The sequence below is a fragment of the Castanea sativa genome, chromosome 6 (genome assembly GCF_040712315.1).
Source record: "Castanea sativa cultivar Marrone di Chiusa Pesio chromosome 6, ASM4071231v1".
Classification (NCBI taxonomy): domain Eukaryota; kingdom Viridiplantae; phylum Streptophyta; class Magnoliopsida; order Fagales; family Fagaceae; genus Castanea; species Castanea sativa.
In genome coordinates this window covers 36,679,111-36,751,199 of record NC_134018.1, presented here as the reverse complement: position 1 = coordinate 36,751,199, position 72,089 = coordinate 36,679,111, and the positions used below count along the sequence as shown (strand labels likewise).

Genomic DNA, 72,089 nt, shown 5'->3' with positions numbered 1-72,089 from the left:
TCATCGGAGGGCAAAGACACAAACGGTCCTCCACAGCCATACTGAACATCAAGCAACGAGAGGACGAAAGCCTAAGGTCGTATGTCACCCGCTTCAACAAAGAGGCCCTCCTGATCGATGAAGTAGACAACAAGGTCCTTGTCACCACCTTCACTAATGGACTAAAATGAGGAGAGTTTCTATTCTCCATCTACAAGAACGATCTGAAAACGATCGTTGAAGCGCTATACAAGGCCACGAAGTATATGAACGTCGAGAACGCGATGATAGCACGAAGAGACAGACCAAGGAAAAGAGAAAGACAGGAGGACCCTCGCCTAGACCGAAGGAGGAAGTCGGCCTGAACAAACGATAGAAGAGACAATAGGAGATCAAGACCTCCGTCAGGGAGAACCACAAACTTCACTCCCCTAAATGCCCCGCTAGATCAATTCCTCATGTAGATAAGAGATGACGTGGCTTTAACATGACCGGACAAGCTGAAGGGCGACCCAAACAAAAGACCCAGAATCAAGTACTGCCACTTCCACCGAGACCATGGGCACGACACCTCCGAATGCTACGACCTTAAGTAACATATTGAGGCCCTGGTCCTCGAAAACTTTACCAAGTCCTAACCTACTAGGTGGGCAGATGACCACGGACACTAACGGGTGCTTGGTCTTAAGAATTCTACCTAGTCCAACCCCTAGGGTGGACTAGCGACCACAGATACCAACGGGTACCGAGACAGACGGGATAGATAGGTAGATTAAAAAACCCACATATGGCAAAGGCATATTTAAACAGCAAGTAAAACCAAATGCAAACGACGGATATAAAAGGGAAAAAAACAGTAGATAAAAGCTCGTAGAGGGTAAAATGTTTACATCAAAGCCCAAAAATGAAGGGGCATCCACTATTGTCTGAAAGGTAAGATAAAATGCTTAAGTTAAAAATTAAAAGAGAACTAAGATGGGAGAACATCTGAAACAGTCCGGTTCACGATGCTTTGACCACCCTCAGCCGATGGATCCACAGTAGACGGGACCATAGTGGCAACAACGCCTTTAGGAGCAGGTTGGACAATGACCACACCGTCTTCCTTCGCCTCCTACTCAACTATGTGGGAAGGGTTGTCGGACTCATCACTAATGGTGTCATCTCCTCTGGGCGTCTGCAGCACGGTGTCATCTATGTTGATTTTGGACAAATCCAGATTAGGGTAGACGGACCTGACTTGTTTTAGGCAGTAGTCAAATCCGTCATCTTAGAAGACGCCGCAAGCATCAAAGAAAGGTTGGGAGGTCCGAAACTCTGCCACGGCGTCAACTTTAGTTTTCTCCATTTGCTCATGAAGAGTAGCCAGCTCCGTTGCCAGTTTCGCAGTTGTGACCATCAGCTCCTCATTGAGTGTACTGATGGCCCCCTTGTATTGGTCCCGTTCTTTGTTCTCAATCTCCTGACACTTGCGGAACCGACGGATCACCCTTTTGTTGGCAACGCACCGATCTTGAAGCGCCCTCATCCACACCAACGCTTGAGTCAAAACCTCCGTCGAGAAAAGAATGAAGAGAAAGCATACAATGCTATAACTTAAGGGGAACATACCCTGGAAAAGTTAAAGAGGCCAAACGCCCCCAAGTCCTTCGTGGTCTGGTCGATGTAAGGATCCAGGTCCGTCTCCTTGATGATTGAATCAACCATCTCAACAGCGTGATCCTTATGTGTAAGCAGTATACGGACGATGCCTTGAATGACGAGGCCCTTCCTCATCATCAACCTTTTACCAAACCCATGGCTAGGTTTGGATGGCGATGTCTGTTTTGGCTACTTGTCACCGACGGTAGGGCTTGTCCCCTTCTTGCTCGGACAGACATCTTTGCCATCGCTTTTTCTTTTTAGTGTCCCTTTAGCGACCTTGGAGGTTGAAGCTGAAGACCCACCTTGCTATTGCTGCTTGCATTCCACAGCACCTGCCCTCTGTATTGCTGCTTCCATTTCTACCAAGGAAGGGAATAGATGTTAGTAAAAAAATGAAAAGACAGACTACTGGGAGAAAATAAAGAATTCAGAATTTACATTGACAGGAAAAGGCGTTTAAATGATGGGCTTCGGGTGACGGTTCAGGGCCACCGCAATATGCGTGAAAGGTGTCTAAAGTGACGAGGTCCTTTCACTTCCTTTGGCCTAGAGGAATCTCTAGTACACGACGAATGAAAGCCTCCTGCTCGTCAGTTATTTGTGGACGGGTCCGAGTTGAAGAAAAAACATACGGTGTTAAATGAATAACAAAAACAAAGCAAGAGTAAAAGAACATGGATTGCACACCTGAATCCCTGACTACCCCATGTATTGTCAAACCCGCGGGGCATGCTATCCCATTCCTCCCATCTACATACCCAATCCATCCCTTGGACAAAAAAGCACCTATTCTTCCAGTTTCCGTTTGAATCAAGCATGTCTGACACTAGCCTAAGCAACATCTTCCTCGCTAGGAAATCGTAAATCCCTTAAGACAAGGAGATGTGCTGGGGTCTCTAGTAATAGAAGAACTTGTCGAGGGTAAGTCGATGGTTCCCCCCACTGAGCTGACCCTAGATCACCTCAGCTCTAATAAAAATTCTCCAAGCATTGGGAGCGATTTGGCTAATGAACAGACCCAAGTAATTGGCCAGCTAACGGTGTAAGTCCATTATTGGCAGTCTCAACCCCACGGCGAACATAGCGTCATACATGCCCACGTCCACAGTCCTCCCGGAATAGCACCTTTCAAACTTCCCGGGTAGACGGATAGGGATATGATTAGGGATTTGGTAATGGTCTCAAAGGGTGTTGAACACCTTAACGGACATGATCGGGTAGAAATCATTGACCGTCCATATCGCAGGGAGAATAAAGGGACAGGCACCCCCGTCCTGTCCTACTGACTCATCTCCCCCAGATTGTTTCCCATTGTCCTCTTCATCCCCTCTGTTTTCCTCATCCTCCTCGTCTCCTTTATCTTCCTCTCCCTCGTCATACTCATCTCCCTCCACGTCTCCCTCATCCTCTTCCTCCTCATTCTCCTCTTCATCACTAAGAAAGTTGGTAGACGGTTCCCTTTTTGGGGATCAAGGGAAATCTTCCTCGAGCTCGTGCCCTGATGGATAGATCTCGTCGTAGCCCACACCCTCACAAACTGACGACAACAATTCACTCGTCGCTTCTCTATCTGGCATCTATCCACCTACAAGCGACGAAGGTTTTCTAAGAACCTATTTTGATGGGTCTCGAAATACAAAAAGACGACCGGTCGTAAAAAGTAAAAGTAAAAAGAAGAGAAGCAGGCTTACCAAGTTAACAGACGAAGGATCTAGACGACAAGTCTCTCGAAAGACGACAATGCGAGAACGACAGGTAGTAAGATCGATGGCGCGACAACTCTAGGTCTCATAAAGCTCTCAGAAAGAAGTAAAGGAATAAAAGAGGAGGAAAGGAACTATTTATAGAGCAAGGGGGCATGGCATACGAAGCGACGCCTATGATTTGAAACAAGGCCAACCAGCTAGTGCCGCGTGTCGCCTAGCATTTAAACTAAGGCTGCTTAAGCTATTTAATGACACCATCTTCGAGGAAAGCTATAATTAATGGTCATAAATACTCATAATACTCCATAGCCTGTCAGTTAAGACTGACGAAACCATGGAGTAGGGGCAGCTAATAGGGGTATTTTCGACCATAGCCCAGACACGTCACACATAGGCACTGACGACACCCACGGGTCCGTCAGTCCCCCATTAGCTGACGAAGAACCCAAAGGCAACAAAAAGAGACGAGACCGCATTATAAAGCCAACGGACAAAAATCCCACGGATGAAGGAAAGACCGATGAGGCAAGCATGGAACTGACAGGTCCAGCGGAGTCTTGGTCCCCACGAAAGTCCACATTAGGAAATATCTTACATATCACGCAAATTAAATTTGCTACGAAATTGTGTCTCCATCATATGGAAAGACACCTAGAAATCTTGGAAACCATAAATGCCAAACCCTCTCAGTAAGGAAAGATCCCTACTTTGAAGGGATTTCAATTCACCACTCGCTACTATATAAGCATTAGACCTCTACTTTTCTCAAGTACGTAGAAACTCCCTAACTCTCTCACTATAGAGTTTTTAGAGATTTCTCTTTCACTGACTTGACCTTCAAAGGGTTCTTGGCTGGTACTACGCCAGTGCCTACTGTTTGGTCCATCTGTTCTAATTCCACAGGTACCCATTGGAGCACTTTGGAGCTTACAACTCACTGACGATTTTAGCACATCAACAACACTAAAATGTCTAACTTACAAGTCAAAGTGGCTCTGTTTTTATCTAGTGTTTGGGATCATGACGAATTGAGACATGGTGCCCATTTTCTGCTTCAAATGAATTAGAGAGTTATTTTCATACTAAATTGGAAAGCTATCTATTACTACGATTAGATGTGAAAAAACCCTTATTCAACAAAGAGAAGTGTAATATTAATAGTATTTTCACAACAAATTTTAAGTGGTATGTTGTTTTTGGTTTTAATCGGAATCTATCACTGAAATTATTTTCTTAACCACCCGTAACAACTTGCTATTTAAAAAGTATTATAAAAATATTATAAATATAATATTTCTCATTACAAAATAGAAGTGAAGCATTTGGTGTAGGATTAACTTAAACAAGTAATTTTATAAATAGAAGGTATTTCAGACATTATTTAACAATGAACTACTACTATATAATATTCTCACTAAATATTAAGTATCACATCATCGCATGATCCATGCCTAGAAAAAGAATAGCCACTCCTTTAATTTAGAGGATGAAAATGATTGCTGCAGATACTAGTTTGGCAAATCACAACAATTTACAAGAAGATATCTCATGCGCCAAGAGCATTAGACAAACCTCTCACAAGCAAGTGAGCCCCACACGTGTGGGGCCTACTTGCTTGTGAGAAGCAGGTCTCATGCACCTAGAGCATGAGAGATTTTTCCACAATTTACATATTTCAAATGAAATTAGAAGACTCGAAAATGTTGCTACTCTAGCACTAGTGTGGGGCCCACTTACTTGTGGAAGGCAGGTCTCATGCGCCTAGCGCATGAGGGATTTTTCCACAATTTACATATTTCAAATAATATTAGAAAACTCGAAAATGTTGCTACTCTAGCACTAGTACTAGCATGCTGTCTCTCACAAGAAGGTGTAGAGCCCAGCTACCTGTGAGAGGCAGGTCTCATGCGCCTGACGCATAAGATATTTTTCCACAATTTCATGTTTCAAATGAAATTAGAAGACTCAAAAATGTTGCTACTCTAGCACTTATACTAGCATGCTGAAAGAAATTATAAAGAAACTATACTTTTGACTATTAAGTTCAGTATCCTTTGTTAATTTACTGTTAATTTACTTAATTATATATATATATATATATATATAATTTTTTTGTTATCTTCAACATTGACCTTGGAATCAAATGAGACATTCGGTGGTACTAAATTAACTAATAACCATATTAACTTAATTAAGTCCTTCACGTGAAGTGAGTGTAAGAGTTTACTTTGTGTTCATAGGAAGCGCCAATTGTGCTGCCACTAACTTTGTTGTTAGCTAAATAATAACATTTATAATTTATTGATATGATTGCATTTGATTCGAAAGCAACATTTCACTCAGAAATGGGATAATTTATTTAATATATATAATTTTAAATAAATAAGATATGATTTTTAACTTACCAGTCATAGTTTGCAATGATTACTCTTTATTATCATGTTAAAATAACAATTAAGTTTTTGTATTTTTAAAATTTGAATCACAAATTTTTTATTCAATGGCAAGAGAATTTAATATTTGAGCAACTTGGAACCCACTATAATGCATATAATATGAATAAAAAATAATTTTTTTATAAATGAGGTAAGATTTCAACTTATGACTTTTAGTTTGTGATGATTGCTCTTTATTATTAGGATGAGATAAAAATTAAGTTTTTGTATTGTCGGATTTGAATACCAAATATTTTTTTAATGGCAAGAGAATTTAATATTTGAGTTACCTGAAACCCACTATAATGCATATAATATAAATAAACATTCATTTTTTTTATAAATGACATATGATTTTAACTTTTGACTTTCGGTTTATGAAGATTATTCTTTATCATCACTATAAATTAACAATTAATTTTTGGTATTGTCAAAATTTGAATATCAAATTTTTTATTCAAGGGCAAAAAAATATAATATTTAAGCTACCAAATACACAATTATATTTTTTTATTTTTAAAAATATATTATTAGAAAGATAATACCAAGCACATTTTTTACATTATGAATACTTTAAATATTTATTTTCACAACATTTTTAAACCATAATTTTCACATATTTTTTATCAACAATACACAACCACCTCTAAATTTATAATGGAATGGGTTTGGTTTAAAAAGTTTCTAGACACGTTGAAGGAAGGCCATCATAGTGATCAATTTGTCAAACACTTTAGGCTTACTGTCAAAGTTACTTTTGCCTAGACAAGCGTGTCCCCAGATTAAGATAGCGCATAATGACTCCGCACTCTGCACTCTGCACTCTGCACTCTGCACTCTGCACTCTGCATCGTCACATTGTGGAGGAAAAAAACAATGCACTGCGCGGCTTTATTTGTCCTTTACTGCGTCTCTTCTAGAATTTCAACTTCAAAAAGAACAAAAATAAAAAATGAAAATCTCTCTTCTAGAAGAGATTAAACTGAATTTCAATTATATCTTTTGCTATATTATTTATCTCTGGGGAAAAAAAATACAAACAAAGAAACTCACACGCGCGAGCTATGCTTAGCTGATCACTTGTATTTTTTTTTTCCTAAAATCAAAAACTTCATTAAACAGCAATAGAAACAAAGCATATTGAGCATCTACATCGGTAAAGATAAAAATTTTAGTAATTTATACTTCAAAAAATTATTTTATCTATTTTAGTAGATAATTTCACAACATACTTTTTATCAATGCTCTTATTTTTTCTATTAGCCAAATACTATTTATTTTTTATTAATTTCTCTCTCCCACGAAACCTAATAAGTGATAAGATAATAATTTTTTTTGTGCCTTCCTTGCTACAGTGAATTGCTAGTCCTAGCAGTTCACTGTAGCAAGAAAGCAAAAATAAAAATGCCTTTATCTCCACTAATATTGGGCACTAATTGCAGTTTGATCTGGTAAAAGCTATTTTACTACCACCAATGATGATGCAAACATCACATGAACATTTGACAAGATTATAAGCCATTGAGTTAAGATCTCTTTTAAATCATGATTATCAAAATTACAATTTGGATTGTACGATCACATAATTTTACGATTCCATCTCATCAAAACATTTAGGATTGCACTAGGATCGTATGTAGGATCATATGAGATTCTCCTGATCCTACCAAAACATAAGTTTTTGGCCTTTTTTATGGGATGAATTTTTGGTTCTGATGTAATTTTAAGGGTTTTTATATTCTCATGTTGTGATGGTATGAACTTTTATTTTTTTATTTTTACAAAATTATATTGACTTAAGAAATTTTTTTATAGTTTCTAGTTCACTTGTAATCAAAATGAAGGAATACTTCATCATTTCTAAATGAGGAATTTGATATTGGTTTGCTATCTTTTAAGCTACAATGTTGTTAAATTTGTTTGACGAATATACTAATTTGTGTTATTATATCATTAAAATGTTTTTTTTTATATATATAATTTTATCAATTATGCTTGTATATTGATTGATTGATTTTTTTTTTAGCATGCTCTGTAATTGTTGTTAAGTGGTATAGCTTGAATAGTTGAGTGTAAAGCTATATCTTAATGTCTTTTGTAGCTCTATTATACAAACATACAATGTCTACATAGATGATAAAAGGGATGATGATAATTAGGACGGTAGTTATAAGAACCCTAGAATGTGAATAAATGTTTACTTCACTTTAATATATATATATATTTTTTTTTTTCATACTGTAGTTAGTTAGTTTCCGTTTGCTAACTTACTTTGGATTTTAAACTTGGAACTTAAAACGTGAAAAATATTTTCCATATGTGTTAGTAAATATTTTGGTATTTGATTGTCAATTAAACATTTATTAAACTTTTTAGATACATTAGGTTAAAACTTAAACATATTTGTTTCGTTAGTATAGACATAGCAATGTATGACATGCAAATTACATCATATGATGCAAATTTTTGTTTTTTTTGGATGAATTCATAATTTACATAATTATTCAACGTATAAATTCATTATTAATATATTTTTTGTTTTAAATTTGAAAATATGTAAGATCTTACCATCCATGATTTTATCTACCTTCCACAATCCTACGTAAAATCTTGATTTTAACAACCTTGTTTTAATTTTTTAATCTAAGAAAAAAACTAAAAGGAAGGCTTGGAGCTTAGCTGGTTATCGATAGCCCAGTTAACATGAATATCAGGATTGTTATGTGATTTTGACATAGAAACTAGATCTAGAATTTTGATATCAATATTAAAAACCTTTTTTTTAGAAGATATTTATTATAAACTAGCTTGTAAGTTATAGATCCTTTATATGCAGTCTCTAAAATTGCACCTACCAGGGCGGGATGCTCTTAGTTTTATATTGGTCTATTTTAGTATAAATAAATAATTTGTTGACCTATTTATATATTTAATTTCTATTTTTAACATAGTTTTTCGTTATTATCATACAAACAACTTTCATTCCATATTTATTAACATTTATTCATTGTTAAAATCTATATAAAAATTGCACTATATAGTCATTGAATTTTTTTTAATGCATTTGGTACATTAAAAAAAGAAAAAGAAAAAACAGAGAACATATCTGACCTTGAGATACATGAACAAGGAACTGTTTAGTCTATAACTTGGAGGAATGTCAATTATCCAAAAAGACACTATAGAAAAATTATACCATTAAAAAGAAAAGGAAAAAAAAAAAAAGGTGGGCTCGGTGATTGGTCAACACAGTCAGCGTGCCCTGGGCGGTGGCTTTATCAATTACCACTATCATGCATGCGCAGTGGTTGCCACGCCTCTCTATGTGCCACGTCATTATTTGGTCTCAATCTAGAAGGTCTAATCTTTGAGCCGTGAACGGTTTTGGTTTTGGTTTTGGTTTTGGGAGCCCTTTGGTTGGTTGGTTCATTTCACTTCTTGCCTGACTCAGCAGTTACATCACTCACATCAGTAGCTAATAACGTGGGTGATGAGCATTTTTCTGAGTTCTGTGTTCTAATTTTCTGTTGGACAAAATTTACGCATGTTACTTAAAAATACACTTTCCACCTCTAAAAAAAAAAATATATATATATATATATGGTAAAATTTTAATAGAAAAATTTTTAAAATAATACTTAAGTATTTTACTTAAATTTTACTATTTTTTATTCATCTCAATTTAAAACGTTTATCTCTTCTATTCAATTAAACCACACGCATAATAAATTTTATATTAGATAGAAAATACATTTATTAAAATGAAAATAAGGGCAGTGCAAACAAAAGTGAAGGGAACCAATTCAAATACTAACATATATAAATCATTAAAAAGAAAAAAAAAAGGATTACATTAAAAATCACTTTTTTTTAATAATTCAAAATAAAGAAGAAGAGATTTGAAAAAATAAAAACGAAAACCAAAAAAAAAAAAAAAAGAGATTAAAATTTAGAACAAAGGAAACCGAAAAAAGAAAAAAGAAAAAAAGAGAGTAACGTTTAAGTCTTGATAAAGGGGGAAAGAGGAGGAGAAAAAAAAAGTGAAAACATTGAGCTTAGTGGTCTTATTTTATAGCCAAAAAAAAAAACTTGTGTCTTTATTTTTTATATATAATTTTTATTTTAAAAATCTAATTTACAAGTGGATAAAACAATTTGAAAATCAATAGGAAAACGACCCTATTTTTTAGGTAATATTTTAGTGGGAGTTAGAGTTGTATTTTTACCGAATTGTCATTTAATTTTGTTTTTACTTAAACATAGGGGTGTAGGCATTACTTAGCACGACATATTGGAAAATGTGTAAAATTTATACAATTTTTCCAAATATTGACATATATTTGTTAATTTATAATTATGTTAATTTACAAATTCACTATAGTAATTGGGTCCGGTTAATGTGTGCCCTTAGGGCACACATTAACAAATCTATTTTTGGAAAAAATTTATTGGGAATTGAAAAAAAATTTGAAACTTTTTCAATTTTCGATAAACTTTTTCCAAAATTGGTCACACTATAGTAAAATCCATAGTAATTATGCAAAATTTACACTTGACATTATTCATTTGCATTCTTTTTTTTTTTTTTCTTTATGTATCTCAATGATGAATAAAGAGGATGGATGATATTTATTTTGTGTGAAGAAAAATAAAAAATAAAAATATTGCTATATTAATGAAATATAGTGTAAAATAAATAATTTGTTGTGGAGTGTTTTGAAAATTGAATATATTAAAAAAAAAAGGTTCTTCTGCTAAAAGAGACAAAAAAAAAAAAAATTTGCACTAGTGGATGTAAATGCTCAAGAAATGTGTTTTATTTAAAGGAAAAATATCAAATTATCATAAATTATATATGATATAATTATAGATTATACATTTTTGGAAAAAAAAATATAAATTATCTTCTTCTTTTTTAAAGAGTTTCAACCTATAGCGTTCGCTTCTATTCATAATAACTATTTATCATCATACCAAGACACCAATCAATTTTTGGTGTAGGCGGGAATTGAACCCTAGATCTCTTATACAACCATCAAAGACTTATAAATTGTCTTTTAAGACTTATAAATTATCTTTTAAGACTTATAAATTGATGTGATAAAGAATATAGTTTGTATCATTTCAATATATAATAAACAGTCATGTTAATGTGTGTTCTTATAATATTTGTTAATGGTTCATTTTAAGAAAAATTTGATACTATTTTCATGAAAAATATTTAAAAAAAACTATTAAAAAAATAAATAATTCTAAAAATATTTTATAAACTATTTCTTTAAGTATTCATTAACTTTTCCTAATAATAAATATCTTATTCACTACTATCATTTAGTGAAATCATTAAAATTTATAACATCGTTAGCGCTACTCTTACTTAAAGGTTCACATAAATTTTAGTAAAGAACATTTACACTCTTATGTTTGTATATAGTAATTGTCCCAATTTTGTCTACCACTGTTATGTAAGAGATTTGGCCAGTCTTGGGGGTAATAGATTGTGTGCCCGACGGTCGGAGTATAATGTTGGTGTATGAACTCTATATATATTAAATAAATAAAACCCTTTGTTTGTTTTTTTTTTAAAAAAAAAAAAAAAAAAACATTTACCCTAACATCAATGGTTAAATTGTATGTATCTAAAACTTCGTACTTTTCTAACTTCTACCACACCAATGTTCTCGGTAGGTACAGTACAGGATCACATGCATTTTCGTCAATTAACAAGGAGAAAATGAGCTTTTGTCCTTATTTTTTAAAATATCTAGCAATATATCTCTGTTTTGAAATTATTTAAGTTCATGTCCCTATTTTAAAACTCGATTTTCGCAAAATCGAGTTTCAATGTAAAACTCAATTTGTAAAAAATCGAGTTAGAGACAATCAAACTTAAAAAAAAAAAAATGATGGAACTCGAGTTCCACAATTTTTTATTTATTTTTTTATTTTTAAGTTTGATTTGGCATAACTCAATTTCTCAAAAATCGAGTTTTACATTGAAACTCGATTTTGAGAAAATCGAGTTTCAAAATAAGGACACGGATCTAAATAGTTTCAAAATATGGACATATTGCTAGGTTTTTTGTAAAATAGGGGCAAAAGCCCAATTTCCTCCAGTCGACAGAGATAAGTTTTGGCCTTTTGCGTTGATTTGCGAATTTGGGAATTGATTGTGCAAGTTTGGTATTGATTAACATGTACTTATGTCTATCAAAAAAAAAAAAAAAAACATGTACTTCATGTTGATTCTTGATGCAAACTTGAAGTTATAGGAAATCACTTTTGATGTTTCTACTTGTTCTCACATTGTAGGATTCAAAAATCAATTTCTTAAAAACAACATTTTCAAAGATTTTTTATAATGTTTTATATATAACATATTCAAACTCACAAAATAATTATTGATTATTTTGGAGTGATAATTCAATTTTAAAAGGTATAGTCTCTTGAGAAGGAAAAAGAGAAGAAGAGAAAAATACACCTTCCTCGTGTGGTTAAGTTTTTGAGTATAACATTGAACATTCTATAATTTCTTTTTATAGGATAAAATCATTTATGTGTACATCGTTAATGATGTAATACCTAATATCCTAAGTTTTTTTTTTTTTTTTAAATTGTAATACAAAACCCTTCTGTGGTTATTTTATGCGATGATGTAGCTCTAACTATTAATTTTAGCAGATATATTTGATGGTATACACATAAAAATAATATCATATGAAGTTTATATATATTATATTCAAAATTTTGTGTTTTACAGATAAACCAAATGGGGTCTTGCCTTTTTTATGCATATTCCCCCCCACCCCCCATCCCCAAAAAAATAAATCCATTAGAATGTCACAAATTTAAATATAAAAGCTAATTAAATATCATCTTTCTTTCCGTATGACTTTTTATTATATCTCACTTTTTAAAGTATATTTGTATTGTGTGTAGTATAACTTATCTTATCATTCTTTAAAAATTACCATACGTTTTTTGGGCGAAGTTTGTAGTGTGTTTTTGTACTAGAAATTTATAACCTCTTTGTTTAGTATTTACTTGCTTCTTGAATTTTTTTTTTTTTTTTTAAGTTTAATTGGACTGCTATTCTTTATGTGTCATCGAATTTTATACGTGCACGGACTATATTATTCAAAGTCAATAGCACCATTGCATTTTTATTTTTTTGGGGTCAAACCTTCATACATTTTGGGTAGCATTATCAAAGCCATTGACATTCCTAGAGTCAGTATAATGCATAACAATCTATGATCTACATTTTTCAATTCATGGATAACAATCCATGATTCATCTGTCAAAAAACAATCTATGATCCACATTATTCATGCATAACAATTTGCAAAGTTTCAGGCGCCTAAATGCCTTTCCAATTAGTCAACCATAGAAGGTATTGCAATTTAAACCATATTATACTTTGGTTAAGAATTTTCATTTCGATATACTTGCCGGCCTCTTAATGATTTTTTTTTTTTGTTGAGAAACAAAAAACTCTTAATGATTGAGCCTCAAGATCAACTTCGATGGTGCCGTGTTCCATGAGACGGATGAAGCTGGACTGGGAGTAGTTGTCCATGACCACGAGGGAAGGGTGATGGCCTCTATGTCCGAAAAAACCAGATTACCTTCTTCCTCAGATCAAGTGGAAGCGATGGCAGCCGTTAGAGCCATATCCTTTGCTATGGAACTCCATCTATCCTCTATTATTGTCGAGGGAGATTCAGAGTTGATTATTTCAGCCTTACGAAGAGAGGAGGAGTCCTTGTCTTCCTTTGGCCATTTGATTTCCTCAGTTAAACAAAACGTAGGAGCTTTTTCTTGTATTTCTTTTTCGCACACCCGTAGGTCGGGTAACTCTTTAGCTCATAATTTAGCCCGGTATGCAAAACATATTGATGCTCTCACAGTGTAGATGGAGGATGTTCCACCACAACTTCATCATGTTCTTGTAACCAACTTTGGTTGATTTAATAATACTTCTTTGAGGTCTTGATTCTCCAAAAAGAAAGGTATATATAGCTTGCATTATATATGTTAGACTACATATATAAAGTCTTACTCACTTATAATATATATATATATATATATATATTTAAGCAGTTGATTGTTTTTTTCTTAAATATTCAATTGACTAGCATTACACCTATGCAAAATATATACCTAGCTTGCGTGCATGTTAAGTTAGACTATATATATATATATATATATAAGCAACTAATTTTTTTTCTTTGAATTTTCAATTTGACTAGTATTATACACCTGTGTAATACACAGATTAATGAAAAATAATAAGTAATATAAAAAAATTTCAATAATATAATATATAGTAAAAATAACTTAAGTTAGGTATCAAACATGCGTTACGTAGGATTGGTTTTTTTTATCAAAATAAAAATTATAAATTTTTTTTGAAATAATTAATAATAAATAAATTCTGTATAAATTTAATTAAATTTTCATTAATTAAGTTTTGATCTTAATAGTATTTTAAAATTCATTTTTAGCTGTAATTTATTGAAACTTTAGTAATATGATTTTGTTTTAAATGAGTAAATTGGAATGGAATAAAAATGATATTTCATTTATTTTCTTGTTTTGGAATTTAGTAGAAAAGAATTAAATAAAAATGAGAGAATGTACATCCTTGCCTAATTATTCATCGCAAATGGAAAAAACTCTCATTCTTTTTTCTTTTCTTTTTTAAAATCTAGGTGAAATATCTATTGTATTTCTATTTAAAAAATGACAAAGTTTAGTTACAAATTTAGTTATAATTTAAAATTACAACTCTCACTTAAAAAATTAACATACTTACATATTTTGAAAATCTAACAGTAAGATTTAAGACTACATGATCTTTATGTTCTTAACACACATATAAAATTTTGTGCCAATCAGATTGTATTTACTATTTGATCTAGAAAGTTATTTTTTATGCATAATTTTGGATTACAAAAACTTGAGATTTAAACATTTAATTGATGACATAGTTATTGATTTTTTATCTTCTGAAAATTTTGCAAACATTGAGGATATAAAGAAAAAAAATGTAACTCAATGGTGGATTTGTCAAAATTTGTACACAATAAAAAGATATTGCATAAAGTTGTAGTCTTGAGCTACAACCAAGTTTGTTGCCAAACTTTATCGTTAAAAAAAAAAAAAAAAAAGCAGAATGTAAAAGGTATATGTTTCTTTCTTTTATAAACTCCCAAAAACATTAGAAAAATATATCATATTCTATTCCATTATTTCATAAACATCATAATATAATTAGTAAAATTATGTTAATAAAGTTAATGTACTTAGAATGCGCCAAGTGGTGAAAATAACGTCGTATATACAACATTTAATACTTATATTGAGTTTAAATAATTCCCAAATTTTATTATAAAAATAATTTAGAACAAACAATTATTTTTCAAAACTTTCATAAACTCTTAATAATTGAGTTTAAATCAAAGTATATTATAACATTTATGGTATATTATTAGTAAAATACTTGTGTGATGCATGAGTTTTATTATAATATGATATAATTTTTTCCCTATAATATCATTAAAACTTAACAAAAAATAGATAATATATTTTTAAAGAAAAAAAAAGACTTAAGTTACATGATGTAAGCACACATTGTAAGACCAATTTTTTTTATTAAAATAATAAATTATGATAAATGTTTGCAATAGTTTAAATAAATCATTAATATTCTTTTAATTTTACTGAAACTTTGTAACAGAATTTAATAGAGACAGTACCTTAAATTTCTGAAATTTTGGCTGTACACTACAAAAAAATAGGTCAACAGTCGTGCTTTTAAATTTTCCATAGGACCTATTGCGGCCCTTCAAAAGAGCTGTAATACATAGGTCGTTTGTGTTTTTTTTTTAAAAATAAATAAATAATTTACGGATGGACCTATAGCCTCGCTTCTCAAACATTGCAATAGGTTATTTCCACAAAAATGTGGCTAAAAATTCTTAGAAACGCGACTATAGACTTAACCTACTGCAATGCTTAAAAAATATAGCTATAGGTTAGTAATTTAAGTTCATCTCTTCAAAACGCAACAATAGGTTAGCTGTAGTCGCCTTTTTTTTTTTTTTTTTTTAACAGCAAAAAAAAAAAAAAAAAGGCTATAGAACACTTTTTTAGTAGTGATAGAATCTCACTTTTATCCTAATAATTAATTGGCTACTTAGAAACTTTCCTAATAGAGTTTTACTTAGTTTAAATTATATTAAAATGAATGAATTATATGGCAAAAGTATATTATACATTATACATGAGGATCCACATTGATGGAGCCATAAATTTAGTAATATGGTTTCACAAATTTAGCTTTCAACACAATAAAATAATATATTCACTAAAAATAGTGTGAACATATGAATAAAATTATATATTTAATATAAAGCAGTGTGAACACAAAATTTAATATTTATATATTACCTATGAGCTACGGTGCCAACCACTTTTGGCTGTGCACTGTAGCTGTGGAACCAAATTATTTGGTTTTGGTTCCACCAATGTAACCATAAATTTGTATTTGGTGGTGCTAAAAATAGCAATATAGCTTTTTAGCACCACCAATACTAATGCTCAACCACATACATATATAGCACTTGACACAAGTGTGTTCTCTAAAATACCTTCTTCTTATTTTTCTTCTTTTTTCTTTTTATGAGAAAGGGTATCCACCTGTTTTTTTTGTTTTTATATGATAGGAGAAAGGATATCCACTTGATGCAACTACAGGTTTGCTACAACCTTTATTATATAGTATATGATCTATATCACATTGATGATAATAATAATAATAATAATAATAATAATAATAAGTCAAGGACCAAGGAGCCCAATCCGAGGACGAATTCGTCCAATCCAAGCAAAAAAAGGTAGGCAAACTCCAAGGACTGTGCCTACTAGAGGAGAGCAAGCAAGCCAAAGGATGATTGGCACCCCATAAAAGCCCAAGGATTAGGGAAAAGATAGCAACGAGAGGAAACAAAACTTGCAAGGGTGGTGGGAGGAAGTTTCCTGAAGAAGACACATTCCACCTCCGCATTCAATACTCTGCACCAACCTAATTAGCTACATTAATGAGGAAATAACCCCTAAATAGCAACATCACAGCTAACAACTCTCTCTACCATCTCCAGAAAAGCCCTGATGGGACAAGTATCCTGAGGGATCATCTAAAACGTACAGGTGGAGGACTAGGATGCAAGGGAATAAACTATAAAAGGAAGGGAACACTCCTAGAAAAAGAGGATGAACATTTTACAAGAAAAAAGAAACAAGTGAGAGTACAAAGAAATACCCTGTAAAAGCAATACCATCCTTACTTATCAATATAAGACCCTTCCTCGGACTTGCCCAAGGAAGTATTTTCATGGAATATTTGGTTAATTTACTTCTATTACTCACATAAGCTATGTTAGCTTTAAACTTGGAACAATCTCAACATTGTACTTGGTTTAGAACCTTGCTTTATTAAAAATTCATTGTTTGGGCTAGGATTAGAGATCCAGGCAACACTATTCTAAGTGGGCTTGAGCCTTTAGATTTCTAGTTTTTATAATTATTATTATTATTATTATTATTATTATTATTATTATATAATGAAACTAGTTGATTTTTTTTGTTGAATTATAATAAATTATAATGTTGAAAACCAGGTCTTTTTGCAAATTAACATTTTACAATGTTATCATCCTAATAAGTGTATATTTTCGAGTTTCAATTTGTGTAGTGTTAACCCCTATTTTAATTTAAATTATTATAAGTCATTACCTTTTTGGATAAAGCAACATAAAACTAAAAAAATTATGATTAAATTAAGTTTGATAATTTCTAAGTAAATTCTAATTTATTCTTGAATTTGAATTTATTAATACTTATAAATTAACTATGTATCATTTATAAAAATTTTGATGAATTTCTTCATACATTGTACGGATTAGCAACTAATAACTTGTTTTAAATAAAAGAACAAAATGATTGTCAATGTGGATTGAAAAAAAGATATTTACTGGACATAACTACAATTTGTAAGTCACAAATTTATTATATACTAGCCTCATCATACGTGCTTCGCGAGTTCGATGATGCATTTTTTTTTTTTAATTTAGTGTCATAATTTTTTAAAGTGAGATAGAGTCAGTGTCCTAATTCTTAAGATTTTTCTCTACATGAGTTTTTTTTCTTTCTAATTAGTTATTTGTACATAAGTCAGTGACTGATATGAATGGAAGAAACTATTTGAAGCTAAAACTCTTGTCTTTTTTTTTTTCCCACTCTCATCTGTCTAAAAGAATATATAAAATAACGGTGAGTATTTTTTTTTTTTTTTTAAGAAAGAGATAAGGCAACGTGGAATTTTGTTTTAAAGTGAGATAGAGATAGTGTCTTAATATTTAGGATCTTTTGTAATCCAGATTAGAGAAGAAAAGGAAAAGCCTAAAACTTAGGAACTTTTTTAAAAATAGTAAATCACTCTTTTAACTAGTTTGTGTTTTTAAATTTAAAATTATTTAACTTAAAGATAAGAGTATTTTAGAGAGTTTAAGAAAAGAGAAAAGAAAAAAAAAGCCTAAAACTTAAGAATTTTTTTTAAAATAATAAATTACTTTTTTAAACCGGTTTGTGTTTTTAAATTTAAAATTATTTAACTAAAAGATAGGAGTATTTAGAAAGTTTAAGATTTTGTGTGAAGATATTTTAGTACGCAAAATAATTAAACTCAAACATAAATTCCTATTATTAGTAGTATAAATAATATATAACATGATATGTTATCAAATATATATGACATGATATGATAGGGCAAAATAACAGTAGATTTTATAAAGAAAAAGAAAAAGGTAGGAGAAAACAACAACAACCACAATAGGGGAAAAAAAAAAAAAAAAGCAATGCATGATTCCAAATTTTTTTTTTTCATGGAATTACGAAATCCTTTCTGATCAGCACGTCAACTAAATAAAAAGCCTTAAAGATGATGATGCCGAAGAAATCACCAGTAAGCTGCGAATACTCCTCCGATTGAAGCAACACCTGCGAAGAGAAAGTAGGTGATCGACAGAGAGCACCGGTGTGGTGCCGGCCAAAGACCCTCCGACGATCAAGTTAGAGCCTTTAAAACAACCCTAGAGTGCCAGAGTTGAGGTAATTGTGCGTACCTTTTGTCATGAGGGTTTTTGGGGTTTATATAGTGGTGTAGAGCCGAAATAAACGCCTTGGCGAGGAAGTACTTTCCTTTTAGAAGAGCAATTCGCGGATCTTTGCATATCGTATAGAGCTCTTTTCCTTATAGGGATCCTTTTGACTAAGACCAAACGTGTAGCGAAAGAACTTTCCTTATATTCACGTATGTAGAAGTCAAGATAGATTAAGAATGGAGGTTGGATTACCCCTTCAGCTTTTTTCTGTCTAGGTCGTCAACCAATGTGCACCTCCTATACCGCCGTCAGCCTAGGTACATCTCCAAAGATATCGTCAGCTAAGGACCTTCTCACCTTGGCCGTCAGTCTTGACTTCGCTATCTTGATCCCTTTAGCCTAACGTCGTCACGTAAGGGGTGTGGCCTTGAATATCAAAAGAGGTGTCAATGACAGTAGTTGACGGATAGCGTATTTCCGTCAGCTTCTTAACGTGCAGTCAGTATGTAATAAGTGCATTTCCGTTAGCTTCTTAATGTGCCGTCAGCTTGTAATAACGTCACTATCAGCTGCCCCCCACTCCATTATCCCGTCAGCTATGGGCGACGGGTCATGGAGTTGGTGTTACCGGGGAAATGGTGTTTGCATGGTGATTTGTGCCATGTTCATTAAATGGTGGGACACATGTCATAGACTGATTGGCTCCGCGTCTGGACAAGTGTGTCGCTTCGTCTTTCGCGCCTCTTCTCTCCTATATATATCTCACTATTTACCTTTTTCCCACTTTTTTCGCCTTGTTCATCTTGAGAGAAAGAATTCGTCACTGCCAATTTTACCACACCGTCGATCGTGCAACCGTCACCTTCTTGAGACCGTCCTCCTACACGTAAGTTTTCTTTACTTTACCTTTTTACTTTTTCTAGTGACGCCCTTTAGTGAAGTCATCTGCCTAGGATCTTAGAAAAACCCGTCGTTTGTAGGTAGTCAAATGTCTAGGGAGACGCCGAGTGATCAATCGTCAATCCGCGACGGAGCGGGTTACGACGAAGTTTTCCCATCAGGTCGTGAGCCTGCGGAGGGCCTATCCTGGTCGTCAGAAAGAGACTCGTCAACTCCTTCTGACGGTGAAGTAGAGAGTTCTAGAGGAAGTGAGGTGAGTGGTGATGAAGAAGGGGTAGACGATGAAGACCAGGGGGTTCGTGGAAAGCCAAGTATCAGTGACGGGGGTGAGAGTGACGGCGACGAGGAAGCCTTAGAGAGCACCTCGGGATCCTCTGGTGATGACCGTCCCTTCATCTTACCCTCAGAGTGGTCCGTCAACAATTTTCTCCCGACGATGTCGGAGAATGTCTTCAAAAGTTTGCGGTCCCGTTACCAAATACCAGACGACATTCCCATCCGTCTTCCTGAGGAGGGTGAGAAGTGTTACTCGGGACGAACCGCGGACGTCGGCATGTATGATGCCATGTTCGCGGCAGGGCTAAGGCTGCCGCTGACGGCATTACACCGTCAGCTGGCTAACTTCCTCGGGATATCCGTCAGCCAGATTGCCCCCAATGCTTGGCGAACCTTCATTGGTACCGAGATCTTGTGGGGTCGTCTGAGTGGTGGGAACTGTCAGCTGACCTTGGACGAGTTCTTTTGGTGTTATCGTCCTCAGCACATTTTCTCGTCAAAAGGAGTGTACCATTTTGCAGTGAGGGATAAGGAGTTGAAGTTAGTGTCAGATATGCCTGACTCCAATAGGAAGTGGAAGGGCAGATACTTCTTTGTAGAAGGAACAAATTAGGTATGTCGTCAAGAGGAGTGGGAGTCAATGCCCAATGGTTTTGATAACACATGGGCTTATGTTAGAGATTCAGGTTAATCTCGTCGACCCTTCCCGCCTCGTCTACTTTTTTGCTATCCTAACCCGTCACTTTTCATTGCAGCTAACAATCGTCCACGTATTACCGAGGAGCAAGAGGAGTTCATTCGTCGAGTGACGACCATTCCTTTGGACGAGAGGAAGTGTCGGGATCTAATCACGTTAGATACTCTTCACTTATATTGTGGGGGTCCTGAACCGACGGAGGAAGCTTGCAAATTGAACGCTTATTCCCGTCGTCGTAAGTGTCTTTCAACTTCTTGTCTTTATCCTGACGCCGTCTCTTTCTAACCCTAATTCTTCGCAGAAATGGAGTCAGCTAAACAACGGGTTCGAGCTGCCGCTGCAGCCAAGAAGAAGCAGCAAGAGAATGTTGGGGGCGAGTCAACCCCACCGTCAGCCCTCAGGCCCGTTGGGAAGGTCGCGGCCAAGAGGAAACCTGACGGCAGGGAAGACCGCCCGGGGAAGAAGGTTGCCCCCACTCCCGGGACAAGTCTTCTCGGAGGCCGTCACCTCCTAGGTCTGCTCATGGGGCAGGCAAGGGTCCGATGACCTCGTCAGGGCCCATTGTCCAAGGATCCGTACGCCGTCTGCTGACCCACAAGGATTATGCTGTAGAGGTGACGGAATCCATTTTAAAGGATGAGGAGACGGATCCTTGTGCGGAGCAAACTACTGACGAGATAGGGGCGTCAGCCCTTTTTGACCTCACTAGGGTATGTGTCTCTTTTTACTTTACTTTGGTGTTCGATCAGTCTTAATCACCCTGACGTTGTTCTATCTTTTTTAATGTAGGTTATGGTTCGCGTGAAGGCCTTGTCGAATAGGTGCTCTGCCAAGGAGGGGGTGATCACCCGTCTGAACGAGCGCGTCAAGTACCTAGCTGACGGTCAGGCGCAGTTCAAGGAGGCGAACAAAATCTTGGGCACGGAGCTGAAGGACTATAAGGAAAAGCTGACGGAGGAAACCCGTTGACGGGAGCTGGAGACGGAGGCCAAGGTGGTGGCAGAAAAGGAGTTAAGGTCCATCCTAGTCCAAGTGAAAACGGCTAGGAATGACGCTGTGAAGGAGTTTAAAGATTCGTCAGCCTTCATAGACGCTTGTGCCACCTACTATGGTGACGGGTTTGAGGACTGTCTGAAGCAAGTAAGATCTGTCTATCCTGACTTGGATTTGTCAAGGATTTCAATGGATGAGTCCATCCCGTCAACCCCTGCAGGCGACGTCGTTCCTGAAGAAGTTGACGACAACAGCCAAAGAGACAACAGCGTCGTCCTAGCTCAGCCAGCTGCGGACCACTCCGTCACCCTGACTCCGGCAAATCCTCATATTGGCGACCCAAATGCCGCCAGCCCTTCTCTCTCCCATGCCCAGCCTTTTGATGTCGAAGACGATGGAGGACACTGACGCTCCCCTATGAACTTAAAGTTTTCTCTTTTTTTTTTTTTTTTGAGAAGTGTAGACGGAATAGTAATACTTGACGCCCATTTTTCTGGGCCTTTGTACAGACATTGCCTACTTTAATTTTAATGTCATTTTATGCTTCAAGTATGTGTGTTTTTTATTGTAAGTCAGAATTATGTTCGTGATGAGCTTCGTCAGCTTAGGGGTGACGGGGTTTTTCTCTTTCAATTCAATTTTTGAACTGATGATGGCGTCAGCTTCTTTTCCATGAAAACTCAGGGTCGTTTTTTATCATTCCGTCAGTTTCATGGGCGATGTCATTGGACAACTTAATTGTATGCCCGTTAGTTTCCTAATAGCGTTAGCCTTTTTCTTTCAGCTAATCTAGCTTGATGTATCCATTTGGCAATACGCCCATTTTTCTACGAACAATGCCGTCAGCTAACTTTGAACATAACACCGTTATTAGGCCGTCACTTTGAACATAACGCCGTCACTTTGAACATGACACCGTCACCTTGTTGCATCATGGCAAGGTGACGAGCTCAAGAGGGAACATATCAGCATTTTATTGCCCTTGTACATCTTATGCGCTTGGTGGTAAGGCCTTCTAGTAATGAGGTCGTCCACCTTGTTGTCCTTAGATTGGGATCATCCACTTTGTGGATTTTAGGTGTAAGATTGTCCACTTTGTGGACTTATTTATAACGCTGTCCACTTTGTGGACTTAGATGTAGATCGTCCACTTTGTGGACTTAGAGGCAGGCCGTCCACTTTGTGGACTTATTTATGACGCCGTCCACTTTGTGGACTTAGATGTAGATCGTCCACTTTGTGGACTTAGAGGCAGGCCGTCCACTTTGTGGACTTATAAGCAGATCGTCCACTCTGTGGACTTATAAGCAAATCGTCCACTCTGTGGACTTGGATGTAGGCCGTCCACTTTGTGGACTTAGATGTAGGCCGTCCACTTTGTGGACTTATAAGCAGGTCGTCCACTTTGTGGACTTAGATGTAGAGGACCTATTATTTTCTTCAAGACATAAAAAATTCACTAGTCGTTTCTGAATGAACCTCCTCTTATTATGATGAATGCATAAGTAAAATTTTGTTCAAAAATAGGAAAGATAAGTTTTCAGTCCTTTGGACTTAAAATATACTGTAGACAAGAATAAGCTAAGACAAATAATTAAGGATCATAAACTGGTAATGAGGAGTAACGTTCTGCTTGCTATCTTCTACTGGTAGTACTTTCTGAGGTGCTCGGCGTTCCATGGGTGTCGCAGTTTCTGCCCGTCAAGAGTCTCTAGGTGATAGGTGCCCTTTCTTCGCCATGATACGATCTTGTAGGGTCCTTCCCAGTTCGGGCTGAGCTTTCCTTGTGTGGGATCTCTGGCTGCGCCCATTACTTTCCTTAAAACAAGATCTCCGACTTTGAAGTCTCGGTGCTTGACTCGGGAGTTGTAGTGCTTGCTTACGAGGTCCTGGTATCGCGCGAGTCTCTGCTCAGCCATGTTCTTACTTCGTCAATTAGATCCAGTTGTAAACGAAGCTCTTGATCATTTCTTCCCTCGTCGTGATTGGCCACCCTATAACTTGTGAGTCCTATCTCGGCTGGAATGACCGCTTCACTTCCGTATGTCAGCTGGAAAGGGGTTTCTCCTGTAGGGGTTCGCACTGTTGTTCTGTATGCCCATAACACGCTGGGTAGCATCTCAGGCCATACGCCCTTTGCCCCCTCGAGCCGAGTCTTGATGATTCGAAGCAATGATCGGTTGGTGACTTCTACTTGTCCGTTTGCTTGAGGATGGGCTGGGGAGGAATAATGGTTCTTGATTCCTAACTTTGAACAAAAGGCTCGGAAGGAGTCGTTGTCAAATTGTTTACCGTTGTCCGAGATTAAGACTCTTGGAATTCCATACCTGCAAACAATGTTTCTCCATACAAAACCCCTTATGTTCTTTTCAGTAATTGTGGCTAGGGCTTCAGCTTCAACCCATTTGGTGAAGTAATCGATGCCGACGACGAGGAACTTCAGCTGCCTTGCTGCCATCGGGAATGGTCCCATGATGTCCAACCCCCATTGGGCAAATGGCCATGGGGCAGTTATGGGGGTCAATTCTTCCGCCGGTTGCCGAATGATGTTGCTGAACCTTTGACACTTGTCGTAAGCTCTCACATAAACCTGGGCATCATTTTGCATTGTTGGCTAATAGTATCCGGCCCGAATCAACTTTTGTACCAATGACCGTGACCCGGAATGGTTGCCGCATATCCCCTCGTGTACTTCTCTCATAATATAGCTTGCTTCTTCGGGGTCCACGCACCTTAGGTATGGTCGAGAAAAGCCCCTTTTGTAGAGAACGTCCTTTATCAGGACAAACCGTGCAGACCGAACCTTCAGCTTCCTAGCAGCCTCCTTTTCATCAGGCAACGTGCCATCTTTTAGGTAGGAGATCAAGGGCGTGGTCCAATTGTTTTCGGAACCAATTTCCTGTATGCAGACAACGTCAATTAACGGTGAGGACTGAATGAAAGAAAGTACCTTGTCGATGGGGGTCATAGTTTCCGCAGATGCGGCTTTGGAAAGTCGGTCGGCATGTTCGTTTTCTCCTCTTGGAATTTGGACTATTTTGGCTTGCAGCCCGTCCATCCTCTTTTTTGCTTGCTCCCAGTACCTCTTCATTCTTTCACCCTTGCACTCGTACTCGCTGTTTACCTGGCTTGTGATGACTTGGGAGTCGCAATGAACAACCACGTTCGTGGCCCCTACAACTTGAGCAAGGTCTAAACCTGCTATCAGGGCTTCATACTCAGCTTCATTGTTAGTTGTAGGAAAGTCGAGGCGAATCATGCATTTGAGCTCGTCGCCTTCCGGAGAGTTAAGCACGACCCCTACCCCACCAGCCTTCTTGTTGGATGAACCGTCAGTGAAAATGCCCCATTGGGGATTCTTCTCCTCTCCGCCTTCCGCGTTGGTGAACTCAGCGATGAAGTCGGCTACCGCTTGTCCCTTGATGGCGACGCGGGGGCGATATTGTATATTAAATTCACTTAGTTCTACGGACCATAACGCCATTCGTCCGGCAGCCGAAGGGCTGCCCATTGCGCGTCGCAAAGGTTTGTCAGTTAGAACGACTATTGTATGGGCTTGAAAATATGGCTTGAGCTTACGGGCCGCTGTAACCAAAGCGAAGGCAAGTTTCTCCATGGGGGAATATCTCTCTTCTGCACCGTGCAATGCCTTGCTCGCGTAGTACACGGGTCGTTGGACCTTATCGTCTTCTCTAATTAAGGCCGCGCTGACGGCTGCTGGGGAAACGGCCAGATAGAGGAACAACTCTTCTCCTGGTTGCGAGGGGCTTAGCAATGGCGGGGAAGAGAGGTAGGCCTTTAAATCTTCGAACGCTTGTTGACACTCGACAGTCCATTCAAAGAATTTTTTCAATGTTCGGAAAAAATGTAGACATCTATCTGCAGCCTTCAACACAAATCTACTAAGCGCGGCAACCCTACCATTGAGGCTTTGTACTTCCTTAATATTTTTAGGAGGGGCCATCCCCATAATGGCCTGAATCTTGTCCGGGTTGGCCTCGATCCCTCTTTGGGATACCATGTACCCCAAGAACTTTCCTGCCGTCACCCCAAAGGCACACTTGCTTGGGTTAAGCTTCATGTTGTAGGAGCGAAGAGTATCAAATGTTTCCTTAAGATCCTCCAGATGAGCTTCTTCCTCTTGGGTTTTGACCAGCATGTCATCGACATACACCTGGACGTTCCTTCCAATCTACCGTGCAAACATCTTGTTCATGAGCCTCTGATAGGTTGCGCCAGCGTTTTTCAGGCCGAAGGGCATGACCTTGTAGCAAAAAAGGCCTTGGCTTGTTACGAACGAAGTCTTCTCTTGATCAGCCTCATCCATTCGGATCTGGTTATACCCGGAGAATGCATCCATGAAGCTTAGCAGCTGATGTTTGGCCGTAGAATCCACCAGGACGTCGACCCGCGGGAGGGGGTAGCTATCTTTGGGGCATGCTTTGTTTAAGTCCGTGAAGTCGACGCACATCCTCCATTTCCCGTTGTTCTTTTTGACCATTATGACGTTCGCCAACCAGTCGGGGTAATACACTTCCCTGATAAATCCCGCTTCTTGCAGTTTGCGGACTTCTTCTGCTATTGCTTGGTCTTTTTCTTGGGCAAAGGTTCTTTTCTTCTGTCGGGCGGGCGGAAAAGATGGCGACACGTTCAACCTGTGTACCATGACCGACGGGTCGATTCTCGGCATGTCTTCGTGGCTCCATGCGAATACATCTTTGTTTTCTTTCAAGAAAGTTGCGAGTTTCTAACGTACCGCCGGGTCGGCCAAGGTTCCGACTTTTGTCGTTCGCTCCGGGTGGGCTTCGTCGAGATGTACATCTTTGAGCCTCTCGACGAGCTCTGTCGCCACCCGACGTTCTTCTATGTTCATGGCTTGAATGTGATTGTCCATCTCCATCATGGCCACGTAACATTCTCGTGCGGATACCTGATTTCCTCTCAATTCTCCAATTCCGTGATCAGTAGGGAATTTTATCATCAAATGGTATGTCGAGGTTACAGCTTTCCATGAGTTGAGGGTTGGATGTCCTATGATGGCATTGTAAGCCAACGAGCAATCGACTACCAGGAATGTTATGTTCCGAGTGACCTGCTGTGGGTAGTCTCCAACGGTTACCCCTAAAGTGACAGTGCCAAGTGGGTGTACCCTCGCCCCTCCAAAGCCAATGAGTGGGGCATTAACCGGAATTAGTCGCTCCCTTTCAATTCGCATCTGTTGGAAAGCAGGATAGTAAAGGATGTCTGCCGAACTACTGTTGTCTACGAGAACTCGGTGTATGTTGTAGTCTCCTACCTGTATGGTGACGACCAAAGCGTCGTCGTGGGGATGGTGAAGGCGCTGGGCGTCTACTTCCGAGAATTCAATGGGGGGATTTCCAATCCGTGACCTTCCAAGCGCAGGACTTGCCGACTGGACGTTCTGGACCGTTTTGATGTATGTCTTTCGGGCTTTCTTGGAAGATCCGGCCTTCGCGGTGCCTCCTACAATCATCCTTATGTCTGCTACGGGTTGCCTGGGGCGATCATTATCTCGCCGAGGGGCTTGATTTTGTGGCGGGTCCGCCCTCTCTTTGTTGACGAACCTCTGTAACCTCCCTCGCCTAATGAGAGCTTCTATTTGCTGTTTCAGGTCGTAGCAATCGGCGGTGTCATGGCCGTGGTCTTGATGAAATCGGCAGTATTTATCCCTTGGTCTCCTGTTGGGATCTCCCTTCAATTTTCCAGGAAAGGCCAAAGTTTCCTCATCTTTAATCTGCATCAGCACCTGGTCGATGGGTGCATTCAGGGGAGTGAAGTTCGTGTACCTTCCTGTAGGCGGCTTGGGTTGTCGATCATCTCGTCCCTCTCTGGTTCTCCCCCTTTTTCGTCCATTATCGGGTTTCGTATCTTCCTGTCTCTCCCTTTTTCTTGGTTTATAGTCGTCTCTGGCCAGCAAGGCATCCTCCGCGTTCATGTACTTCGTCGCCCTGTAATATACGTCGGACATAGTCTTTGGGTCATTCTTGCATAGAGAGAACAGGAACTTACCCTCTCGTAGCCCGTTCGTGAATGCTGCCACAAGTATCTTGTCGTCCGCGTCGTCTATCGAGAGGGATTCCTTGTTAAAGCGGGCTATATAGGACCTTAACGTCTCGTCTTCTCGCTGCTTAATGCCCAGTATACACGCAATAGACCTCTTGTGTCGATGACTTCCAATAAAGTGTGACACGAACTGTGCGCCCAGTTCCTTAAAGGTGCCGATAGAATTAGGCGTCAGCTTGGTGTACCAATCCCTCGCAGGCCCCTTCAAGGTGGTAAGAAAAGCCCTGCACATGATTTCATCCGGTACACCCTGAAGATGCATCAGGGTTCTAAAAGACTCCAGGTGGTCCAACGGGTCTTTGGATCCGTCGTAATTTTCCACATGGGGCATGCGAAACTTTGGAGGAACGGGGCATGAATTCACCAACGCTGTGAAAGGCGAATCCGTTCTATGAACTAGGTCGTCCAGATTGCTGGATACCCGTCCTCTGAGGGCGTTCATCATCACATCCATGCGTTCCCTCATCTCCTGCATCTCGGCTGTGATATGAGGTGGTAGGGAGTCCGAGGCAGATGGCGGGTTTGTCTCCGGCCGCTCCAGCCTTGTTGGTGCGGTGCTACCTTCAGGCCTGGCGGCATTCCTCCCTTCCGAGCTTGCTACTTCCTGGTCCTCCCCTGGTGCACTTTGGTGTGCGGTCATCTGCCGTAGTTGCTCTTCTAAGTCGTGATTCTGTTTAGTAAGGCGCTCGACGGCAGCAGCCAGCGTCTGAACTTGCCTTTCTAGCGCTGTAGCATGCGGTTCGTCGCCTTGGTTGTTGATTGTTGCCATCGATCGAGTGAGTACCATACAACTTTTTGTCTCAGGAATAGAGCAAGGCTGAATGTCTTTTTTTCCCCACAGACGGCGCCAACTGATGATCCCGAAGAAATCACCAGTAAGCTGCGAATACTCCTCCGATTGAAGCAACATCTGCGAAGAGAAAGTAGGTGATCGACAGAGAGCACCGGTGTGGTGCCGGCCAAAGACCCTCCGACGATCAAGTTAGAGCCTTTAAAACAACCCTAGAGTGCCAGAGTTGAGGTACTTGTGCGTACCTTTTGTCATGAAGGTTTTTGGGGTTTATATAGTGGTGTAGAGCCGAAATAAACGCCTTGGCGAGGAAGTATTTTCCTTTTAGAAGAGCAATTCGCGGATCTTTGCATATCGTATAGAGCTCTTTTCCTTATAGGGATCCTTTTGACTAAGACCAAACGTGTAGCGAAAGAACTTTCCTTATATTCACGTATGTAGAAGTCAAGATAGATTAAGAATGGAGGTTGGATTACCCCTTCAGCTTTTTTCTGCCTAGGTCGTCAACCAATGTGCACCTCCTATACCGCCGTCAGCCTAGGTACATCTCCAAAGATATCGTCAGCTAAGGACCTTCTCACCTTGGCCGTCAGTCTTGACTTCGCTATCTTGATCCCTTTAGCCTAACGTCGTCACGTAAGGGGTGTGGCCTTGAATGTCAAAAGAGGTGTCAATGACAGTAGTTGACGGATAGCGTATTTCCGTCAGCTTCTTAACGTGCAGTCAGTATGTAATAAGTGCATTTCCGTCAGCTTCTTAATGTGCCGTCAGCTTGTAATAACGTCACTATCAAAAGATATAGTATATTTTTGCATGGAACAATCCACTGGTATTCTTATACAATGAATTTAATTTACGGTTGGACCTACTTATAGCATTTCTGTTTTTTTAATACTCTGGAGTCTGGAGTTTGGCCTTTCTTTATAACTCATGCTTCTCACTACACTCATCTACGAATAAGAACTCTAAAATAACATGATAATTATGGCGGTGGACTTGAATAATTCATTAATTTGGCGGTGTATTTGTGAAGGAAAACTCCTTTCTTGTCTAAGCAAAAAGAAAAGAAAAGAAAAAGATTTATTTTTTGGATAATTAAATTAAAGCCTATAATCTTGGCTTTGGTTTTCTTTTATGTAATTGATATTCTTTTGGATAGGGTCTAGAACTATTTGAATAAACGAAGATTATAAGATACTAAACCAAATGTCGGTTAAGATGTTGAAGTCAGGCAAGAAGCGATGAACACACGTTTGTAAGTTTATTAATTATAAGTTTTTTTTTTTTTTTTTCAAAGTCATGTTATCATGTTATGTTTTTCTTTTAGGGTTCCTTTGCTTACAGCCTTGTTTGGTGGTCCTTCCTAATTGTGAATTCTTCGAGAACGTGAATTTCATTTTTTATACAATTAATAATGAAAAAGAAAGAAGTCAACAGGATCTGAAAGCTAGATAAACTAACATTCCATGATTATTTTGCCAACCATCATTTTGCATTGATTAATGATGCTGTACATCTTCATTTCCCCAGGCCCAACCATCAATTTGCTTTTCCTTCATTTTCTACAAATTTCAACTTACGAATTTGAGCATTCACATTCAGAATCTTCAAACTATTCTATTTTACTATTTTAAAAATTACTTTATCAATTATATCATACTATTTTATAATACACTCAACATTCTATTTCCTATTTATCTCATTTATTCATTAAAATATTAATTTCACCAATTCTTTCTCTCTCTTCCTCTTCATAAAAAAATAATTAAAAATATCCACTCACCATCACTAGGGAAAAAAATCTTATCAAACCAGCGCTAGTCTTGAAGAATACTGTCCTCCATTTTTTGCGTGGAGCACCTAGCCACACCCACACCCAAACTCATCAAACCAGTACTGTAGTACCACCCACCACCGTCAACATCCTCAATCACACTATTTCAACATAAAACCCACCGATTCAAAGACAAAAATCACAAAACCCACCACCACCACCACCGCAAAAACCCAACCACCACCATGCCTAGATCAACCCGTAACTGGTCACGCCTAGATCAACCCAGAAACCCACAAATCTATAGTAACCCCATTGGACCCACCGTCACTAGGAAAAAAACTCATCAAACCAGCACCCAGTCTTGAAGAATACTGTCCTTCATTTTTTGCGTGGAGCACCTAGCCACACCCAACCCAAACTCATCAAACCAGCACCGCAGTACCACCCACCATCGCCAACATCCTTAATCACACTGAGTGTGCGTTTGAATATCGCTTATTTTGCTGAAAACTGAAAACAATAAAAAAAAAAATTTTGGTTACTATTCATTAATGAATTTACTGTGCATTTGCCTTGATGCACTGTTCATGTCCCATGAACAGTGCACCAAGCGCTAGACTAAAAAAAAAAAAAAAAAAAGGCCCCAAATGCAGACGCTCCAAACGCAATCACAAACCAAACGGAGCTTGATTCAACATAAAACCCATTGATTCAAAGACAACAATTACAAAGCCCACCACCGCCTCTGCCAACAAAACCCACCACCACCACCGCAAAAAACCCAGCCACCACCATTAACACAAAACCCAGCTACCACCATGCCTAGATCAACTCATAACCCTCACACCTAGATCAACACAGAATCCCACAAATCCATAGCAACCCCATCGGAATCCATAACAAATCCATCGGAATCCATAGCAAACTTATATGAGATAGAAAGGAAGGAAGTGCTGAGATTGTTTTCGAGTTTCAAGAGGAGAGAGCAGAACGAAGTAGAGAGAAAGAAGAGAGAGAAAGAAAAATGAAATAATGAGAAAGAGGAGAGAGAGAGAAGAAGCATTAGAAAATAAATAAATAAACCAATTTTTATTATACAATCCTGCTACAGTACCATATCTTATTTTAGCAAGATTGTAAATTTTTTTGCAATTGGAAGATTTTGCAAGACCAGGTAATGGAGCTTTTTGAGGCTCTAATGCTAAATATTACTAACATATGACATTAACAAGACTCAATGTGAATGTTCTTAGGTATTTGAATCTCATATACTAAACATTATAGAAAATGTCAGTACTACTGAACTATTACTCGAATTTTACAATTTTCAACTTTCTACAGTTTTTAACTTTTTTTTACGCACAAATAATAGAACATTAGACACAATTAATCTCTCCCAATCTTCAAAAGTATATAGTTCATCTTCCAAATTATTTTTGTTGCTTGTATTCAACAATCCGAAAAAAAATAAATTTCTAATTTATGACTAAATACCCCTTTAATTCTTTGGGAAGGTCTCTCTTCTTGTTGAATATCATTTGTTGTTTGCTGTCTTCCCAATTTACGAGATGTATATGTAAAAGTTGTAACCCTTTTTTTCAAGCAATTCAAAAAAAAAAAAAAAAAAAAACCCCACATTTGGCATTCAAGTGTGTTTGGTAACTGATGGGACTAACGAAATCAACCACCGACAAGGTCAATAAGACAGACGAGACCGCTCTCAGAGACGAGCCTAAACAAGTGTCCACATCACCGACGAAGAAATCAGGATCATTCAATGCTGCCAATAATGCCCCGGGTGGTTACAAAACCAGCTAGACAGACCGTTGAGGGCATATTAAACCTCATTACTAAGCAGGAAGCATTATCAAAGAAGGCATTAACCTCATAATATCAACCACAACAGCTAGAATCTGGAACAACATATATAAAGCCCTCACATAGCCAACACCAGGGACGGATACAAAATATAAGGTATACTAAAATATTCTGAACTGTTATTATAAGCTCCTTTGTGCTGACTTTGGCATCAGAGGCATTGTGGCAGGCACCACACCGGTGACCATTTTAGGGAGCTCTTACTTCCACGGTGATGCAAAGGAGCACCCGGCCCCATCTGGACGATCCCACTATAACTGACGAACCTTTGCTTCATTAGTAACATTTGATTAAAAAAAATTATAATAAGGGGGTGTTTAGTAACATTTATTTGCAATTAGTTTATTTGTTTGCACGTAAGATATAAAGTTGTTTTTCATTTGTTTTTGTCAGAATAAAAAGTTTTTTATACAAAAAAGCTAACTTCTTTACTTAAAGTTATAAGCTAGCTAATTAAAATAAAATAAGCTAATCCAGTAATCCTAACCCTCCAAAAAAGGAAGGTAGCTAGCCAAACGCGTTGGGTTAGAGTCCCAGCAGGGAGTGTGCGTTTTATCTCAACTCCAGGGAGATGAAAAAAAAAATGTCAATAAGCATTTGAAAATTAATTTAGGCAGGCTGTGGGTGACTCAGTGTAAAGTATTACTCTTAAGCCTCCGAAAAAGTAAACAAAACATTTAAAATTTCATTTATTTATGGGAAATGCTAACGAATGCCCTTAGGGCATTGTTTAATAATCCATTTAAAGAAAATTTTTATGGGAAAAGAAAAAAAAGAAATTAATGTTTTGACAACTTTTTTCATTTTCCATAAAAGTGATATCAAAACTTTTCTAAAATAGATTGTTAACCAATACTCTAAGGGTACTCGTTAGTATGACCCTTCATTTATTTATCACATGTGGCAAGAATGTGATACTAGCTTTCATTATTCTACACCCTAAAAAAAAAAAAAGCTTTCATTATTCTTAATTTATTAGTTCTGTTGCCCCGGGACAATGGTGTATTGGTCAGAGTTTTAGATTGGGTTACATTTGCAGATCCAGGAGTTACTTGGCTCGAATTGTGCTTCGCAAAAATGCTGTGCCACGATGAGGATAGCCCTAACGCACCTAGGGGTATCCCACGTCATAAGTTCTTCGGGTTCAAATGGACCGAGTCAATAATCACACGTGTAAGACCTTTTTTTCAAAAAAAAAAAATTATTAGCTTCGTTGGCCATCTCATTTTGCTAAATTAGTAAATTATGTGCGTGCTTGTAAAATTTGGGAGTGATATTGAGTTCACCATTCACACCATATCAACATGTTATGAAATTGAATACTATCATGTTATGAAATTGAATATGAGATTTGGTGTTTTTTCTAGAATTATTCTTTTAAGTTATTGAGCACGAGCATGTGAAAGAATTGCCACCCACCCTAATGTTGTGAGAAGTGTTTTTTTTTTGGTTGGTTGGTGGGTGGGTGGGGGGGGGGGGGATGATAAAGCACTATATCTTTCCTCAGGTAGAAATTTCGAGGAAGGTAAATAATATGAAAATTTTCTGTTCAGATTTGGACAGCAGTCAATGCTCGATACATAATTGTTCTCTAAGATCAATTGCATCAGTTGGTGTATAAGTGTGTATAATAAAAGAAATGCTCAAATTTACACATTTTTTATCAAAAACAGCCCACATCAGCTTGTGCATAACTGTCTATATTTTACATTCTCCTTCAAATTGCTACAGTACCGTGTAAATTTACACGGGTACTGTAGCATGTGTATTTGATTTTTTTATAATTTTTTCTCTCTCCTCCTACTGACTCTCACCTCCCTCTCTCTCTCTCTCTCTCTCTCTCTCTCAGACACAGCACAACTCTCTTTCTCTCATCTCATCCATTTTTCTTCCTCTAGCCGCCGATCGCCATCGCCGCCGATAAGAACAAGATTGAGCAAGCCGAGTTGCCGGATGGCCATCGCGAGGAGGTGGCGGTGCTGCGAGGCGTCGATCTTGCTCCGATTGGGTGGGCGATGAATGGGTTTGGGTGTGGGTGATGCTCGACGGAGTGAGCTCAACGGAGAAGATGCAGTGAGGGAGACGCAGTGAGGGAGACGGAGAAGAAGCAGTGAGGGAGGGAGAGTGGGTTGACGGAGAAGACGCAGTGAGGCTCGACGGAGAAAACACAGTGAGGCTTGACGGAGAAGACGCTCGCCGGAGAAGATGCACTGAGCTCAACGGAGAAGACGCAGTGGGGAGGAAAAGAAATAATAAAAAAATGTAAAAGAATGAATATTTTATTAAATAAATGTGTAGAATAGATAAACTGATATAGGTGTTTTGTAAAAGTGAAGGTGTAAAATAGAAAAAGTAGGTTTTTTTCGTGTAAAATAGACAAAAATTATGAACGAGCTGATGTGGTTGCTCCAATCATATAAAAAGTAAATAAATAATTGTTCTCTAACTTCTCGTGGGCATGCCAACGGTTTGTACTTTGTACTCCTCAAGTTTTTGTCCAATTGATTTTGAAGATGGTTTATGGTACATTTTATGCGAACCACGATGTGTCGGAAGGTAGCTTTCATGCTTGTAGATTTACATAAAACCATGGCTGCTCGTTATTTTGTTTTATGTATCAATGCACAAAGACCCCGTGGTTTGTAAAACCAGACTCCTTTGTATGGGAGAATCTTTCTCCTATTCACTTCATCGGGAATCTAACAAAAAATATAATTTGGCGAGGACAAATCCTTTTATCTCACTTTGAAGTGTTCTATTTTATGTATCATCAACTACAATATGTCTTTATTTTTATTTTAATGCAACTGTTTTGAAGGGCTGCCAACCGAAGTTGATTAATTAAGACATCAATTCATCAAGTTTAGAAGTTGGCTCAATAGTATGCCACTATTCGCATATGCAGTTATAAACATGTATAAAGTTGTATGCAACAGACGGACCGAAAGGGGAAAAAGAGGGAGAGAGACATTCTAGCCCTACCAGTGTCCTTGTGGTGGAATGCCGAGAGAGAGAGAGTAAAGGAAAAATGCATTATTTACTGAGATGGTCTAGTGGTAGAAAGTCCTCGTGTCCACCTTACAAGTCCGAGATTGTGGGTATGAGAAATGACAAGTTCTACTATTACATGGGCAGTCTCATGCCATTCATGAATAAAAATTAAGTGGGCTGTGTTAAGAATCCCTATAGGTATATAAATAAGAATTGTCGTAATATTACATTTAGTTAGTCAGTTATATTTCCAAACATGTTAATCACATTTAATATATAATGGAATTATTAATGTACATGGAACAATAAGACCTTTAGGATAAGGCCATGTGGGTCAATAGAATAGTTTTATAGTTCTATAAATACCTACTTGTAATCACATTTTCATCATTGAAGAATAAACCAATTTCTTAATCTATTTCTTTCTGATTATCTCAAATTAAGTCAATTTTTCCACCATTCACGTACACTCCCTCTACAATTCCTATCTAGAGCATCCACATTGGTAGAGCCATACATTTAGCAATATGACTTTGCAAAAAGCTACTTTATCTATCTTACATTCTCACTTTACAAAACACATAATATCAGTAGTTTTATTTTAGCTTTCAACATAATAAAATAATATAAACAACACAATAAACTAATATTTTTACTACAATAAAATAATATATTCACTACAAAGCAATATGAACACGTGAATAAAATAATATATTTAATATAAAGCAGTGTAAATACACAATTTAATAATTTTTTTTTTCACCTATGAGCTATAGTGTAGCTATAGAGCCAAATTATTTGGTTTTGCCTCTACCAATGTAGCCATTAATTTGTATTTGATAATGCTAAAAATAACAATATATAACTTTTTGGCACCACTAATACTAATGCTCTTAAGAACTTCCTAAGAGTAATCGCATCAGTGAGTGTATAATTTCTGTCTATTTTGCACACAAAAAAAACACATTTTTTCTATTTTGTACACCCACTTTTACAAAACAGCCACATTAGTCTATCTATTCTAAACATTTATACAATAAAATATTCATTTTTTATACTATCATCTCTCTCACAGACCTAACACAACCCGCTCAGCCACCATCATCAACCCACCCAGCCACCCAACCACCATCATCAAGCAGCCAGCCTCTATCATCAACCCATTCAACCACTATCATCAAGCTACTAGCTTCCACCACCAACCCACCCAAATACCCATTCAACCCAGCCACCACCAATGAAATCCAAATACCCGTTCAACCTAGCTACCATCCATGAAATCCAAATATTCATCAAACCCAGCCACTGTGCAACAAGATCGATGCCTCTCAACATCCGGCCATGGAAGTTGCGTCAAAGCCCAAGTGCGTCTAAACCACATACCCATTCAACCCAGCTCTGATTGACGCCTTCAACATTGCACCCCAGGTGCGTCAAAGCCCACGATGCATAACCCTGTTGATTTGTGGGTCTGACCATGGAAGAGGAAGCTTATGAGATGAGAGAAAGAGAGAGCTAAGAGGGTTGATGACATGATGCAAAGAGAGAAAAAATGAAAAAAAAAAAAAGAGAATAAAAAAATGCACGGTTACTGTAGCAATTTTGTATATTTGCGCAATTTTGTATATTTGCACACTTTTGCAAGGACTGATGTGATTTTTTTGGTTAGAATATGTAAAATTAAACACTTTTTTGTATTTTGCAAACTTTTACAACTACTAATGCGGTTGCTCTAACCAGCTGAAGTCCGGCATCAATAACCACACATAGGGGCTACTTTTTTTTTATCTTAAAAAATAATAATGAAGGGAAAATGATAAATATTGAGAATAGTATAGGTTTTTATTTATTTATATATTAGATACAACGGTACAGATGATAGATCTCTTATTTATTGCACTATAATAAATGGTGTTTAAAGGAGAAAAAAATAGTCACGATTCTCGTCTGCAGTTAAACGATCCTGTCAAGTGTCAATTCCATTAAGAACCTTCGAGTGCTTGATGAAAAAGGAAATCCAAATATATATATATATATTTAATTTTTTTAAATTTTTATAGGACACGTGTTCGTACAAATTGGCCAATTCTAGAAACCCAGAAATTAATTGAGCAGCGTGGATTGTGTTTTGGTCCACGGGAAATTATTACGATAGTAATATAAATGCGTATTTTTTTATCACATGAATAATTAATTTTATTAATTAAATTTATGATAAGAGTCACTGTTAATACGAGAAGGAGAAATATATATTTATGGTTATATAATAATTTTTCTTATCACAGTTGGTGATTTTATTTCTCGGAGGCAAATAATTATTTTCAACTATATGAGATGACAATAGCAATAGGAATGTCCAAATCAGTTTAGCCCTAACGCCTTCCCAAGCTAAATCGACGTATAAACCACTTTTCCATAAACACGGAATGGCTGCAAATTCATATATATTTGATGCCCAAAATTGCCTTTTATATTTATTTTCTTAAAAAAAATTATTTTATTTAGTTTACTTGTTTATCTAAAATTTTTATTTTTTAAATCTCACTTCTTTATATTTTCTATCGTTTGTCTCAAATTTTTTTTTTTTATCAATTTTTAGAAAATAAACTTTTCAACCAAAAAAAAAAAAAAAACTAATTCCATCACTAAGAACTGCGAATGGAATCAAATTTTATTTTAGTAGCTTAAGCATTTTCTATTTGCTAATGTTCGTAATAATTAGTCCATATTGTGGACAGAGATACAAACATTGAATTGATGTCTAAAAAGACTGTACATCATAGAATTTTGTTACAAGAAATAACCTAGAAAATTAACCGTATTATAAATGTATTAGGATTAGTTTACTTGTTACTTTTTGCAAGTATAGTCAAATGACTTCTTTTACAAGTTTATGACTACAATAGGCGTAGGATCAAATGGGTCTAACATTCTCCTCAGACTCGTGGCAAATCTAAGACAACTTTGAGTATGGGAAGAAGGCCGTGTGAAAGCGATTTGAGCTTTGAAGCAAGCAACTTGGTGAAGATATGAACAAAAAGTGGCTATCAGATTATTTGGAGAAAGCTTTATATCTCACGTTTAAGCAAATAAGCTAAACAGACACTACACTAGTAGACTGTCCTCCAATTGTTCACTAGCTTATTTAACTTAACCTGTTGCACTTCTAATTATTAGACAAGTATTTTACACATTTAAACGCTTTTTAAATTTTAATTTTTTTTGTTAATGAAAACTTATAATATATATTATTTTAAGAAAGGTGGTCAATGTCTAATTTATTGGAAATGAATATGATGTAATTTGAAACCACTAAGTCTAGTACTAGAAAAATTTTCAAATTTGTTGATGTGATTTGTATTAATGATGCAATTAATCACTATATGACTTGATCCACAAACACTTGCGATAAAGGGTAATAAAAATGTCTACCGCACACTCTTGGTGCAATGGTCACTTCACAAGTATAAGTGATTGTGGAGTGTGGGGGGTAAAGACCGGAGTTCAAGTCTCTAAGAGAAATCTACACACACATATACACTTAGATTAAGGTAGACTAAAATTTATATCTTGTATAAGTAAAAAGGTTAATAAAAACAAAGAATTGCTAAGGGTGTGTTGATCTACTTATGCTTTCGTTGAAGATTTATACCTCCTTTTGTACTCATTAGGACAGTAGATTACTCTGTCATTGTAGCCTCGATTTTAAATTTGAATTGTAATATCGCCTTCTATTTTAAAGGATATCCTATGATGGTGGGGATAGGGTCCAAAGATCTTGATGGTGGTAGATCAAGTTTAAAAATGCTCACGCACAAGATAAGTGGGCTTTTGTTACTTTCTTGCCTAGTAGAGCTCAGTTGTCTTGAGCTCTTCGTGCTTTGACTGACCTACCACATTATCATATTTGAGATGTAGAATGATCAAATTTAATTTGTTGAGGTGACATTATCGTCTTAACAATCAAATCATATACTATATAAAAAAAAGTTAGTAAATAGAATCATGGTTATGCAAAGTGCCCATAGTTACTTTGCAACAAAGTTTCTACAATTATTAATTACCGTAAATTAAACTATATTACTAATAATAATTTACTCTACATAATACTCTATTATTTAAGTTTGAAGAAATTTTAGATTCTACTTTAAAATTCTATTACCAAAAGTTTCAAAGTAATATACAAATTGAGTTCTAGAAGCCATGGTTACCCAAAGTGACTATCTTTACTTTGCAACAGATATTGTTTATTGTAAATTAAACTTTATTACCAATAATTTACTCTACATAAAATTGTATTATTTAAGTTATTAAAAATTAAAAATTCTACTTAAACTAAAATAATATTTTCAAAAGTTTCAAAGTAATACATTCTCATTAATTAATTATTAAGATAAGTCATCGTAGGTTAAATTTTATTATGTTTACTCTACATAAAATTTTTAAATAAGTTTTGCATCACAGGAGCATAATAATATATAATATAAATATAATAAAAGTGTCATACTAGTGGGTGCCTTTATAGTAATGATTAACAATTAATTTAAAGAAAATTTTAATACTAATTTTATGAGAAATAGAAAAAAAAAATTGTCAAAATATTAATTTTTTTTCTTTTCCCATTAAAATTTCTTTAAATGAATTATTAACCATTGCTGATTAATAAAAAAAAAAAAGTATTTTTGGACAAAAATAAATTGTGCTTACTCTTCTCACAATTATAATAAATCTCACTAAATTTAATGAGTAGACTCCACCTTAAATATGAGAGAAGGGATCATTCTTCTGTGTTTTCGAGAGCATCTAAGAATGATTTAGATGCTCATAAAAGTGATATTACTGTCGTTAAAGTGTATTATTGTGACAAAAATATAAGGTGGTTATTAAAAAAAGGATAAGGGAGAAGTAATTGTGCCACGTCAAGAGCAGAGCGAGAGAGAGGGAGAAGGGCTGTGACGTGTGGCCATGTGTGTGTGGAAGAAGCAGAGGCAGAGAATGTGAGAACGAGGAAGTGCAATGTTTATCATCGTAATATAAATAAAGATTTCTAGAAACTATAAATTCATCAAATAAATAAATAAATAGAGATTTCTAGAAACTATAAATTCATCAAATAAATAAATAACAATAAAAGAAAGCTAAACAGTGGGTTTGTCATTTGTGTCGTGGTCTTTCTCTTTTCTGTTATAAATTATAAAAAAAAAAAATATTAGTAAAAAAATAATAATAATAAAAAGAAATAATATAGACGAGTAGTAGTGACTTGTGTAGTAGTAGTAGTAGTATTTACAATTTATAAATAGCTAGTGCTCTTCTCGCCAATACCTCCCTACATCTCATATTCATTCACTCTCTCCTCACCTTTCACCCAATTCCCACGCAACTTCTCTCTCTCTCTCTCTCACATTCGCCATTGGCACAAAAAGCTATAGCTAGATAGCCTCAAAGGCATATATCACAAACAATAACCAGTCTCTACCATTGGTACGTTTCACAATCTTTCTCTCTCTCTCTCTCTCTCTCTCTCTCTCTCTTGTTTTCTATGTATTTCTTTAGAAAATCTAATGAGGTTAGATCTGTCTATGAAATCCTTTTGATTTCCTTTTCTATTTCTCTCTGTTTGTCTCTGGGTTTAAGCTTAAATAAAATAAAACCTCTGTGTCTTTTCTTCTTGAATGGGTCAAATGGACAATCTGATTCTTTGGTTTACTCATAAGTGTTCCCCCTCCAAATTCAGTTAACCAAGCTTTGTTGCTGAATCTTTAAGTACACTTCTTAACATTCAATTTTTTAAAATGATTTTTCGGATCCGGGGTTTGTATCTTTCCTATAAGTTTATATCATTATTTTAAGTTTCCTATGGTTGTGTTTGTTTCAATGGAACGTTGAAGGAAATTACTTTGTTGGGAATTTTTTTTACACTCCAAACCGTGAGTATTGTGTGTGTGTGTGTGTGTATGTGTGTAACTTGTCGGCCAGGTTTTAAGGATAATGTCTCATTAGGCTAGGAATTCTTATTGCTAGTTTCTTTGTTATGGTTCAAAGAACCAGGGCGTGGGTTTTTATAGAATATAAAACCTCGAGAAATTTAAAAAAAAAAAAAAAGATTTTGCTATCTGGGTTTGTTCTGGTTTCTGCTATATTTTCCTTTAATGATTTAAAGAGTTAATTTTTACCCCAAAAAAAAAAAAAAAAATCGAAGTGATTTCTGCTATATTTCAAGTCTATGGCAGGTTGCCTTGTTTTTCATGTTTCCATAAAAGTAATTTAAATGCTGTGCTAGAATCCTTTGGTTTGTCATTTGTCTTTAGTCGTCCTTGTCACTTGGAATTTCTTGCTATTATAGGCGATTCCTAAGAACTTTTTGCTCTGCTTATGCATAAGGACTTGTATATGTGCATGCATGTATATAAAGGTGTACAACTTAGGAAGATTAGGAGCTTTTGTTGTTCTTGTTATTTGTCTCCTTGATTATAGCTATAGGCAGCTATAGAGGCACTCGTAGAAGTTTGTTCTTCACTAGTTGAGGATCTAGTGCCTTGCTTAGGAATTGGACTCATACCCAGCTTTACGTGCTCTATTAAGTCTCAAAGTCACATGATTTGATGCAGAATATGAGACTTGCATCTCTACTGGCACGCATAAAAGGTTTGAGATCTTAGTTTTGTGATATAGGATCACAAATTCTGTTAAATGTTTAGATTTAGTCATCTTCCTTGTATACATGACAGTTGGGAATGTTATAAGTGTTCAATATTTGTTATTTTCTGTTGTGTTATGAAGTCTGAAATAGTAGATATTATTGGGTCAATGATTAAATTGGTTCCTCTGTAAACCTAGATCTCTATTGCTTAATAAAGTTTATTGTTTAAAGCTCATAAGTCTTCCTAATGAGACCTTTATTTCTTGCAAAGGTGATTTTGCAGCTAGTTTTGAACTAGCAAATTAAATTATGTCAAGCTTTTAGATCGCTGTTAGGTGGCCCACTCATTGAATTGAAAGATGAATTGGGCAGTAGTTGGATGAGAGTTGAGCTCGTCAAGTTTATGTTGGAGGGTTTTATAAAAATGGTTAGAGGACCTCATGTTTAGGCTATTTCTTACCTGCCAAAAACTGTCAGGCTCACTTGATCCAAAGAGAAGACACAGGAAATTGTTTGCTGTATGCTTAAACAGAATAATAAATTTTCAAAAAAAAAAAAAGAGGTATTGCTGTTGTTTCAATCGTGTTGGGATATTTTTTTTTTATGTTTATAGAAGTTTAATCTATCTACCCCACCTGCTCCCCTCTCCTTATTTACCTAAAAAAAATATTAATTAATTATGGTATCTGGGACTTAAACCGTGATTGAATCGCTACGGAAGCTTTTCTAGAAGGCCATCCTCCAATTAATTTCCTCTAGTCTTTTAATACTAATGAACTCGCTTTCCTGGAGATTGGATTCTTAGAATATTAAAAGCAATATAGAGTAGTTTTATGGATGAAAACTTTCTAGAAGAACCAATTGCTGATTGCTTCAATCTCCAATTTTCTGCCTCTCTGCCATTTCTCATCAATGCATAATTTATTGCAATTTGATTAGATTTAACTCAGTGGGCCTCATGCATTCATTATTTATTCTAACTTGCCCTTTGGTGGATGGAGACTTGAGTTTCTTTTTGCCCTTCGGATGTTTTTTTTTTGCTGAATTGCCCTTTGGATGTTAAGAATAAACATACGGGTCTGATTTCATGCGTTGGTAGTTGTATAGATTACAGTTGATGTGCTTTTGGTTGCCGCTGGAATACTGTTCCGTGTTTGAGTTTCCTGCCCGGAAATGTTAAAGAGTGCCATAACAAGAGTCGTTTAGTGGGGTCTAATGTTTTCTTCAATTGATTTGTCAGCATCTAGAAAGTTTGTATGTGTGAGATATCAATAACTAAAAGTGGTTTGAGATATCTCTACTTTTTTAAATGTGAATTTTCTTCATTAAACATACTACTGATCTGCAATTAAATGTATGTGTTACTAACGTTGTTTTTGCTTATGTATCTCAGATTTAGGCATCAAAGGAAAACGCAATTGTGCAACAGATAAATGGCCATAGAACAGTACTTTGAGGAGACCATGACTCAAACTGATTCCTTTGGCGAAGATAAGTGGAAATCTGTCTCGGATACAATCCCAGAGTCAGAAAATAATGCTTCCAGTGGCTTTGACTGCAGCATCTGTCTTGAACTTGTGCAAGATCCAGTGGTTACACTCTGTGGTCACCTTTACTGTTGGCCTTGCCTTTACAAGTGGCTTCATTCCCAGAATGCATCCACTGAAAACGAAGAGCAGCAACAGCAGTGTCCCGTATGCAAAGCTGAAATCTCTCAATCTTCCCTAGTCCCACTTTATGGGAAGGGCCAAACCACAAAGCTTTCTAAAACCAAGGTCCCCCAGCTTGGTATAGCCATACCTCGAAGACCTCTTGGTCCTGCTTGTTGGGTTGGTACACCAAGATCAACCAGCCCAACAAGAAGTCCCCAACAAACTCAGCAACTTTATAATGGGAATTATTCATATCAATCTCAACTATACCAACCCAACTCAGGCAGTTATTCTACTTCACCCATGACTTACCCAGGTGGTACGGTGACAAATTTGCTTGATCCAATGATCGGTGTGTTCGGGGAAATGGTTTATGCAAGGGTGTTTGGAAACACCATGACAAATTTATATACCTATCCAAATTCATACAATCTTGCAGGGAGCAATAGTCCAAGGGTCAGAAGGCATGTAATGCAGGCTGATAGGTCACTCAACAGAATCTGTTTTTTCCTCTTCTGTTGCTTAATTCTGTGTCTACTTTTGTTCTGAGTCTCTTGCTTTCCCCGTTGTATACCTGTAAAAAAAAAATACGAATATCTGAGATGAACGATATGCTTATTCAGCCGGATGTAGTAGTTGTTAGAGATGTTGCATTTCCAGAGCTGCAATATATGTGATTACGGGTCTTTTTCTGTGCTTTATAATATACTCCTAGCTCTTTGGTGCACGTCTAAATACTAACTTAACCAAATTGTTTAATCCTAAATGGGTGTTTTAGCCAGAGCCTCGGGACTAACTGTCTTAATGTTTTTGACGGAAATATATAAAATTCTTCAAGCCATCTTTACCCAAGTCTAACTGTAACTATTTTCATAATAGTGTGCAGTCTCGTTTGGGGTTAACCATGGGGTTAATGGTTAACGATCTATTTTTTAAAAAAATTTACACCATTTTTATGAGAAATAGAAAAAGTTATCAAAATATTAATTTTTTTTATAAATTTTTTTAAATAAATTATTAATCATTACTTTAAGAACATTTGTAGAATTAACATTAATTGTTTTTATGAAAAATATGAAAAGTTATCAAAATATTAATTGTTTTTTTATTTGTTCCTATAAAATTTTTCTTTAATTGAGTTTTTAATCATTACTTAGCATTTTTCTGCATAACATATCATGAAATGTGCATGTGATTTCTACCTTCAATAGCTCGTAATTTAATTACTCTCCGTCCCAGTTTGTTTGTCATCTATTTCATTTTGGGATGTTTCAAAATATTATCCTATTTTTAAAAATAAAAGTCATTAATTTACTAATGTTCTTATTATACTACTATTTTATTTTCAAAACTATTTGAAAAAAAAACTAATAAATATTTTAAAAAATCAATCTAATTGGGTATCTTTTTAGTTGCTCTATTAAGAATAACTCTTTTAAAAAAACTGATAAATTTATTTAAAGGTAGTTTTGTAAACTTATACACGCAGACAAAAGACAATAAATAATATTCCCTTAAAAAGTTTGACTTTTCAAACATAACAAACAAATAAATTGGGATTGAGGGAGTATTTGTTATAGGTTTATCTACATTTAAGAAGAAGGGATTTTTTTTTTTTGATAAGATATTATAAAATGCAAGTTCTAGTTAGCTCAATTAGTATTAAAAATTTATGGTTCAATTCTAGTTTACGTTAAAAGTTAATTGAAGTTTTAGTTTAATAATAAAGATCATAATATAAAAAAACCAACGCCATAAATTAAAACTATATATATATTATAAAATGTTGTTCCTTATTTCGTGCTTGACTTCACCTTCAATTATTTTGGATATGGATGGTTTTAGGTATGGGCAAGCCGCTACGGTTACACTCAAATGGACAGTTGCATACGTTGGAAAGTGGAGACCAATGCTTGCAAGCAATCCTGAAATACGTCTAAAACTAATTATCGACACGTCTAAAACTAATTATGAACAATGATGTCAGGTACTTCTGATGATAAGATTTAGTTATCTTTCTTTCGTATCATATCCCACATTTCTGTGTATAGTAGTGGAGTGGGGTACCCACCATAGCTAGAAAAGCTTGATTCAGATGAAGACTAATCGCCGACTATTACGAAATTAATAGTAATCTTAAAAAGTTGTGTGGTCTCTTTTGCTCGTAAGAGTCTGTCTTGTCAACTTTGATAAGGGACTAATAAAAGTTAATATTCAAAAAAGCAATTAAGCAAGTAGTCTAAAGATCCGAGAATAGAAGTAGGCTAATTGGTTATCGAGAAAGGATCTGTCCAGATTCGAAACCAATACTAGTAGGCCATGCTAGTCACGGTGCAAATGTCACTTTCATTTTTTTAAATTATTGTCGTCCATGGCTACTTTATTTTTTTTCGTAATAAACAAGTTGATGAAGATGGGTGGAAGGTGGTGGTGGTGGTGGTGGTGGTGGCCCATGTGGCGGCCGTAATGGGGGGTAATTGAAAAGACAACGTTCCAAGAGAAAGACTAAAGAGGTCAATATGTCATGTCCGTCGCTATTGCTTTTGACGCCTCCAGCTCATGTTTGGGAAAGCAGCCAAAGCAAGTCACTGTCCAGTCCAACTTCATTTTGTTAATTAACTTAATTTTAGTAGCCACCTCTCTCTCTCTCTCACCAGAACAAGTAATTTTTCATTCTTTTGGTATAGGTATAAGACTGTAGAGTAAAGTAAAAGCTTGTTTTTCAATTTTCAATCACGTGGGTTTGTTTTACACGGAATTACCCGATGAGTAAGCTTTTTCAACAATAAAAAGATTTTATATCATAGTACCTACTTCCTTCACGCCCCCATTGAGGCAGTAGCCCTTGTTTTTAGCTACAAGGCTCTGTTTGAAAACGTTAGCAAGCGCCAATTGAACTCCTATTAATAGGATAGATCTCAAATGACTCTTCTTTTTTGCTACAAGTCGGGTATGGGGATCAAATCTTAAGCGTCATTGTTGAAGATTGCAAGAAGCATCAATGAGCTAAGAGCATTCACAGCAGTGGAGCTAAATAGCTATATTGCTATTTTAGCTCCACTCAAACCCCAAAAACCCACATGCAGCAGTGGAGGCAAAGCTAAAAAAATTTAGCTTTGCGCTACAGTGCTCATGTATCAATACATGAGCACTGTAGCTGAAAGTTATAAAAAAAAAATAATTTTTTAGTCGGGCACTGAAGCTACTCTCCTCTCCATTTTCATTTCACTCTCTCCTCTCCTCTCCATTTTCATTTCACTCTCTCCTCTCCATTTCCATTTCACAATCACACTCTGAAGCTCAGCCACGCCGACGCCGATCAGCTGAGACCCACGCCGACGCCGATCAGCTGAGACCCACGCAAGCTCGCCGCCGATCAGACCCAAGCCGATTAGCTCCACGCAAGCTCGCCGCCGATCAGACCCAGGCCGATTCAGCTCCACGCAAGCTCGCCGCCGATCAGACCCAGGCCGATTAGCTCCACGCAAGCTCGCCGCCGATCAAACCCAGGCCGATTCAGCTCCACGCAAGCTCGCCGCCGATCAGACCCACGCCGATTCAGCTCCACGCAAGCTTGCCGCCGATCAGACCCACGCCGATTCAGCTCCACGCAAGCTCGCCGCCGATCAGACCCATGCCGATTCAGCTCCACGCAAGCTCGCCGCCGATCAGACCCACGCCGACATTGTCCTCCTCACCGAAGCCCAGTTCTATGATTGATGATTTTTATTTTGTTTATAATTGGTGATTTTGTTTGGTCTGGGTTGAGGAAAAAGATTGGAGATTTCGGTTGGTTTTTTTTTTTTTTTTTTGCTGCTGTGGACTGGTGGTGGTGGTGGTGGTGGTTGTTGTTGTGACTGTGGCTGATGGTAAATGTGGTTGTGGTTGGTTGTATGAATGTTTTTTGAGTTGTGGGATATATTATTTTATTGTAGAAAATACATTATTTTATTGTGATGTTTATATTATTTTATTGTGTTGAAAGCTAAAATAGATGCACTGCTGCAGCATGTTTTGTAAAGTGTATAGGTAAAATAGATAAAGTAACTTTTTGTATAGCTAAATTGCTAAAATTTTAGATCCACTGCTATGGATGCTCTAAAGATGATTAGTAGTAATTCGGCGTCAATTGGGCATGGGGATTTAATTCTAGTGCCTTTACTTTTTAGGTGGGATGTCCCTCCAAATTGTGGACCTAACCCACTAGTTCAAACTGTCTCTGCTTTGACTCGAAAATCGGACAACTTAACGCCTATGGTGATTAGCAGTGGGTTTTTCACTTTCCAAAAACTGACTCTAGCGGGTCGTTGCATAAAATCTTAAATCTAACCAACTCAACCGATCTCCGTGCACTAAAGTCATAGTTCTCTGTCAATATTAGTTTGTCTCTGGTTATACCTTGTCAAATTTGGTGAGATCTTGTAGAGATATAGCCAAATTTGGGAGAATTTCGATTAGATCCAATAAGTTTCGCCCAATGTACTCTTCTTCAATTTTGACTGAAAACCGACTACCATTGGCGGAGATCCAACTTTCCTGAACCGACTCTTTTTCCTGGTTGGCGCTGGGTCCAATTCTTAGAGACCTGTAGTCATTGAGTTGAGTTCGAGTTTGATACAAACTCAACCCATGAACAATATTAGCTTTTAGTTCTATCTATAAAAATTTAAAAAAAAAAAAAAAAAAGTCCGTAAATCTTTCAAAGAAATTACATATAGTTTAATTTTTATATATACAATTTTTGAACCAGTCAACAGATATAATTCTCCTCCCAAGAAAAAAAGAATTCCCACCAAGATGATGTGACATGGTTTTTCTTGATAACATTTTGGCCAGGCAGGTAGCCTCTCATTTTCTTTCTCCAGCTGGGTTTGGAAATCTTATTTTGTTTTGTTTTATTTTATTTTTTATTTATATTAATCTTGGTTTTCAATCATATAAAGTTTTCCTCATAAATGATAGTAATCGTATAGGGAACGTAAAGTTCAGAGAAGCAAAATCACTTCGTGCAATGTCAGCAACCATATCTTAAGATTTCAGATAGTTGGGCAATGAAATTATGTTTGTGTTTTCCTTTTCCTTCTCCTTTTTTGTTTTGTTTTGTTTTTTTTTTTTTTGTGTTTTTTTTGGGCGGAGGGGGTTTAGAAATAGTTAGAATGGAGGTCCCTATTTATTAATATGAGGATGTTCTTTGCATTTTTTTTGGAGACATTTTATGTCACGCACAATAATTATTGGTGTGTTTTGATACTGTTTATTTGTTAAAAAATAAAAAGTGAATTTGTTAAACAATAATTATTACTAAAAAATTTACTAAAAAATTTGTAAAAAAGTGAATTTAATAATACATAAACAGTAAAAAAAAACTGAACACACGGATCAGACAAAAGGCCAATCTAAACGCGTTATATTCAATTATTCACGAGAAAGTGAAACGTAGGCATTAATTGCGTAGGCATCAAAAGACCGTATAGGAAGGACAATCCTTTTTCTGAATGAATGTTGGTCATTGTGATATCCTTTCATATTTATGGAGTGAAAATTCCGTGAGCTTGTTGCTTGGTCACCTCAATAAAAATCCAACTACCATCCTCTCATCTAAACAAATGAATTTAATTTTGGGTTCTATTAACGTGGCATAGGCACATATTAACCTATCTATTTTGTTGGGTTTAAATTTCATTTCATTACATATGTTGTTGGGTTATCTCAATTAAAATCTAACTACCATCCCTTTTTTTTAATATAAGAATTTAATTTTGGGTTCGGTTAATGTATAGCTTAGGACATATAGAAAGTTTTTATGAAAAATTGAAAAAGTTGTCAAAACAATTAATCATTTTTTTTTTCATAAAAAATTTCTTAAAATAATTTACTAATTATGCTCTAAGAGCATAGGTTAGTAAAACCTTTTAATTTTATGTGTCTTAACTTCTAATATCTCTTGGGCCACAGTGTCATTAAATAAAGAGTCAAGAGTCATGTTAACAAAGGCTCTTAGAACAATTATTAATAGGGTCATGCTAACGAGTGCTCTTAAGGCAATGGTTAACAATCTATTTTAAGAAAGTTTTGACACTACTTTTATTGAAAATAAAAAAAACTATCAAAATATTAATTTTTCTTTTCTTTTCTCATAAAATCTTTTTTGAAATAGATTGTTAACTATTTCCCTACCTAAGGGTATCTATTAGTATTTCCCTTATTAATAAATCATAATAGAAAAGTTTTGATGTCATTTTCATAAAAACCATAAAAAGCTGTCAACAAAATTAATTAGTTAATCATTTTCTTATTTCTAAAAATTATTCAAAAACTAATACATTTAGGGCATTCCTTAACATTTTCTTATTAAATAAAGTGCTGTGAGTTCTTATACAATCTCTCATTTCACATTCAGAAGAGGAAATTCAAATTATTCATATTCTTTCAATAGATTATGGTGACATGACATCATTTGTATTTGTAAGAGTCGGGGTTTACATAATCAAAAGTTGAATTAATTTCTGATTAAATTTCAATAGTGGGGCCTCTATTAAGAAAGTAGAAACTCCATCTAGAATGCTGAATTATTTTTGAAGTAAATCAATGCACCTACTCCTAATTTCATGGGTTACTACTTACTAGTATGAATTTCGGCTTGCCCTTTATCTGTCTCCGGGGTAGCTTTTAGTCTCTTTGTCAATTCTAACCGCTTTATAATCTTTTGTTTATGACTTTGAGGTAATTTGAACTTGATATTATATGGCGAATTCATTAGTTTTTAGTCAGTTTGTCAAGTCTAAATTGCTTAAATTCATGTTCTCCAAGCTTTTGTAAATTTTTCAACTTCTAATGTATTGGCATTTCTATTTGTTGAAATTGTTCTTGATTTTTGTTGACTCTGGTAATTTCAAGTATGAACAAAGCTAAAGCAATCTTTCCTTCTAATGAGCTGTTCTAATTTTGAATTCAAGTTTCTTACGTATTCGAAGTTTCTAACCTTAGTGACCTACTAGTTGGTCCATTGTCAATTTGTCATTTCATTAATTCACTCACCTATTTTTGATCTTGGCAATGAAGCTTCGCTACCATGAAAACATGGTTGGTATCATATAGTTGAGAAAAACTGGTAGAGGGTTAAGTTTTTGGATTAAATATTATTGGGTCATATTTTAGGTTTGGTTTGTGGTGGAATAATGACAGTTCACTAACCCCAAAAGTAAAAGATTGTTGGGGAATTCATTATGTTGTCCTAAACCAAATGTGTTTTAGACTTGGGAATACTAATCTTTGATTTTTTTTTTTTTTTTAGCTTGATCGAACAGTTTGAAGCAATAGATTCATTTTGTGTCCTAGGTCGAAGTAACTATACAGGAGGATGCCTTTCTTCTTCATTTTAATATTGCCCATAAGTAAAGAAAGGGAAATTTAATCATAGTGGATCGCTTTGGCATCAAGCAAATAAAGTATAATTGTAATTTGCTTCATATACTAATATCTTAATTCTTAAAGCATAGACAATATATATGATAAAGGCCACCATATCTGTTCCAAGACTTGAAAAGATATCACATCCAACTCTTTTTAATTATTCTTTCCAAAAGCTCCACGGCAAGTCATAATATTTAAGTTATATATACATAATGTTTCTTTCTCTTTTCCTAGTAGGAGGATCCCACAATGCTTCGTGCATCAAAATATAGTTATAAATATTTAAAAAGCTCATAATTCTAATAATTGGAGTATTTTGGCTAAAAATTGCAAAAAATGAAGTTTATTATTGTTATAGGTACTGTTCAAAGTTATTTGGCAAAATGAGGAGAGAGACTAAATTTCGGCAACTGTATTGCCGAAATTGCAAGAAAAAGTAGAATGTGTCAGGGGAGAGAGAAAATTGAATTTCGGTAATGACATTACCGAAATTCTTGTCCTGCCCTGCTGCCTGTGAAGTGCCTAAAATACTGAAATGGAAAACCAATTGTGGCAATGGCATTGCCGAAAATGGGAGGAAAAAAAAAAATTGTGGCAACCAAGTTGCCGAAAATGGAGGGAAAAAAAAAAGATGCTACGTCCACAATATTTTTCACAATAAATTACAGGTGGTTAGTTGTTATTGATTCAAATTTGAACCTAACACTAAGATAACTTTTATGCCCCAATAATAACAATAAGTAATAACTTGCTATTTATGATTTGTTGTAAAAATATTGTGAAAATATTGTGGATGTATCATTTCAAAAAAAATCGTGGAGTCGAAATAGAAGGAAAAGAAAAAAAAAAAAAAAAAGTGGCAATGTGGCAATGCCATTGCCGAAATAGAGGGAAAAAAAAATTTCCCTCTATTTCGGCAATGGCATTGCCACATTGCCACTTTTTTTTTTTTTCTTTTCCTTCTATTTCGGCATCACAATTTTTTTTAGAAATGATACGTTTACAACATTTTCACAATATTTTTACAACAAATCATGAATGACAAGTTGTTACTTATTGTTATTATTGGAGCAAAAAAGTTATCTTAGTGTTAAGTTCAAATTTGAACCAATAACAACTAACCATATGTAATTTGTTGTGAAAAATGTTGTGGATGTAGAATTTTTTTTCCCCTCCATTTTCGGCAACTTGGTTGCCACAAATTTTTTTTTTTCCTCCCATTTTCGGCAATGCCATTGCCACAATTGGTTTTTTATTTCAGCATTTTGGACACTTCACGGGCAGGCTCGCAAGTAAGGGCAGGACAAGAATTTCGGTAATCTCATTACCGAAATTCAATTTTCCTCTCTCCCCTGACACATTCTACTTTTTCTTGCAATTTCGGCAATACCGTTGCCGAAATTCAATCTCTCTCCTCATTTTGCTAAATAACTTTAAACAGTACCTATAACAATAATAAACTCATTTTTTACAATTTTTATCCAAAAGACTCCTAATAATTGACTACTATATATCTTTGTCTTATATGTGGAATATTGGGAAGGTGTAAGAGAAAGAAAAAGATAACAACTTTATTGGAGAAAAAAACAAAAAGATAAAGTTATTTTTTTTTTAGGCGGAGAGTTTTAACTTATGGCGTCGGTATTTGATTATGCTTTTTATCATCATACCAAGGCATCAATTAGTTTTTGATATAGGCCGAGATTGAACTTCAAATTTCTTATTCAACAATAAAAAATTTTACCAGTTAAGCTAACTGAAACCCACAACAAAAAAATAAAGTAAGTAAAACTGTTGTTTCAAACTTTCAATAGATAAAAAAAATCCAAAACTTTCGAATCCAACTTTTTTTTTTTTTTTTTTTTTTTTGAGTAAACTTTCGAATCCAACTTGATCCATGTTGAAATGTCATAAAAATTGTCACGTTTACCACACGCTAATTCCTTTTCCACACAAAAAAATAAAGCGGCGATTGTTATAAATGTTCTTTAACTGGCTAATCTAAGCAAAATGCTCCACGGATTCTTTGGATGAAAAATAATCTTCAGATAAAGATCTTATTAATTAAATGCGTTTCACACTTTGTCTCTTGCTTTTCACCTTTAAAGCTTTTCAAATTTCCAAGATGTGTTTGCCCTTGCAGAGCACTGTTTTGTAAGGACGAAAGGACATTTCATATGGTACAACACTAAATTAAACCATAGAAATATCTTAACCACCGACATAGTCAAAACATGCTTCTCTCGCGTTTCACATTAGTCAATTTGTTTGTCCCCAACCCCAAGCAAAGGCCCGTGATAATGTAAAATGCATTACTGCAAGTTTATGAATCGAGCATGTTGATCATGCTCAAATGTGAACAATTTGGTGTTCAAGCCCTTTAAGCCTGAGGATTAACACATTGTTGATTGTTCTTCTAAACCTCTATCGCTGAACTGCTGAAGTATGTTCAGATAGCTTTTCCATCGGTTTCTGCAATATCAATAGCAACTCTAGGCCATAAAATGTAGTTACATGTAGAAAATGAGTTTTAGGATTAACACATTGTTTATCAAGGTACTTTGCCCTTTCAAAGTAGGAAAAAAACTTACCATTTGACAAACAAGAAAAAAAAAAAAAAAAACATTTAGCACCAAATCAGTTTGAAATTATATTCCTCCAATCTATTATATGACAATTGAAAATTTTTTCCATTTTTAGCCATGTTACCTTTTTAATATGTTATGTGACTATTTTAAATAATATACATAAATATTCGTATAATTCGTCACATAATAGGCCAACTCTAAACTAGTTTGGAGGCTTGGAACTAAATTTTGTCCTTACAAATATGCAGTAAAAATATGGCATAGAAAACTTAAATAAAAGTATGTATGCGTATATTACAAATTGGAAAAGTATTTTATGTAATTTAGGTTGTAAGAATTTTTTTGCAACCCAGTATGTGATGGTACCATCCACATATACTTATAGTTATGTAACATTTTTAATGAGTTATGTGACTTACTTAAATAAAGACAAGTTTGTAGCATAAAGCTATAACTTCACCAAATAATTTTTTATTGGATGTGAATTTTTACAAATTCACCATTGAATTACATTTTCTTCTTATATCTTCCATGTTTGCAAAATTTCTAGAAGATTAAGATTAATAACTATGTCATTATTCAATTGCAAGTTTTTGTAATATAAAATTATGCATAAAAATAAGTTTAAGGATCATATAGTAAATAACATCTGATTGGTACAAAATTTAACATGTGTGTTAAGAACGTAAAAAATATACAATTCAACGGTTAGATTCTAAAAACGTGTAGCAATGATAATTTTTGTTAAAGAAAGCTATAGCCTTAGGCTAAAACCAAATTTGTAATCAAATTTTGTCATTTTTTAAAGACTAAATAAGTATGCTAATAAATAATAATATAATAAAAGAAATTACCTCGCTCAAAAAAAGAAAAAAGAAAAAATTTCTACTTTCGCATGTAGTCATTTTTTTAGTCCCGATTTTTTTTGTTCAAATTCATAAGAGCAAGGTTTTTATGCAATATGTATTGTAAGAATTTTTATGCAACTCACTACGTGCTAGTTAAAAAAAAACCATTCACAAGTATTATTTAAGGGACAAAGTGTGTGCGTGTTTTGTATATATATATATAATAATAAAGATTATAATAAAAAAGAAATATTTATCTTTAGTATAGGTAGCTAATGGAACTAACAATATTGATTTTTTTTAATTAAATGTTTGTACACAATGACATACCTTAACAAAATAAACAATAGAAAACGTTCAATACATGTTTTATACCTTTAATAATAATAATAATAATAATAATAATAATAATTTTCTTGAATATTTTTGTTTCAAATGGCAAATGGGATTTTTTTTTTTTTAAATCATGCATACATACAATATACGGTATAATAAGTTTATTTTACCATGTAAAATCCATGTGCCACACCTATACATAACTGACTAATTTTTATCAAGTTGCCAAATTATGACTGAATTTGCCAATTGGGGCATTCTAAATAAAATTAGCATAATAATAATTCTTCAACCAGTATTTCAAATATAAAGCCAAATATATATATTTTTAAAAACATTATGCCGCAGAAGATGTTTATCGTTGTAGCTGAAATGCCACCAGTCCTGGTAGTCAGCTCGTATATAGGGTGCATCCCATCCCAAGAGTCATTATAGAAGGAAGGTGATGGAGCAAAATGTGCTCAATCCACTGCTATGTAGCCCCTAGTAAAAAACAAGCCACTTTTCTTTTGTTGGTGAATTGGTGTGATGACTACGATTTTCCATGAGCTATTCCAGTGAACCATTACGAAAATCTTTAAATCTCAATAAGAATAAACATTTGCATTTATATCTTTGGATGCAAAGGGAGGGGTTACATAGTTACTAGGCAGAGAGATATCTGCAATATGGATAGATGATTAACTAATTCAAGAACATTGGTAAATGAACTTAAATCTAAGCCGGTTTAAGGAGGGGAAAAGGAACTCAAATCTTGAAGATTAGGGCCATCTACTTGACTGCTCATCAAATGAGGGCAATAAACCTTGTGGTGTTGCAGAAAGTGTTGGTTTCTTATCCTGCTTATAGTAATGAAATGACTAACAATCGAATGAGGATGATTTTTAGGTTAAGAGGCAACAATCCTAACTAGCATTGATCACCGTGATAACTATGAGAAGAAATATGAGGGGGAAGACTCTGTTTGCAAAATGCATAATTAGTAAAACTAACTAGAACCTAACGAGTGTCTTTGTTTGCTAAGTAAAGTGCTATAGATTAGACAATTCATCATTTGTGTTAGCAATCATTTGAATACTTCACATAGCTTTACATATAACTCAGCTGCTGCCATCAGGCTCGAGATCCATTACCCCCTTGAATCTCACCCTCCTGACCTTGATCATCCCCTTCCATCCGAACATCTGCATTCATATGATCAAAGGCTCTGGAATCCGTATTTGCACTGTGAATATAATTTAGTAATCTTTCATAAATTCCAGTTGAGAAATGAACATGTTCTCTAAGTAACTTCAAGATCTCCTCTGCCACTTCCACCTCCCCATTCCCTTTTAAGTATTCAAGACATGCAGCCAAAGTAAAACGGTTGGGCATCCATCCTGGCTGACTTGCCAAGATTGCTTTCTTCATTGTTTCCACTGCCTTTTCCATCTGACCATGTACATGATATCCAGTTGCAAGTCGACCCCATTTGGTTGATTCTGTCTCCTTCCCACACTCTATAAGCCTGTTCATATATGATTCAGCCTTTTCAAGAAGACCCTTCCTGCAATAAGCAGAGATCAGCAGATGTGGAATCCGAGAGTCAAAGAATGTGTTCTCAGATTCCCACTCTTCCAAGATCTTCTCAGCACCATCAATGTCATCTAGCTTCAGTAATGAGCTTATCATACAAAGATAGCCAGAGTTGTAGAATCTCCCCATATTTTTGTACAAATTCCAAATATGGTAAAGCCCGTCTTTATTTTGAATAGCAGTGTATTGAGTAAGGAAGATTTCATAAGCAACCTTCCTTGTTTTATTGCTAACAAGTTGCTCCGCTTTCTTCAGCATCTCCAAAGTCTTTTCATGTAGGCCGGCTTTCAAGTAGCCATTTGCTGCAACAACATAAGAATTCCAATCAATGGTGATTAGAGGATCAGCTTCCATCTTTGTTAGAAGCCTCTCCATTTCCTTGATGTCAGACATGGCTACATAAGCATTCAACCTGATATTAAATGTAAACATATCCCAATCAATGCCCTTCTCTTCCATCTCTTGGGTTAGAACGTGTAGTTTCTCAGTTTTACCCATCCGAGAATAGAGGTTTAACATAACATTAAAAGACAGAGATGTTTTCAGAAAACCTAGCTCCCTCATTTTCTGCATGGTGGCCTCCGCTTTATCCAAAGATCTATTTTCTGCATAGCAATTTAAAAGAGCACCATATACCTGATAGACTCTTAAAGTGTTTGGGATGCTATCAAAATACTTCTCTGCTTCTTCTAGGCCATGAACTTTTGAGATCAAATCTAGTCGAATTGCAATGTCTCCAGGAGACAGGTCATCGTGCCTTTGGTCACTAATCCATTCAAATATCTGACACAAAACAAGATTCGGGAGCATCAATATGAAGACTATGATCATATTATACCAAACTAAGATAATTTCAGTAGAAAATCAATTTCCTATACAATTTTTCTGCAACTAACTTGTTCAACCATGGAAAAAAAATAGCACGCGCAAAGGGGTGGCAAATGTTCATAATGGAAACCAATTTCCAACTAGCAAAACTCAACTCATGAAATTTTTGTAAAATGATATTAACTTTGTGAAACTTTATTACCTATAAAAAATAAAAATAAAATTGTCAGACTTACAGTGCTAAGTAGCAGAAATATGTCAGCAATCATTAAATCAATGGTGGAAATTAATAATACGTCAGTATCTCAGTATAGGCATGTCTGGACATGTGAAAGAAGTTAGAGTTTAAGTTGTATATGACCTGATAGATGTTATAAACCACAGTTGTTCCATCTGACTTTCTTTGTTCAGTTTTCTATAAGAAGATGTTGCTTTTACATCAATGCATTATTTTCCAAGGTTCAGCCTTTTGCCAAATATTGCAATATCATCCAAACTTAACCCAACTATTTTAGGATTTGTTACACTAATCCTTCTCTTAAACTAATTTAAGAGTTCTATATTTAGGGCCTGTTGAAATCAGGAAACCAACAAATGTCTCTCATTTTATCTTCAATTTTTAAGATCATTGAACAGCTTTATTTTATTTTAAAAAAAAGCATAAAAAATATTGAAAATCTATTTCTAGTTAAATATATAAATTTTTCATAATTAATGTAGGTGGTTTCATGAAGCTTAGTAAAAATTTGCAATGGCAACAATGTGGTTATAGTAATAATGCTGCTGCTGCTGCTAGTGGAGAAATTATTAGGTTCACTAGGAGGACTATTGAAGTGGTCCTCCTGGTCCTTCTAAAGAATAAAACATTATTATTTATGCAAATGTGACATTACCTAATAGTTTTTTATTTTTAATTCTTGTGTTAATTAGGAATATGACTTATACATTTGCATAAATGATATTATTTCATTAGTTGGGAGGACCACTTCAGCAGTCCTCCCGGTAGACCTAATAATTTCTCTTGCTAGTGATGGTGCAAGTGGTAGCAATTAGTAAAGATTGGCAGTAGTAGTAACTGAAAGGTAATGATAGCAACCACTTTTGAATTTCTTAAACCCATCAGTGTATTTGTGATTTAACCTAAACTCCTTCTGCATGCCACTTTGTTATCCCTTCTTTCCAATATTCAAAAGACATAATTTCATGTTTCTTGGTTTTCCTAGAATCTGGAAATTGTTTCACAAATCAACAGACCAAAAACATACCCATAAAACACATCCACCTGCATTATATAAACAATTCTAAAAGCCCATAAATCCTTTACTCAGTGAGCCTTAAAAAATAAGTTTAATTTTCTTCATCCCATAAATTTTGTTGATAAGTTAAAAACATCATGGAAATGCAGGTATTGAACCCCATACCTCTAGCTTATACCACACATATACAAATATAAAATACAAGTCAAAATTTTGGCTAATGGCTCCTCTATCATACACTCATTACTTCATTTACAACCTATTATGCATACATTTTGAACCAAATTCACAAATACCCATTTACAAAATACATTGTTATATACATATAGACAATCATACATACATTCACATGTATGTATTTATATAGAAAGAAACTTGGATTTGAGGGAAATGAAACCTGAAGAGCTTGTGAGTAGCGACGGAATTTGCGAAGCTGTTTGATCATCATTATAAGATCAGATTGTTGGACTTGTCGTCCTTCTTCGAGCCATTGGTCGATGACTCGAATTATAGAAACCTTAGGGTCTCCGGCCCGCGATACCCGACTGTACAGAGAGTCGATTGGGGGTGAAGGTCTTGCTAGGGTTCTTGTGGAGTAGAAGAACACACCCAAAACCCTCGAAATGCCATAGCCACGCCATGGATTTAAGCTAAGAAGCTTCATTATTAGGACTTTAGGAGTGACTTTGTGGGTTGGTCGATGAACCAGAGAGCAGAAAATGGGTTTGAGCCTTTGAAACCTTTACTGGGTTTGAGTCTTTGAGACAGCCAGACAGGGTTTAAGGGGTTTTTTTTTTTTTTTTTTTGAGAGGTTAGGGTTTAAGGCTTTTTTAATGGGCTATTTTGGTCAAGCCCATGGATTTTTAATTGTTTGGCATTTTGAAAAATTTAATGAAATATCAAATATGTGTCCCAATTGTTGATAAAATGAAAAAGTTTTGTCAAGTTTAGCACATAATTCAGGTTTTTTTTTTTTTTTTTTTTTTTTTTTTTGTAGAGCTTGATTTGGAACATATAAATGTTAATTTGTGTATTTTTAAAATTGATGAACCTCACTCTTCAAAAAAAAAAAAAAAAATTATGAACCTCAATACTATGTGGAGTTCTACTTCCTAGTAAGAGAGAGTTTAACGGCATAATTTTTACAACTCTGATATGATCTATTGCAACTTGCAAGTAGTAAAAAATCAATTGGTTCATATAAAAGTAATTATTTATCGCTTACCATTGACCACTTTAACAAGATGTAACAAAATTAAAATGTTGTGCAAAACTGAAATATAGAGAAAAACAATAATAAAATGTAAGAATTATTTAAAGTGAAGAAGTGGATAGCTTATCTTGTTTGCCTGAAACTTTTGTGTGACTTGATTTGACTTGTAAACTCAACACTCTAATAAAGGATGTTATTGATGGACTATCACCCGAACCCTCAATTTATATGCCTCTATATATGAGAAATAAGATTACTAAAATAGGGGAAAATTGTTTTTATTTTTATTTTTTTGGTCTTAAAAATGACATCTGTTTGATCTTGGTCCCATATTTTAAAAATATTTTATTTTAAAACTTTAAAATTATAATATGTAGCAATTTTCAATTTTGTCCAGTGGCGGAGTCAGGAATTTAGGTCAGGGGGGCAAGATTAAAAGACAAGATTGGAAGTAAAAAATTAATCAATATTAATAACAAAATAAGTAAACAACTATATGATAATGTAATTGTCATACAGAATCTAACATAAAATGTAAACTTTAATTTATTTTTTCACACCTAGCTTATCTTACTCAATTGCCCTCGACAATTTTTCATATTTTGAAACCGCTGCATGATTTCTTCACACTCAATAGTCTTGAATATATTTTTCTCAATATATGTGACTAAGCAATCATTCATCCACTGATCTCCTATTCGATTGCGTAATCGATTTTTAATTATGTTCATTGCTAAAAAAACTCTTTCAACAGTAGCTGTTGCAACTGGTAAGATCAATGCCAAAGTTACTAATGAGTAAACTAATGGATATGAAACATTCTTTTTCATTTCTACCATCTTTTTAGCAAGCTGTCCAATTCCTTTAAGTGCTGAAAACTCTTCAGAGGACCGCATGTCATGGATGTATGTCTCAAGTTGGTTATCCAAGAAAGAAACTTGAACTGTTGAAAAATCACTTGGATAAAACTGAGCAAGCCGAATCAATTTCTCCTTGTTGAATGCTGAAAATAAGTTATCTGGGTTCAAACACGCAACACAAAGTAATAATTCAGAATTTTCAAAACGACTATTAAGTTCCTGAAGTTGCATATCTATAACAGTATAAAAAAGCTCCACTTAATAATGATGTGAATTTTTCATGTTTTGAGCTTTTTGTCGTGGTCGAGGTTGATAAAAATCATCCATATCAGGAACATCAATATTATTTTTTGCACAAAATGCAGAAACCTCCTCTAGCAAAGAGTTTCACCCATCATCTCTCATGACTTGTAAACGTTGCTTTGAAATGTCAACCAACTTTATAGCATTCACAATATCTTGATCTGTTCGTTGTAATGCCTGTGACAACTCATTACTTATGCCAAGCACACCTTTCATCAAATGTAAATCAAACACGAATTCAAATGTTTGGAGTAAACCAATTAAGATATTTGCTTATGCTCTCTGATCAGAATCTAAACCATCTTCTATAATAGTTTCAATCACATCAATTACAGAAGAAAACATGTGAATAAGATTAACAAGTGCACCATAATGAGAACTCCAACGTGTATCTCCAGGTCTTTTTAGACTCATTTCTTGATTCAAGCCACGACCAGTTGAAATTTCATTATTTTTTAGTGCTTCTATAACTTCAGCATTACGTTGTTCACGAAGAATATCATGACGTTTGCATGATACTCCAACAATATTGAATACCTTTGCAACCAAGTTGAAAAAGGTTGCAATCTGGATGTGATTTTTTGCTACTACAACTAATGTTAGTTGAAGTTGATGTGCAAAGCAATGGACATAATAGGCAGAATGATTATCTTTCAAAATAAGAGTTTTTAGTCCATTTAACTCACCTTGCATGTTGCTTGCCCCGTCGTAGCCTTGTCCCCACAATCTACTAATGCTTAAGCTATGTTTATTAAATACTTCCTCAATTGCACTCTTTAGTGTCACTGCTGATGTATTATTAACATGTGTAATGCCTAAAAAGCGCTTATTCACATGTCCCAATTTGTCCACATAGCGCAAAGCAATTGCCATTTGTTCTTTAGTAGACATATCACGTGATTCATCAACTATAATAGCAAATAATGAATCTCCAATATCTTTAATAATAGCATTTATTGTCTCAACGGCTGCAACATTTGCTATTTCTTTTTGGATATCAGGAGAGGTCATTTGATAATTTTCAGGAGCATTTTCGAGGACTGCCTTATCAATTTCTTCATTGTGATTTGCAAGAAACCGTAATAATTCAAGAAAATTTCCTTGATTATTGGAGTCTTTAGATTCATCATGGCCACGAAATGCTAATCCTTGCCGTTGTAGAAAACAAATACAATCCACTGATGCATTCAAACGAGTTCGATATTCCCTTTTCTCGACATCTGATTGCTTGTTTATAACTGTTTGAATACTTTGTCTCTGGTTTAACAAAGCTTCACATTTTCTTTGAGCTATATTATGTGCACTGTTGTGGTCCCCAACGTGATTCTGTAATTTCTCCTTCTTTTTCCAATTTCTGAATCCTTCAGTAACAAATGAGTCTCCCCCTCCTTGATCACCAGTATCAGGTCGAAATAGATAACAAAATAGACAATATGCAGCATCTTTCGTAATACTATATTCCAACCAACTAGGATATTCTTTGAACCACACTGGATTAAATCGACGCTTTGTTTTGCCAAATTGACTTTGTGGAAAATCATGATCAACTGGTTGACAAGGTTTATTTTGTAGATAATGACTTCTAATTTGATCTCTTTCATTAGGATGATAGTTAGAAATTTTTATTCTTAAACCAGGATCCGTGGGAAGATTTGCAACATCCACTTCGATACGAGTTCGTTTAGGATTTGATCCGGACTCATTATTATGATCAGGATTCTCCATAATTTCAATTAACTACAAATATATATGTCATACCATTAAAATAAAGAAAAAAAATTACAATTTATGATTAAGAATAATCAAATTAAGAGATTATTATAAATACAAATAGTTTAAACATATAATTTGAATTATAAATTTATGGTTAAGAATAGTCAAATTAAGAAATCTATCTAAATATAAACAGTTTAAACATATAATTTGATTCTTTAAAAAATTAAATAAATAATAAATTAAAGCAAAAGTATTAAGAGTATGCATACTTATGAATATTTGAATGTAACTTAAAAACCCAACTTGAATGCTTTTAAAAACTGCACAGCAACTCTGAGATCCAAAGAAAGAGACTGGATTGAAAATAATTTTTTTTTCTTTGTGATGGGAGGCGTGCCTTGTTTGCATTATATATACTTTTTTTTTTTTTTTTTTCAGAGTTCTACTGACTTCTAATCCGGGTAGGTGTAGCAAAGTTGTTATTTTTTTAATCATTTCCAAGTGGGGTCCACGGTTTTATTGAATATTGTGAATTCATTGACTGATAGACTTCTACAGCTTGGTATAGACTATAGAGATCATTAGAATTGTACTACTTCTAGGGTAGAAGTCTACTACTACTAGGAAAGCTGGAAAGGTTTTATCACTTCTGTCCAAAAAAAAAAAAAAAAAGAAAGCTAGAAAAGAAAGGTAACGTGAATGAACTTAATTGAGATTTTTTTTTTTTTTTTTGTCTTTTGTGTAGGGGGGCAAATATGGTATTTCAGTATTGTTAGTGAAAACATTTGAAATTTCAGGGGGGCAGGTCCCTCCGCCCCTGATTTTGTCCCTCTGTCTATTTCTTGATCATAATAGAATGTTTAGACATCTTATATGAAGGAACTAATATCATATCAACTTTCATATTTTAAGATACAAAAAATGAAAGCAAAAGATGTATGAAAATTAAACAAAGGGATAAAATTGCTCCTTTTTTTCAATTTAAGGACTAAATCAGAACCTTATAAATTAAGGAGCCAAAATTAAACAAGATCCCATATTTGAGGGGCCAATTTCTATTTTTATTTTTTTACATAAATACATACGTATATATGGTCTAACCAAACAAACAAGTTCAGGGAAGAAAAGCAAACAACCGCTTTAATTAGAATATCCAACTGAAATTCTGAAACTTTTGGTGTTTTCGTAGGAGAGCAGAGATCAGATAATTTTAAAGAGCATCTGAAAGTCTAAATAAAAGTACTACTACTAGAAGATATACAATAGTATCAAGAATAATTGAGCAACATCAGCCTTGGCACTTGGCAGAGGTTTAATCTAAAAATAAAATATGGTCTTTATGGCTAAGGTTCAAGATTTTTCCTTCAATTTTAGCATCCTCTTTGTAAATGTTCTGTTCAGTCCTGTCCTAAACGAGCTCCCAGTCTGAATTTAGAGAGTAGAGACACCATTATCCAGTTCTCTATGGGAAAAACTCCTGTAGCATAAAAGCATAGGATGAGAACTCATGTATAAGCAAAGACCATGCTACAATACAGAACAAAGTTTTACGGTTTTATCACACATTGATGAAAGTCCAAGATACTAGGACTTGTGATGGATAAAAAAGATTAGAGTAAATTACATTTTAAACCCTATAGTCTCAAAAGTAACAAATTAAATCCTGAGATTTGGCAAGGTAACAAATTAAACTTCAAGCACAACGAGATTCCACTTAAATGGGTAGAGGTTTTATTGTTACTTTTTGAAACCTCAGGGTTTAACATGTTACTTTTGAATCTATAGGATTTAATTTGTTACATCCCTGAACTATAGGGTTTAAAATGTAATTTTTCCCAAAGAGATTCAAAATCTATGAGATCAATTCCTCATCTCCAACTATACCTTTATGATTTCTTAGTGCAAATGCAAGATCCAGCCAACAAAAGGTCAAATGTAAAATGGCATCCAGAGTTGAATATTGATGGATCACAGTAAGTTCAAGGTCCCTTGAACCAGCTATAACCTTTTAGAGCTCACATTTATAGAGTTCCTCTAAGCTATAAACTTGGTTTTATTTCAAGGATCTTCTGTGTTTCATCATCAGTAGTAAAACCATCCAATTTCATCTGACTAAGAACCTCGGAAACTGATTTCCCACTTCCAACACAAGTCCTCAGCAATCTGTGATTCATCTCCCTGCTCAAAGGAACCAAGTTCTTTAATAATTTCAAGAATTCCTCCATTCCTTCAACATCACCTTGCTCTTCTAAGTAATTGAGACAGGCAGACAAAGTGATGGGATTTGGTCTCCAACCTTGTCTTCCAACCAATAGTGCCTTCTTCAACATCTCAATTGCCTTGGGCATATTCTCATGCTCCATGTACCCCAAAGCTAACACATTCCAGGTACTAGCATAAGGTGTTCTTGCTTCCATATTCTTTTTTAAAACTGATTCTGCCTGATTGAAGACACCCTTTCTGCAGTAAGCTGAAAGAAGGCTATTCAACACCCGAAAGTCATACACAGTGCATTGGGCTTCCCACTCCTCAAAGATCCTCTCAGCCCCCTCCAAATCATCCAGCTTTGCAAGAGATGAAATCATGCAGGCATATGATCCATCTATTTGTTTGGTTGATGGCTTGTACGTATTCCACACTCTGTAAAGCTCCTCCTTATGGCCAGTGTTTGTATAGAGTGTAAGAAGAAAGTCAAAGGCCGATTTCCTTCCCTGAAGGGGAATATTTCCCTCCATTTTCTTCAGCATTGCAAGAGCCTTTTCAATCATCCCTACTTTCAGATATCCACTTGCTGCCATGGAACACACTTTCCAGCTAACAGAAAAGTGCCTATCCTCCTCTATCCTCTTCAAAATCCTTTCCATTCCAGAAATGTCAGATGCTGCAATGTAAGCAGCCATTCGGTTTAGCATGGTATACTTATCTTGAGGTATTCCCTTCCTTTCCATCTCTTGCATCAACATGTCAATTTTATCATATTCTCCAGTTTGAGTGTAAAGGTTAACCATCATGTTGTAAGGAAAGGATGAGACAGCCATCTCCATCTCTTTCATTTTTTGCATAATGGATTCAGCTTTCTCAACAGATTTCTCTCGAACATAGCCACTGAGAAGAGCACCATACGCATTGACCGATTTTAGATTACTTGAAATATTGTTAAAGTAATTTTCTGCATGCTCTAGTCCGCGAACTCTGTGAATTAATTCCAACCTAAGGGCAACATCTATTGGTGACAATGTGAAATACCTACGATCAGTCATCCACTGAGATATCTGAATCACCAAAAAAAAAAAAAAAAAAAAGAGAGAGAGAGAGAGAGAGAGAGAGAGAGAGAGAGAGAGAGAGAGAAAGGGAGAAATTAATTACTTCACATGTAGTCAACAATTAATTGAAACGTCATACAAATAATCAGAATTTTTTGGCAATACTTTAGTCTTCTCATATTGTTATGGTGCTGCATGAACCATTATATGACAGTAAATAGATCAAACAACAAAGGGGTAAAAAAGAATTAAAATCAGATTATTCATTATTGTTAAAAAAAAAAAATCCAGATCAGAATTGGGCAACATTTGCAATCTTAAAGCCAGAAAGTAGACTGAAAACTACCTAAGTTTCTCCATAGAATCAAATAGCAAGAATAATTCACCTACCCAAAATGTTAAAAATAATAAGATTGTATCGAATTTGAATAGACAATCACGGGGCAATGAAATACTTTGGAAATTACAAGTAACTGAAGGGGGAAAAAATTGAAAATGATTTCAGCCATATATACACAATTTACATTCTCAAATGGTAAAGTCCATCTAAAAACAAAAACAAAAAAAATTATTTGCAGAAACCAACTTAAGTACATATTGCTTTCATGAATAAATCAAGCACAAAAAAGAGTTACAAGAACACAAAATTGAGTAAATCGAACTGGGTATGAATAGATACTATGACATAAAATTCAATGAAATAAAATCCAATATCCACGTATAAGAAAAGGGAAAAGGAAGAAGAAATGGTTTTAGAGAGAGACCTCGAGAGCGTGATTGAAGCGCTTAAAGTCTTTCATGAGTCGCACCAGTGATCGGAGGTGTTGTTTTTGAACGGGTCGTCCCTCATTGACCCATTGTTCCAGCACTGGAACTACCGAGACTTTGGGATCTCGAATGACTTGGATGCGATCGTAGAGAGAACTGGAAGAAGAAGAAGAAGAAGAAGAAGAAGAAGAGGAGGAGGAGGAGGAAGGTGGGGCTAAGGTTTTAGTGGAAAAAAGTGAAGCTAAAGTTAAAGGACTTGGAGGGTTTTGAGGCAGAGTGGGAATGATATTGTTCAGGCAGCGAAGCCTCATTTTCTGTGTGTGTGTGTGTGAGAGAGAGAGAGAGAGAGAGGGAACTATAGTCAGGGTTTAAGCTGGAATGAAGATTGGGGTTTAAGCGGAGGCCGGAGAGGCAAACAGAAACCCCTTCACAACGAGGGGATATATTTTCATATTTGGAAAGTTCAAACACATTAGAGCGTTCACGTAAAAAAGAATTAAAATGCAATTTGAGGCTTTTTAGCATTTTAGGGTGTTTGGTACATGCACTTAAAAATGTATTTTGTTATTTGAAAATATGTGTAAAAATACATGTAATTGAAAAAGTGCGTAAAAATATGCGTGATGTTGTTAAAAAATATGTGTTTTTTTTTAAATGGTGTACCAAACAAGGCCTTAAACACACAAAAAGCAACTGCATCAAAGGTATGAAAGTTATTTATTTTGTTGTTAAAAAAAAAATTATTTATTTTAATAATTTTAACACCTCGCTACTGTAAACTATAGCTGCTGGTATGGACTTGTGTGAGTGAGATGTCTGGGTTTACTAGGTTGTACGGTTATGGTGGTTATGCATCATGGGTTATAGTGGTTGTGTGGATTTTAATGGGTTTGTAGTGGATTGTTGATTTTGACGATAACTAGTTTTTTTTTTTTCTTCTCCCAATGGGTGGTGGTAATGCAGCTGTGGGTTTAGGTTTGTGATTTGGTTGTGGTTTGGTTTTGGGTTTGTGATTTTGGTGGTTGGGAGTTGCGGTTGTGGGTGGTGATGATGGTAGCAATGGTGGCTGTGGCGGTGGTTGAGTGGCTGGTTGTTGAGGGGGTTTCGTGGCTAGTGGGTTGCGGTTGGTGGTAGCTAGTGTTTGCTTTTTTTAGTGGTGGTGCTTGGCAATGTGAGTTTGCTAGGTTGAGAAGAAAAAGGGTTGAGTTTATTGGTTGGTTTGTTTCAGAGAGAGAGAGAGAGAGAATATTTAAGATGAAGTGGTAAAAAATATAGAACATTTGATATTGGTATATTGTAAAGTAATGTGTTAAAATAAATAAAGTAGCTTTTTAAGTTGCTAAAAGCTAAATTTATTAGCACCACTACTATGAATGCTCTTATTCACTTAAAAACATAGCTAGGTGGTGGATTTGAATCAGATACAGATCCTCTCCATTTCTACGAAATGGAGAGTAGATTGGTTTAAAAAATCAATACATGGCTTAAAATTTGTCATGTCCTTTTATGGGTTCTTTTTTTGAACAGTACCTCGGCTCGAATAGAAACTAAGATCCTGGGCTTTATACTTGCTGTTTGGTGGACTGTGGTTCATTGCAGCTAAATCGGGCTGATTACAAACCAAGTTGTGCACAAAACATGAACCCTACAATATACACACTAATACATACAAGGTATATACGTATTGCACAGTAAGGAAAGTAAAGAGTGATAGAAGCAAAGAAAAAATAATAAGAAACGTTTGGGGTCCTCAGCATAATAAATATTACTTCATTATTTTCTTGAATTTTCAATACAATATGTCTCTCTTTGCATTAAAATGTGTTACAAGGTCTAAACAAGTTCAAAAATCACAGACTTAGATAACTATTTTAGGCTTCTAAGACTTCTGAAATTTGAATCCCTTTGAATCTAAGTGTATCCTTTAGTGCCTATCTTAGGATCTCGAATAGGGTTTTCCCTCTTTTCTTTCTTTTTGAATTCTAAAGAAGTTTTTTAAAGGATCTTTTCTCTCTGATTTACTATTGCTAAATGGTTTTTGCTGATGGCTTCACCCCCTTTTATAGTACATTCCTAGTGTTTTTGATGTACCACTGATTCCCTCCATTTGCTGCTCTGGGTACCAGAACCAATGTTGTGTCAACAACATTGGTGGCTAGTCATTTTCTCATTTTCTCACTATATTCTTCTTTTGAGGTTTCCCTCCAAAAAATCACCAGCTGACCTTCCTCTTTGGGGGGGTCCTAGGAGCTGACTCTTAACTTCTTTTTTCAAGGCTTCTAAAGAGGCTTTTCAAAACCTCCCTTTTGACTGCCTCATCATTTGTCTTTTTTTCTCTAAATAGGCAAATTCCCCTTATCAGGCTGAAAGATCCCCAGCCACCTTCCTTTATGGTTCACCTTGCTACTCTTCTCGAGGTATCAGGCTTCTCTTCATAGGTGTTGGTTCCTAAGTCATCAGTTGTTTCCAACGTCCTTTCTTCTGAGTTGCAGGCGGCTGATGGGACATGCTTCTTCGTTCCTTGTGCCCATGAGCATGCTTCCTTGAGCTATCCAACTCCCAGTTGATTGTTTCCTGCATTTCTTGAGGATTATGTGGTTTTGGCAGTCCCAAGGTATCCTAGTTCAGTCCTTTTCTGGGCTCCTAGAAAACTCTCCTTACAAAGGCTGGGTTGAGCTTCCTTTTTTCCTATTTCTTTCTTTTCAAGGCCCCAAAGCTTACCCATTCATAAGCTTGGGCTTCCTTTGACTCATTTTAAATGGGTCTTCGCTCATGGATTGGGCATTTCCTATCCTTGAGGGCTTATTAATTTTTTTTGATTTCAATACTTATAATATTTTAGACCTCAACATTTAGCCCCCCCTCCTCCCGAGCTCGTGGGTTGCCTGCAGCCCACACGTGAGTAAAATAAATTGTTCTTGGACACTTTCCTGGTTTGTAGAACCAATGTGTAGAACAAATAATTCTTGAGGGAAACTCCAAAGGAATTGCTACACTTCCTTCATGGAATGAACTAACATGTTGCCAAATATTAGAATTCACCTTCATGTCAATATGAAGCTGTAGATTGGTATTCAATTTTCCATAAAATATATCAACTTTGTCAATTGACAATGATATATGCACCTATATATATATATGTATGTATAACCAAATTATATTGGTATTGCATTTGATCCTAAGAGTATATTTCTAGCACTAGTGTTTGCTAGTAAGTCTAGGATATACTTATTTGAAAGTAGCATACAACAATCACGTTGAATGCATATTAAATCTCAATATAAGATAGCATTGCTTTGTCAACAAGATTTTGTTTGTTTTACAAAATAAGTTGAGTAAGGGAAGCCCCCATGAACTTTGCCAAAGATATTCTATGCATTGTAGTACATGCTTGCTATGGTTAGGGTGAATAACTACAAGATGTTTTCCACATGAGAATTTTTAGCCCATGGATAATGACTTACCAATGGGACCATGATATCATAAATCATTGAATCATATAAACATGCTAATTTAGAGTCCAAGAATGTCATACAATTAAGGCTAGCTACTCTTCTCAAAATGTATTAAGAGATTAGAGACTTCCCTGAGGACATGGCTTAGAAGGCTTAAGAACATCCTTACGCCTTGCTTTAGCTACAGACCTTGCTCTTCTGGTGGATGCTATTGATCTTTGCCTTATTCTTTCCTAGATTGTGAGAGATTGTATAGTATTTTAGATTGCAGCAAATTATTCACATATCATGCCACGAATTATATTGTTGTTGAATTGCTACAACAACAATAATAATGAGCCAAAGAAAATAATAATGGATGAACTTATGTACGGAAAGTTTGCACTAGACTTCTCAATTTTCATTAAGTGAACGATATATGTAAGGAAAATTTTTTAATCTTATTTTAGCCCCCGGTGTATGCACTGGAAAAAAGCCAACTGCCAAATAAATCATAGCAATAAGGATTAGTTCATGTTTATGAAACCATGTGGGGGTCTCAACCATGTAAGAATTCCAAATTCTGATATTTGATAATTGGTCATGTAAGAAGGCCAAAATATTAGGATTTTCATTTTAATCTGCATGAATAAAGTATTAGTGCATGGGTGATACCTCTTGCACAACATGTTGTAGTGTTTTGATATATTCAAACATGGTATTAATGAGTGGGCTTACTGAAAGGGTACCTTTATTTTGTTGAATTGAAGTATCTCCAATCCTTTAGTGAGTTTGCACCTTGTAGAAGGAGGGAAATGTTGCTAGCTGGTTTGCAATGTCATTGACTAACCTTATTGTATAGAGATTTGCAAAACTATCCATGCCTTTGCAGCTTCGAGTGATGTACTCTTAGATTTTTTTTTTTTTTTTTTTTTTAAGTTACGCCTTCCTTCCTTCTACATAAATCTTGAGATGATTTCCTTAGGCTCCTTTGAGCCGATTCCTTTCAAGGAGGTCAATCTTGTGCATTTTATACACCCACTTTTGGGTTTTCATACCCACCCCTCATTGGGCCTTGCTTACAATTTGCACCCTTTGCTGGGATGTGCTACAGGTTGTACCCATTGTTGGTACGTGCTACGAGTTGTATCCATTGCTGGTATGTGCTACAAGTTGTACCAATTACTGGGATATGCTTACAATCTGCACCCATTATTGGGGCATGCTACGACTTGTATCCGTAAAATTTTGCTCTTGACCAATTTTTTGGTCGTACTTGGAAACTTTTGCTCTTGGCTAATTTCTGGGCCATGTACTTAGAAAAATTTGTTCTAAGCCAAGTCTTGGGCCAGGTATATGGAAAAATTAATCTGACTAAGTCCTGGGTCAAGTACATGGAAAATTTGTTCTTCCCAAGTCTTGGGTCGTGTCACTTGGAAAAAATCTAATCTGGCCAAGTCCTAGGCCAGGTACATGGAAAGTTTGCTCTTCCCAAGTCCAGGGCCATGTTACTTGGAAAAAATTTGTTTTGATCAAGTCCTTTGCCAGGTTCATGGAAAGTTTGCCCTTCCCAAGTCTTGAGCCATGTCATTTGGAAAATTTATTTCAACCAAGTCTTGGGCCGGGTACATGGAAAATTTACTCTTCCCAAGTCCTGGGCCATATCACTTGGATAAAATCTGTTTTGGCCAAGTCCTAGGCCAGGTACATGGAAAGTTTGCTCTCTCCAAGTCCTAGGCCATGTCACTTGGAAAAAATCTGTTCTGGCCAAGTCTTGGGCCAGGTATATGGAAATTTTGCTCTTCCTAAGTCCTAGGCCATGTCACTTGGAAAATTTGTTCATGGCCATTGAATTCTTCCATCTTCAAAAAAGTTCCTTCATAGCCCTCCATTCGCTAGTAGGGTCACTGAACTGATCTCTTTTCTTTTCTTCAAAGGGTTAAGGAATTGTTTTCTTCTTCGAGAATCTTCTAAAATATCCTCTCTTGGCTGTGAACAAATCCTTTATAGAAATACTCTTCTTTTATGAGCCATCCAAAGTTGCCCTCACTGGTGAACCAGTGGCTAGGAGGAGCTC

The 72,089-nt window shown here is 35.6% G+C and overlaps 3 protein-coding genes and 1 pseudogene across 3 annotated transcripts; 1 reads left to right on the top strand and 3 right to left on the bottom strand.

Annotated features, from left to right (window-relative positions):
* Window positions 1–40,647: 40,647 nt before the first annotated feature.
* LOC142639095 (E3 ubiquitin-protein ligase RMA1H1-like) lies at window positions 40,648–44,315 on the top strand. Its single transcript, XM_075813200.1, has 2 exons — window positions 40,648–40,800; window positions 43,353–44,315. Exon 2 carries the CDS (start codon window positions 43,393–43,395, stop codon window positions 44,158–44,160), a length of 768 nt encoding a protein of 255 aa, XP_075669315.1. The 5' UTR covers window positions 40,648–40,800; window positions 43,353–43,392; the 3' UTR covers window positions 44,161–44,315.
* Window positions 44,316–55,470: 11,155 nt separating this feature from the next.
* LOC142638860 (pentatricopeptide repeat-containing protein At2g20710, mitochondrial) lies at window positions 55,471–59,216 on the bottom strand. The gene is made up of 2 exons (XM_075812918.1): window positions 58,853–59,216; window positions 55,471–57,154 (listed from the first exon to the last, which is right to left on the bottom strand). The coding sequence occupies exons 1-2, from the start codon at window positions 59,117–59,119 to the stop codon at window positions 55,910–55,912; spliced, it is 1,512 nt and encodes a 503-aa protein (XP_075669033.1). The 5' UTR covers window positions 59,120–59,216; the 3' UTR covers window positions 55,471–55,909.
* Window positions 59,217–60,228: 1,012 nt separating this feature from the next.
* LOC142639883 (uncharacterized) lies at window positions 60,229–62,556 on the bottom strand (annotated as a pseudogene).
* A 1,108-nt stretch (window positions 62,557–63,664) lies between these two features.
* On the bottom strand, window positions 63,665–67,023 carry LOC142638817 (pentatricopeptide repeat-containing protein At2g20710, mitochondrial-like). Its single transcript, XM_075812881.1, has 3 exons — window positions 66,575–67,023; window positions 64,432–65,819; window positions 63,665–64,024 (listed from the first exon to the last, which is right to left on the bottom strand). Exons 1-2 carry the CDS (start codon window positions 66,887–66,889, stop codon window positions 64,587–64,589), a joined length of 1,548 nt encoding a protein of 515 aa, XP_075668996.1. The 5' UTR covers window positions 66,890–67,023; the 3' UTR covers window positions 63,665–64,024; window positions 64,432–64,586.
* Window positions 67,024–72,089: the final 5,066 nt, after the last annotated feature.

Coding starts and splice junctions, on each gene's coding strand:
- LOC142638860 (XM_075812918.1), bottom strand. CDS start 59,119: ATGAAGCTTCTTAGCTTAAATCCATGGCGTGGCTATGGCATTTCGAGG. Junction 57,155..58,852: donor GCTACTCACAAGCTCTTCAG/GTTTCATTTCCC, acceptor GTTTTGTGTCAG/ATATTTGAATGGATTAGTGA.
- LOC142639095 (XM_075813200.1), top strand. CDS start 43,393: ATGGCCATAGAACAGTACTTTGAGGAGACCATGACTCAAACTGATTCC.
- LOC142638817 (XM_075812881.1), bottom strand. CDS start 66,889: ATGAGGCTTCGCTGCCTGAACAATATCATTCCCACTCTGCCTCAAAAC. Junction 65,820..66,574: donor GCTTCAATCACGCTCTCGAG/GTCTCTCTCTAA, acceptor TTGGTGATTCAG/ATATCTCAGTGGATGACTGA.